At 37.7% G+C, this 66,648-nt stretch overlaps 1 pseudogene; it reads left to right on the forward strand.

The window, feature by feature from the left end:
• The first annotated feature begins 30,635 nt into the window (after positions 1-30,635).
• LOC111536550 lies at positions 30,636-59,196 on the forward strand (annotated as a pseudogene).
• Positions 59,197-66,648: the final 7,452 nt, after the last annotated feature.

Consider the following 66,648-nt stretch of genomic DNA (forward strand, 5'->3'; position numbering starts at 1 on the left):
GCAGAAGATCGTCAAAGGGTATTTTCATTATCCTGTTTAAAAGGTAGAGTTATATGGACATTTTAGAAATGTATCCATCCAAAATGATTTGAGTCTTAATGCTTAGTAAGTGTGTCAGTTTTATTAATCAGAACTAGAGAAGTCATGCCACCAGTAGTCAACATATATTCGATCCCTGTCATATACAGATCACCATCTTACTTGCTCTTTATAATAAAGGAAGTGGTAGGCAAGATACCATGCACAGATTCTGACAAATACAAGGTAAACCTAAAACATGGAATATTAACCACCCCATTAAAGATACTAAGGATATAATTAGTCAAACCTATATATCCCCAAAGCAGCAAAAACATACATGTATAGTTACTATGCCTACGTTAAAAATAGAAGTTTTTTTTTTAACTAATGTGAACAGAGTTGTTCTGCAACAAGTTTTTTGCTATGTTTAACATATAACAATAGTTATACCAATAATAGTAGTATTTTGATTGATCATAAATTCTCTTTTCTCAGGTCTAGAAGGTCCAGATAGAAACCATTATAAAAACCAATATTTTCAGGCCAAATATACAGTGATGGGAATATTTGGTTTAAAGATAGTGAATCTTGTCTGTATAGATAATAAACCTGGGTAATTCAAGACTAAATGATAAGAGCTGACTTTTTTCCTCTGAACTAAAATGACTGTCATTAATTGAATAATTATTATGTGTGGGACTCTCTGTCGAATTCTTTAAAGATTTATCTCATTTCATACTTACAAATTACTACAAGATAAAAATTATTATACCCATTTTACAATGAGGAATCTGAGACTCCACAGGATTTAGTAATGTTCCCAAGGATGTACAGCCAGATGTATAGTCATGATGAAAATTGTGGGAGCCAATATTAACACCCACCAATGTATTCAGTTCTCTTTTTCTTCCAGGTACATGAAGAATTACACTTTCACACCTTCTTGAGGTTAGAAGAGAACATATGACTAGTTTTGCCTAATGTAAAAAGATCAAAAGTGATATATCTCTTTCAGGACAAAGCATGGAAATGTTCATGCTCGACTTCCCAGCCCTGTCTTCCAATGTTGCAATGGAGTCTGGAATTTTGTATTAAGCTGAAAGCATTTTGACTTGACGGAGCTTTCATAAGGCTGAATGATGATTGTGTGGAGCAGACAGAGTTCCTCAACTTTTGGTTTCCCAACATATCTGTGGTTAACCTACAGTAGATAAGTAACAGTAGTAAGAAATAAGCCTTTGCTATTTTATTTAAGCCACTGAGATTTTGGAGTTTGTTCTTCTTACATAACAACTTAGCCTGTTTGAATTGACATAGAGCCTACACGTTTTTGCTCTATATTCTGTATTATTTCCACCACCTTTCTGAATTTGCTTTTAAATAGCCAAAATGCACCACATAATTGTTCCTTCTTTTCCACTTTTTGCCACAAACACTGGCTTCTTATTAATTTCATTTCTTAAGTAGAATGGTGAGAGGCAGGGAAGTCTCTGCCTGGATTTCTTCAATTAAGCTGAGGGAAATCACAGTGCCATGAAGGAAATCAACTTCCATATACAGAATCTATTGCAAATGCATGCACACAAAATCATTTTTGTTTTATTTGCACAAATTTATGGGAGTACATGAAAAATTTTATTACATGTATATAACACATAGTGATTAAGGCAGGGTATTTGGTGTGTCCATCACCTGAGTACAGTACATTTTTGTTTGATATAATCACCCTACTCTGCTATCAAACACTAAATTTATTCAATGTTTTATTCAGTTGTACCTATTAACCAACTTCTTTTCATCCACCCTATTCCCCGACTCACCCTTCCCAGTGTTTATCTGTCTGTCTTTCCACTCTCTACCTCCATGTGATAAAATACATTAGCTCCCACATATATATGAGAACATGTGATATTTGTCTTTTTATGCTTGTGTTATTTCACTTAAGATAATGACCTCCCGTTCCATCCATACTGCTGAAAATGACATAATTTCATTCTTTTTAATGACTAAACCATATTCCACTATGTATGTATACCACATTCTTTTTTTCATCCACCCTTTGATAAATACTTAGGTCAGTTCCATATCTTTGCTATTGTGAATGGTGCTGCAATAAACATGTAACTGCAGGTATGTCTTTAATATGTTAATTTCTATATCTTTGGGTAGATACCCAGTAGTGAGATTCCTAGATCAAATGGTAATTCTATTTTTAGTATTTGGGGAAATCTCCATACTTCTCTCCATAATGGTTTTACTAGTTTACATTTCCATGAACAGTGTAAAAGAGTGCCCTTTTTTCCCTCATCCTTGACAACATCATTTCCTTTTTGTCTTTTTAACAATAGCCATTCTGACTTGAGTAAGATTCTCTCTCATTGTAGTTTTAATTTTAGTTTATCTGATGATTAGTGATGTTTACCATTTTTTAATATGTTTGTTGGCCACTTGTATGTCTTCTTCGGGGAAGTATTTCTTCATGTTCTTTGCCCACTTTTTAATAGAGTTACTTACTTCTTTCTTGTTGGGTTCATTAAGTTTCTTGTAGATTCTAGATATTAGTCATTTGTCAGAGCCGTAGGTTGCAAGTGTTTCTTTCCATTCAACACTTACTTCTTCAGTCTGTTAATTTATTTATTTTGCTATTCAGAAGCTTTATAGTTAAGTCCCATATGGATGGATATATATATATATATATTTTTTTTTTTATTTATGTATGTATGTATTTATTTTTTGCCTGTACTTTTGAGGTCTTAGTCATAAACTATTTGCCTAGACCGGTGTCCAGAAGAGTTTTCCCTAGGATTTCTTCTAGTATTTTTATAGTTTCAGGTCTTACAGTTAAGTCTTTAATTCATTTTGAGTTAATTTTTGTACATTGTGAAAGGTAAAGGTCTGGTTTCATTCTTTCACATGTGTCTATCCAATTTTCCCCACATCATTTATTGAAGAGGGTTTCTTTGATGTGAATTATTGTCCTCTTTGTTGAAGATCAGTTGACAGTAAACATGTGGTTTCATTTCTGGGTTCTCTATTCTGTTACATTAGCCTATATGTCTATTTTTCATATCAATACTGTGCTGTTTTGGTTACTATAGCATTGTAACATATTTTGAAGTCAGATAAAATGGTGCCTCCACTTTCATCTTTTTTCTCAGGATTGCCTTGTCTATTTGTGCCCTTTTTTGGTTCTATGTAAATTTTGGAATTGTTTGTTTCTAATTATGTGAAAGAATGCCTTGGTATTTTGATACGAATTACATTGACTCTGTAGAGTGCTTTGGGCAACATGGCCACTTTAATGATATTAATTCTTGCAATCCATGAACATGGGCTGTTTGTCCATTTGTGTGTGTCATCTTCAATTACTTTCATCAGTTTTTTGTATTTTCTTTGTAGAGATCTTTCACTTCCTTTGCTAAATTTTTCCTAGGTATTTTACTTTTATAGCTATTGTAAATGGTATTGAATTATTGACTTCTTTCTCTGCTAGATCATTTGGTGTGTAGAAATGCTACTGATTTTGTATTTTAATTTTGCTTCCTGCAACTTCACTGAATTCTTTATTAAATCTGAGTTATTTAGTATTAAGTTTTTAGCTTTTTCTAGATATAAGATCATATCATCACCAAAGAGGGATAGTTTTGCTTACTCCTTTTCAATTTGGATGACTTTCATTTATTTCTCTTACCTAATTGCTGTGTCTAGGACTTCTAGAACTATTTTGAATAAGAGTGGTAAAAGTTGGCATCCTTACCTTGTTCCAGTTTTTAAATGAAAAGATTTCAATTTTCTCCCATTCAGTGTGATGTTAATGGGGGGTTTGTCACATAGGACTGTCTTAGTCCATTTTTGTATAGCTATAGATAAATACCCAGGGATGGATAATTTATAAAGAAAAAAAGTTTATTTGGCTTATTGTTCTGCAGGTTGTATACGAAGCATGACAACAGCATCTGCTTCTGGTGAGGACCTTAAGTAGTTTCCAATCATGGTAGAAGAGGAAGAGAAGCAGACATCACATGGCAAGAGGGTAAAAAACAGATAAAGAGGGAAGGGGTGCCATGCTCATTTAACCAACCAGTTGTGGTGGTGTAAACTAATAGGTCAAGAACCCACTCATTACTTTGGAGATGGCACCAAGTCATTCATGAGGGATAAAACCTCATGACCCAAACACTTGCCATCAAATTCCTCCTCCAACATTAGGGAACAAATTTCAACATGAGATTTTAGAGACACAGATATCCAAACTACACCAATGATCTTTATTAATTTGGGGTATGTTCCTTCTATGCCTCGTTTGTTGTGGTTTTCTATGAAGAAATATTGAATTTTATCTAATGTTTTTTCTGCATCTACTGAGATGATCTTATGGTTTTTGTCCTTCATTCTCTTAAAGTGATATATGTATTTATTTGCATATGTTGAACCACTTTTGCATCCTTGATGTAGGTGCCACTTGATGATGGTGTGTTATCTTCCTAATGTGCTGTTGGATTCAGTTTGCTGGTATTTTGCTGAGGATTTTTGTGTCTGTGTGGGATATTGGCCTGTAGTTTTCATTTTTTTCTTTGTGCCCTTGTCGGTTTTGGGGTTGGGGAAATGCTGGCTGGATAGAATGAGTTATAGATAATTTCTTTTTTCTTTTTTTTTTTTTTTTGAGATGGAGTCTTGCTCTGTCTCCCAGGCTGGAGTGCAGTGGCACGATCTCGGCTCACCACAAGCTTCACCTCCTGGGTTCACGCCATTCTCCTGCCTCAGCCTTCCAAGTGACTGGGACTACAGGCGCCTGCCACCACGCCCAGCTAATTTTTTTTGTATTTTCAGTAGAGAAAGGGTTCACCGTCTCTTACAGGATGGTCTCGATCTCCTGACCTCGTGATCCACCCACCTCAGCCTCCCAAAGTGCTAGGATTACAGGCGTGAGCCACTGTGCCCGGCCAGATAATTTCTTCCTCTTCAATTTTTTTTGGAATAGTTCTCAGGAAGATTAGTATTAGTTCTTCTTTGTAGGTTTGGTAGAACTTGGCTGTGAATCTATTTGGTCCCTGGCTTTCCTTTATTGGGAGACTTTTTGTTGCTGATTCAATCTTGCTACTCATTATTGGTCTGTTTAGGTTTTCTCCTTCTTCCTGATTCAACCTTGGTAGGTTGTTCATTTCTGGGAACTTATCAATTTCCTTTAGGTTTTCTGGTTTGTTAGTGTATAGTTGTTCATAATAGTCTTTGATAATCTTTTAAAATTTCTGTGGTATTAATTGTAATGTCTACTTTTGCATTCCTGATTTTGCTTATTTGGGTCTTCCCCCTTTTTCATTTGGTTAGTCTAGCTAGAGTTTATCAACTTGGTGTATCTTTTCAAAGAACCAACTTTTTATTTTATTAATCCTTTGTATTTTTTTAGTCACTATTCATTTATTTCTGCTCCAATCATTATGATTTCTTTTCTGCTGCTAATTTGGGGTTTGGTTTGTTCTTGCTTTTCTAATTCCTTGAGGTGTATTGTGAGATTGTTCATTCATAATTTTTTAACTTATTTTATGTATGCATATATTGCAATAAACTTTCCTCTTAGCATTGCTTTGCTGTATCACATGGTGGCCAATTCTTGGGCCTCCAGGTGGTTTGCTTGGATGCTGGTAATGACAGCAGTAGGCTAGGTATGTGTGAAGGTTCCCAGGCCCCTGGGAAGCTGGTGTGATGTGGGTGATGGCAATAGCAGTGGTGGAGCAATCCACTGGAACCCAAGCGGTCTGTGCTGGTGTTGGCAGTGGCTGTGATGGTTGATTGGGCCAGTCAGTCCCCTGGCCTGCTTGTGGCACATGTGGGTGTGTGATAGCTATGGTGATATCAGCAGGTTTGGTTGGCCCAACATCAGATTCCAGGAGGAGTGTTTAGGTACCAGTGGTGTAAACTAGACTGTTCAGTTTCCAGGTCCCTGAATGGCATGTTTGAGTACTTGGGGACCTGTCCTCAGTTTTCCTGGTAGTGTGTTTAGGCTCTGGCTATAATAGGCATGGGCAGAATGGCCCCAGCCTGCTGGTGAAATGCTCATGTGTGGGCAGTATCAGTTGCCTTGTGGGCCTGCTACCAGGGAATGTGGAACCCCTTTCAGTTAGAACGACAGAGGCAGGTAGCTAGGGGGAGTGTGCTTTGCTCACATCTTCGTCCCACAGCAGCACCCACAGGAGCAGTGGGATTTGTCCTCGAAGCACATGAAAGTACCCAGGCTCCCCTCTCCCTCCTTGACCTGGCTGAGACAGCATCAGCCCCAGCCCCAGGCAGGACACAGACATTTGGAGGCGAGACTTTCAGAATACTGCTGACCATGGGCTTGGCACTAGGGAGACAGGGTAACTCTCAGCTGGAGCAGCATAGGCAAGTAACTGTGGAGAGTGCAGTTTGTGCCTTTTTCCCACAGCAACCAACTGCAACAGTGGTGAGATTTCTCCTCAAAGCAGGTGAAAGTGTCCACTTCCACTCTCCCTCCTTGGTCTGGTGGTGGCAGTTGCAGCATGGCAAGGCAGTACACAGTCCTTTAGGGGCTTGGCTTTTAGAATGGTGCCAACCTGCAATTGCTCAGGACATAGATGACTGTGAGACTCTGTGTGAGTTCCCTGTTTGAAGCAATGCCTCAGTGCAGTTTCTAGACAGCTCCCTATGTTCGTCTCAAGGTCCATGTGGGTTAAGGAGTTCTCCCATAACTAAGATTGTAAAAGATCATGGCAGGAATTTGAAGTCCTGGAGGTTTCTCTCTTACCCTTTTGCCATCTGGGAAGCTTCTCCTGGCTCCCAGCCTATCCTGGCCTGGCAGACTGCCTCACTTTCCTCTCCTTACTTGCTTTCGGGGATTCTCTTCACTCCACTGTTGAATCCCAGTGTTCTCTTTTAGGCAATATATTCGAAATGTTAACATCTACTTGTAATTGTGGTTCTTTTCCATGGAAGGAGGTGTGTACTAGCTGCATCTAGTCAGCCAACTTTCTGCCATTTTCTAGAAAATCATTTTATGTCATTAACTTGATCTGAGAGCTGCCAGGAGAGAAAAATACATATTTGTCTGGGAATCCAACTTCCCCCTCAACCTGCAAGGTCAATGGCACTCACAGGGTACATGTATTTTGCCACATTCCTGGGGTCCGGATGTGTCAGTATGCAGCTTATGATGGAAGTTGATCTTCAGCGAATTAACAACTCACTAGTAAGTTCTGATGTAAAAGTAGTCACAGTCTACATGAACACTTGTGTTTTCCTCGAAGTATAATATGACATTTTGATATTCAGCCAAAGTACATGCTCTTCTCTCATAGCTTGGATGTACCTTAAAGGACAGGCTGAGAAGTAAAATGAAAATTAAGGTATTTTGTGCTCCTGGAATTGGTTTAGGATCAACATTTAAAAGTAAACTTTATGTCAACAGACTAGGGTTACATGAGAAAAGCGACGTGATTATAACTCATCTAGATCTGACTCTAATGAATAAATGCATTAGAGAGCAGAGCCATTCTGATCATGACCTCTGGTAGCAATGCTCGGGCGAAGTTTCTCTATTAGTCATTATGATGTGATTAAATTCATTATTTCTATCAATGTTTGGCGTGACAGGCATAAGGTTTCTATGGGCAACCTTATCTAGAGATAGAAAAATCAAGTCATCTTCCTTGTGGATTCGCCTTTAAATGTTAGCAAGACTAACTTTATTTTGCAAGTCCACTGGAGTGTCTAAATGTTGTTCTGAGATACAATGTAATTATTACGCTAAACACAAAAATTTCCAGATAAAATCTAATTTCAATTAAATACCTACAAATAGACCAATCCTCAAAAAGTTGTGTCATTTTTGTTAGGATAGCAGCGTGTCCTAATTTCTTTTTTTCTAGATGGAGTCTAGCTCTTGTCACCAAGGCTGGAGTGCAATGGCACAACCTTGGCTCACTGCAACCTTTGCCTCCCGGTTCAAGTGATTCTCCTGCCTCAGCCTCCTGAGTAGCTGGAATTACAGGTGCCCACCACCACACCCAGCTAATTTTTGTACTTTTAGTAGAAATGGGGTTTCACCATAAGGCAAGGCTGCTCTCGAACTCCTAACCTCAGGTGATCCGCCGACCTTGGCCTCCCAAAATGCTGGGATTACAGGCGTAAGCCACCATGCCCAGCCCCTAATCTTCTTTAAATTCTATTTTGTTTTACATATAGTTTGTTTTCACAATTTTTCTCCCTGAAAATATAAAATATAATTTAATTGACTATCATCTTACAATTCAATCTTGAGACTTTGCTAATGTCAAAACACCAGAGTAAATTGTATGTGATTTGGAGACAGCTATGGAATTCAGAGATCAAATTGTAGCCAAAGTATTATTTTAGAGTTCAATGATGATATCTAAAACATATTATTCAAGACGTATTTAGAAGTGATTAGTCATTTTACTATTTGCATGGAAAATCTCTGATGCACTACTTCAAATCGCTCCGCCTTACCTCTTATTTCAGCCATCTTTGCAGTAACCAGTTCCCCGTGGACTTTGACAAACTTCGTGTAGGTGATACCTGACAGCATCTCACCATAAGCCTGTGCTAAATGCCTCTTGCTTCCTGCCTTGCGCTTCTCTGACACCACAGCACAGGCCATGATGAGAACTTGCTCACTACTCAGATAAATGCAAACTGAAAGTGCAGGGGAATTTAATGCTTCACAGATTAGGCCTTGACTGATGAGAAATGAAATTCTATGGATAAATGCTTTCTTGTATCTTTCCCTGAATAGACCATTCTGAGAAGCATTCCCTAAGCCTCCTCACAAAGTTAAGCAACAGCGAGCAACCAATCACCTCTACGAGTGGCCCCTTTTCGTAAGGTATTCTTAGATTGGCTTTCCCTCCTTCCCTGTTTCACAAACTCCATCCCTCATTCCTGCTCCCTGGATCATAGTTCAAAATAAGTTATTGCCTCTGGCTTTTACTTTTGGGAAACTGAGGCCAAGACATTATATATATTTATTAATTATGTTTAGACAAACTCTAAATGTTTATCACAGCTTAGTGATTACAATATTATAAGAAATATTTAAGCAATGCCCACTGAAAGAAATTTCTAATTCATCTACTTCTTTTTTAAAAGAAAAGATACTGTATCAGGGAGAGAACAAATTTATTCAAGATAGATAACAATAGGGATTATATACAAATGACACATAAGGCTGATAAGCACATAGCAAAGGAAGTCTTTGTTTGCTTATTCACTCATTCATCCATTCAGAGAATATTTATTGAGTGTATATCAGATGCCAGGCACTGTGCTGGGTATTAAGAATATAAATGTAAATATAGTAGATATGGTCCCTGTCCTCATGGAGATCATAATTTTTAGATTTTATAGTGGTCAATAAGAGACAGATCTAAGAAATTTAATCAGCAGAGAAAAAATGAAATCTTTTTTCAGCACAACTTCCACCCTCACTCCCAAATAATTTTAGAGGTAAATATATAGGTAAAAGTAGAGGCTACAGAAAAAAAAAAAAAATAAGAAAAATAAAAAGAATAAGAGTACTTAGTTGAGTTAAGAGCCCATGCCAGCAATAAAGAAAAGTTCTTGATTATAGCCATTGGAGCAGTGCCCTATGCATTGTTGCTTTAATTCTTCTCTGGCATTGAATCTGTAAATGGTCCTGCTCATGGACTCTCTTGCTACAACAACACTGAGCATTCCCTCCCAATGAAGTTCTTGCCAGGCTGTTGTCAACTTTGACTCCCAGAACTTAAGCTCAATAGGATGTTTGTCACCTACACCGGATTTGCAGTTGTACAACCAAGAAGGCAATTACTCAAGAAACTCTTTGAAGGAAGGAAAAAAAGACTGAGGACTTTCCATGGTACTCTAGCTATCCAGATTAATTTGGGTCTGGGTTTAAAATACCATCTAAATTGTGCATTATGCTCTGGGGTTCACTAACACTTTTCTCAAGCTTCAAAGACTGCCATCTCACTCTAACCTTATGTGACTAGTTGTGACTAACAATGCTTAGTGTCTCAATATGTTAGGGCATTTACGTCTCCTTCTAAGTGTTTAATCTCAGGGCCCCTAAAGAGTTCACAAAGCAAGGGGTAGTAAAACGGGGTGAGGAAATTATGTTAAGAAAGCTCATATATTAAAATAAAGTTTATTTAAATAAAGACTAACCAAACTGTTTAGAACATGAGACTTTCTTGTTGATTGCTCTTTCTATTTATTGGAAGGTTAAAGAAAGTATTTTGTGTCGAGATATTTTTCACAATGACAGGTCTTTAACCTCCCCTAATAATAAATCTAATAGAGTAAATATCCAATGATCTCAATTTTGTGTTTGAAGTCTTGGATAATAATCGCTAATACAAATATCAGCTATTGGCCACGGTGCCAAGTGGTTATGCAATTATGTCATTCAAACCTCACAACGAAACAATAAGGCAGATACTATTATTAGCTACATTTTACAAGTGGCTCAGAGGGTGTATGAAACAGGTCTAAGGCCATATAGCTAGTCAGTGGCAGAACTGGAACTTGAATCTAGATACAAAAGAAGATGATTTATATAGCAGACAGATGATAGAGATCTAACATGTAATAACTGATATTTTTGAAATATGGAGCAGAAATTACCCCCAAATTGAAAGACATAACAAAAGCAAACTTTTCAGAAATAAAGGAAACTTAACCTTATAGATCAAAAGGGTACTTGGAAAAATTGTTAGAAAATGCTTAAGAACAAGATATATTCTTTTTTTAAAAAGAAATTACACTTCTGGGATATGTGTGCAGAACGTGCAGGTTTGTTACATTGGTATGTATGTGCCATGATAGTTTGTTACATCCATTAACCCATCATCTACATTAGGTATTTCTCCTAATGCTATCCCTTCCCTGGCCCCCTACCCCCAACAGGCCCCGGTATGTGATGTTCCCCTCCCCGTGTCCACGTGTTTCATTAAGAACAAGATATATTCTTATAAAATCTTTGAACGTCAAGGACAAAGAAACAATTATTTCAACAAAGGAAGTAGATGACTTACAAAATGAAACCCCATGGCTGGTCTCAAAAATCTCATTGAGAATGGATTTAAGAAAACAGTAGAACAAATCAGTATAAAATGCTGTAGCCCAATAATTCTGTATCCATCTAGAATGATGTTTATTTTAAAGGTCAAGAAAACATTCTCAAATGTGTAACAGCTCAAGGGTTTTAGCATCTATACATGCTTCTTGAAAAATCTTGAAAAAAGTGGTCTCTGTTAATATCAAGTTATGCTTTACAAGAGAAACAACATTTGAGGTACTTTCCTGAGACTTAGTTTGTAGTACACCAGAAAAATTGTCCTTGACAAATAGATTTTTGTAGCAATTCTAGTATTAGATATTTCTCTAAGTTAAAATGAAATTCTTTTAAAATGCAAATACTTATGGGAAAGCTAACATATTAAAGCATTTCAGTCATTGACCACACCTTAATGAATACATTTAATTGACCACTTTCTTCCTCCTAACGGGTAAGCTGAGGTCAGGTGAACCTGCTGCTTAAGAAATTTGATGTGATGGGAAGAATATTTTGGAAGGAAGGTAGGTGAAGAAGCCTGAGTGGGATACAAAGCAAAGCCAGAAAGCATTTGTGTGCCCTTAAGACAAAATGACTACTTTTAAGTTTTGTTTAAGATATGTTTAGCACAAGTTAAATGTAGAAAATTGAACAATGTCTGGAATGAGTCCAAAACATACAGTGAAAATATTTTAAATATGAATCCTTGATATTGTTATCCTCTCATTTTCTTTTATATATTTCTTCAAAACATACTATTCAGAAACAAAGTCATGTGGACTAAGTGTTCCAAAGTTTTATTTAAAATTACCCTTCTTAATTCAGCAAATGAGAGCTATACTCAGGTTGAACTATAATAATGGATATTAAGAATCATCAACAAAGAAAACATATCTAGTGTATATTTCATACCAACAGTAACAGCTTATTCCTTGCTAGCTAAGGCACAAAGTAATTTTATTATGGCTTTTTAGCTCTTGAAGAAATTAACTACAACAGTATGTGGGCATCCATGTCTGTCACACACTTAATATTACAACAAATATATGAAAGGGTGACCCTGACTCATAATATTTAAACTTTAGTACTTAAACAATTGAGTGCATTCTAATGAATATGTAAAATAGAATTTTCACTTTGAGTGCTATGGAGTTGTATGACTCCCAACAGCTTAGAAAGGGCAAAAAAAGAACATAGGTTAAGGAACCCAGAATTTAAATGATACCATGCTACATACTCAGCACCAGGTCACATAATAATGTTCAGAAGGCTCAGAATTATGTATAGATAATATCAGAGTCAGCTCTAGCAGGAAATGTAGTTATACCACATTGCAAGAAAACACATTCTCTGTAGGGGAAAAAAAGCCACTGTAATATTTGTGAAGGGACAAAAACAAAATCCTAACTAGCATTCTACCACTATTCCAACAGCTTTCTTTTCCAGGTACTTTTATACAAGATGTGATACAATATAGTGGTTAATAGCATGGATTCTAGAATCTGATTGTCTGGGTTCAAATTCCACCTCTGCCAATTAGTAGCTGCTTGACATAAGGCAAATTGCTTAACTTCCCTTTGCCTCAGTGTTCTTATCTGTGAAAGTGAGAATAATTTGAATGCCAATGTCTTGTTGTTATTACAATGATTGAATAAGTAAAAATGTATAAAGCTGTTAGAACAGTGTTTGCCACATAGTAAATACTATGCGATACTGTATGATAGCCATTTATCTATAGAATTAACCTTGAGGTTTCTTAGAAATCATTATTCTCTTGAAGCTTAAGTACCAATGATTTTATCTTGCAGTCCACATTTTTTAAAGCTGCCATTAATCCACCAATAACATCTATGCTTTCTAGGTAATATGAGACTTATCATGACTTCTGAAATCAAAAAATTAATCATTATACAATTAACTAAATTAGCCATGAAAAGTGGATAATGACACCAAACCTTCATTAACGACACCATTTGACTTTAGTGACAAAGGATACCAAAGCTTCGTTAGTGACATTGATTTGGGTGTCAAATGATATCAAAACCTCATTAACGATAGTTATAAAGAAAAGGCAGAAGTGAGGATCTCATTTTCAACATCCTGAAAAAGACACCTAAAATCATGTTTGCTGATAGACATTTTACTTCTAAGGACAAATTTTCTTGGGAGTAAAATAAAAAGGAGAAATGCAGATGGTCATATACCACACTTTGGACAAATATCTGCCACAGATTTTTTCAGTCATGTGGGGAAAAATCCAGATGTAGAGTGTTACATGTGATTTGTATTGGACATTAAGGCCATGAAATCTTTTGGGGAGGAGACACCTATACAGTCTTCTTTCATCATCTTTCATCATCTTTCATCTTCCTAAGATTCCTCTACCATCTTTCCCTCTCTTCTTTTACTCTTCCCCACAACTGCTCCTCTTTATCTGTCTGCCCTCCACCTCCCCACATTATTCTGTCTCTATCCTGGATGATCAAAGAAGACTGTATAGGTGGATAAGTGAAAAATAAATATGTTCCAACACCCATTGATTCCATATTTGTACATAGCTGGTTATTAGAATTCTTTCTGGTAATGAACCATGTTTTTATGTCTTTCCCATGTATTATGAAACTAAGGAATAATATAACAAATGCTTATCCTGTGATACTAAACCATTTGTGTGTAAACAAATGCTTATCCTGTGATACTAAACCATAGCTCCTTGGATATAGCTAAGAAAATATTTATTTTTAAAAGAATACAGAAGAACAAAAGAGAGATAGTCCAAGAATCTCTCTAATGTTACGGATCTTGCTTGCAGGGCATAGGACTCCAGGATAATGTGCTTTTCCAAGGCCATTCACAGTGAATTGAATGGGAAAGGAAAGGATAGTTCCCAACTCTATCCACAAGGGGGCAGAAAATACCGACGCAGGGGTTACGTAGCAGCTAGCCAGTCTGCAGGAGGGAGAACATATTTTCCCATTGAGGAGGGTATCCAACTGTCTCTTGGGTAAAGGTCAAACTCCAGAATGATCTTCGTAGTTTGGTAGAAATGCAGATGTCTGTTTTCTACCCGCAGGGGATTTTGATGCAGTAGTCCTTCAGATTTACTCTGAGAAATAATGATAAAATATAAAAACATATAGCATTGTGCTCTTCACTTCAATAGCTTCGTACCTTTTCTCTGGCTGTTGCCAATTTTTATAAGGCTCTTTTCTTCTATATCTGCACCTGTGAAAATCTTTTTCATCCTTCCAGGCTACTCCAAATGTCATCTTCTCTTTGATGTCTTCCCAGAGACATGTTCTCCACTAACAAATTATTGCTCTTGATGCAAGGAATGGAATATGGAGAGTTCTCAGTACCAGGGCAGGGGCATTTCAGGGACACTGTGATGGGACTGCTGGGATTCTGTTGAAAGGTGGGCTGTAATTTTTTTTTTTTTTTTCACTGACGTTCTTAAGTTTTCCAGATGCTTGTTGACTCGAATTAAAATTAGCTCAAGGACTAGTAGCTGACTGAAACACTTGGAAAATGATCCACATCGGGCCTCCAGTCAGGGCAGCTGTTTCCAATTGTTGTGTAAATTGGAGTTACCTAGGGGTATTTTACAACTCCTGCTACCTGGACATCCACCGCCAGACATTCTAATTTAGTTGATGTAGAGTGTAACCTGGGAGTCAATAATTCTAAAACACCCTCAGGAGATTCTAATGTGCATCAAAGTTTGGGAACTACTAAGTTAGAGAAATATCAATATGTCTAAAGCAATTAGCAGAAATATTGTCAGCCATATCAGAGCAGCAGATTTGGGATGGGGAGAAGGGAAAATGAACTGGTTCTCAATAGTCATCTCCACAAAGACAGCTGTAGGGGAGTGGGATTAGTAACACTAAGGGGATATAGATAACTGATTGACCATGGGCAATTGAACGTAAATTGCATAAAAGCAGGTCATTGGCAATGATACCCAGGATGGACTGAAAGGTACTCTACAGATTTTAAGTGGGTAGATTTAAACTTAGGGATCCCAGATGCATCTGATTCCAAGTCCATGTTCCTAAGTTTTCTACCAGTTATCCAATTTACTATTCATCAGAATCCCTGGAAGAATTACTAAAAGCATCATTTCTTGGATTCTCATCCCCTAACAAATGTTTGTGCAGGTTGATATTTAGTAGCAGAAACTGTTAGTACTTTTGTCTTCCAGAATAATGTACTTTGAATTCCAATATATAAAACTGTTACAGGTAGTTAGGCATGAATCGGGCAGGAACAGGCTCTTCCCCTCAACCACTAAATCTGTAATTTAGTGGTTATCACTAATGCAATTATTGCATTGCCTGTCTAAAAGTGATAAATTGGCAGCTGGCACTGGGGAGAGACCATTTCCTGATGGTCCATACCTGTTAACATTAAAGTGTCAAATAGGGCAGACCCCAGGGAGAAGAAACTTCCTGAGCATGCACATTAAGAGACAAGAATGGCAAAGTATAATCTGCTGAGTACACTCCACCGGAACAGGGAAGAAAGCCTCAGATGGGCACGCATGCAACTTCATAAACACACTGCATGTGCTCACTTCCCAAGGATAAGATGGGCTCTGTGCATGCGGGCAGCTCACCCCAAGGGAAGAATCATGCGAAAGAGGCAAGCCAATAAAAGTCCTAGGATCATGATTAAATGGAGCACTTGACCCTCTCTCTCTTCAATGTTCGTGCACTCTCTTGGATCTTTCTTTTCTGTTCTAAGACCTTTTAAATAAACTTTCACTCCTGCTCTAAACCTTATGTCAGTCTCTTTTTCTGCTTTATTCTCCTCAGTCGAATTCTTTCTTCTAAGGAGGCAAGAATTGAAATTGCTGCAGACGTGTAGGGATTTCCGGTGGTAACTGTGGGTAACTTGGATCTCTGCCACTGCTAACATATTTGGTGCACGTGACTTGGATACCTTCCTAGTGGTAAGAGATTTCTATCCCTCATCTTATTTGGCTGGAGTCATCTGACCCCCATGAATGTTTTCTCTCTCTCTCTCTGTCTCTTGCTTTCTCTATATGTGTTCTGAAATGGCTTTGCACACTGGTTGCCAGACCTTCTACCTCGAGGGCAAGTCTGCCTCTTTGTTTTCACTTTGCATGCCACTAGACTTCTTAAACACACATTCCATGTTATTTGCTCACCACAGTTCTATGTGTTTGTGTGGCAGTAAAGGTGTGGGCTCCCTCGTAGATATTCCCTGAGGTTTATATTTGTTTCTGCCAGCTCCAGTGAACTTTAATTCTTCCCTGCTTTTTCTTTCAACTAAAATCATCTCTTTTCCAGGACAGAACCAAGTTGGAACTCTGGCCCTGCCAGTTTTTACAACTCACCATGTGCTTTTCATTGCTGTTATGCCCCAGTGCTAAGTTTTCTGATAGTTTTTGAAAAGCAGGTTGTCCGCCTGCATAGGCCTTCACTCTGGCCCTTTAAGGACTCCACCCCCTTGCTTTTAAGCTAGTAGGGCTTTGGAAAGAGGAGAAATTCCAAACCCAAGCCATAAGACTTTGAGGGTTACTGCTTTGTGTGACTTTTTGTTCCGGAGGGCAAACAAACGTTGATCTCTTGAATCCAAGGGCTGCTGTTTTTGCAAGCATATGAAGGCTTTTCATGAGCATTCATCTTGCTTCCTTCCATTTACTCCTATAGCGTCCATTTCCCTAATTAGTTCCATATCCATTTCAACATGCAGAAAGGCCTTCAAAGTCATATTCTAAGGGAGGGAATTCCAGCCCCTGTGGCAGTTAACAGAGAAACAAGCTTCTAGGAAAAGTGATGATTATCATATTACAAAAATACTTCAAGTGAGGGTTACTATAAGGTCTTGGAGACAAGGCTTGTCCAAGGTCACATATGCAAGAGATCCATAGAACAGAGACAAAAGGCTAGGACGGTGCATGGTAAAGGCTGGTTAAGTATGGAGCCCAGGAACTGTTGTCCCAAGCTGGCAGATTACCATGGGAACAGGGAAAAAAGGATCTCCTCTATTTTCAAGTGGGTAATTGTGGTGAGATGAGACCAAAAGTACATGGTAAGACTGGTTGAGCTTGGAATTCAGGATGATGAGGAATACCCCATCAACAATAATAGGAAGAAAGAGGGGATACCTTCTTTTTCCTTTTCCTTCTTTTGTCTCCTATGTTCTCTCTTCACAGTGGGAGATGGGTAATTGCATCTTCATACTGCAGGACATGGCCCTCAGATGCATTTCCTAAAACTGGGAAAAGTTTAATTTCCCTAAATCTTAAACTGCTTGACTTAAAAATAAACTTGGAGGAAACTGCAAGAGTCTGTCTTAGAATCCAGTACCCCTGTGCAGGAGGTCCTCAGATTAACCTCTTATGTCTTTTGTAACCGAGAGTAGAATAAGCACTACAGGGGTAAGCCTGTTGGGTGGGGCAAATGACATCCCCTCCCTCCAAAATAAAAGATAAAAATTTCTACCAGTCTGATTTCTGGCTTTCCATTCTGTACAAACCAGTTGTAGAAATGGTAAAAATCCCTGTATTCCCTGTCCCTCAATGAGCAACTTCTGATCTCCCTTCTTGAATTTTCCTTTCTCAGAGGTACCTTTGTAGACCCTGAGTCTTGTAAAAATTGCTCGCCACCTCTTTGAAAATACCTCATACACTTGTGGTTATGTCATAACCTTAGTTAAGGCTTATAGAGACAGTAAAAGCCCTTTGGAAAAACTAGCCTCATAACTTGTCTACACAGTCTCTGTACAGAGTTGCTAACCTGTGATAAGTAAAGAATGTTACTTTCTAACAGGCCCGGGTGCCCCAAGTTATCTTGGCACCTCAAGAGGAGAGGAATTTAAACTCATAGGCATTTGAGGGTACAAACCCATGGATGAGCTCAGCTTTTAAAAAGTCTTACCTGAGATTCCTTATGGAACAAAGTTCCATCAAAACAAATTTAAAAAGCCTATGTGAAAAATAATGATTCCTGTTGCGCTTCATGGAAATAGCCAGGCCAAGTATAACAAGACTAAAGTTTATTTTATAAACAAACCAGTCTTACCATTATTTTTCTTTTTTTAACAAAAATAAAGACTGGAGGAGACCAATTATGTTTCAAAAGTTATGGTACACCTGTCGTTAAATTCTAGTCTCATCAGTTGTTTTTAAATTTTTGTCTGCATTTTAGCCTAACCCCACTTATTCCTATGAACCAACCAGTGATCTCTGGCTGCAGCTCAGAAGAAACAAGAGAGATGAGTAATGTAAAAATGTGGATGAATATTCTAATTCTGGGCAATTATCCAAATCGTTCCAGGTGATGGAGGTAAATGGTGTCCCCATAACCCAGAGGTTGCTCTTTTGGGGAAATAAGACCAAAGGACCTAATCAAAGCCAAACCCTATGCACCAAAGTCTTAGCAGGCATAACTATAGCCACCAGTTACCTGGGCGTGTCAGCAGCCTTGGGATTTTTAGACCTGTCCTCACCCCCTTATTTCATTTTGGTCCATGTCTTCTAATCTAATAACCTGGTTTATCTCCTCTCACCTTCAGGCCATTACGCTCCAGATAATCCTCAGTGAGGGATACTATTCCCTCAATAATCAAGAGGCATCCTTTTACAGGAAGAAGGCAAAATCCTGCCCCTGTCTCTCTTGCACCTGGCTGGATACTGCTTTCACCAATGCATGGAGTCACCCTCTTGCCCTGACAGCTAGAGAGACCAAGACCCACAGGACCTCTACGGCCCCTTTGTCTGTGGGAAGCAGTTATGGAAAACTGACCTTCATTCATTCTCGCCTAAAAATTCAGGGGTCTTGGCTCTTGAGGTATAAAAGGTTAAAGGTAGTTAGGAATGAGTCAGACAGGAGAGGGCTCTTCTTCCCACTACCCGCTAGAAATGTCAGGTGTTGGTTCAGCAGTTATTGCATTGCCTCTCTAAAAGTAATAAATTGGCAGCCAGCACCAGGGAGAAACTATTTCCTGATGGTCCACAAATATTAACATTAAAGTGTTAATTAAAGGAAGACCCCAGGGAGAAGAAACTTTCTGGGCATGCACATTAAGAGATGAAAATGGCAAAGCATAATATTCTGGATACACTCTGCTGGAAAAGGGAAGAAATCCTCAGATGGGCATGCATGCAACTTCATAAACACACTGCACATGCTCATTTCACAAGGGTAAGATGGGTTCTGTGCATGCAGGCAGCCCACCCTAAGGGAAGACTCATGGGAAAGAGTTGAGCTAATTAAAGTCCTAGGATCATCGTTAAATGGGGCACTTGACCCTCTCTCTCTTTAACCTTCATGCACCCTCTTGGATTTCTTCCAAGTGAACTTTCCTTTCTTTCCTGTTCTAAAGCCTTTTAAGTAAACTTCCACTTCTGCTAGGAAACTTGCCTTGGTCTCTTTTTATGATATATGCCCTTCAGTCCAATTCTTTCTTCTGAGGAATCAAGAATTGAAGTTGCTGCAGAGGTATATGGATTCACCACCAGTAAATTGGGGTAACTCAGATCTCTGCCACCGCTAACAAAACAAATAAAAGTAGAGCTGACCTTGTTCAAGCAGAAGTTTGGGAATTTAGTTTGAACTCCTTTGTAACGTCTTCACTCAATCCACTCTCTAAGACCAGTTGTTGAGGTTTCTTCTCATTGAAGAGACCTTCTTCGGGAAGTTTGAAATCCACTTCCTGAATCCATACTAAATTTTAAAATACAAATATACTACATTCTAGAAAAAAACCTACATAAATACATGTGCAGTTGTGAATGAGCACTAATTCAGTACTGTAAAATGAAAACATTTTTACAAATAATAAAAGTGTCAGCCAATATGTGAGTAGTTACATCAATTATAGTATTTAAAATAACTGGTATTTACTGAGCACTTAATATTGACCAAGCACTGTACTGAATGCCTTATGTGTATTAGCTCATTTATTCTTCTCAACAATTATATGAATTAGTGTCAAAGCAGAAATTGCACTGGATAAAGTTACACAGGTAAGGAAGACTTTATTCAAGAATATAGCAATAATGAAGGGAGGTCAGAACCCAGTCTGAACTTGACTGTGCTATAAAAAAAAGGTGGGAAAGGTTTTTAAGCACTGAGGATAGCTAGTAGAAAAGTACTGGAGTACTTTGAGGGTGGGTCTTAGGACATCTGTGTTTGTCAGTTGGCTTTATTCTAAGGAAATATAAAATTCTAGTTTTTTTTGAGCCAGGGTCTCGCTTTGTCACCCAGGCTGGAGTGAAGTCACATGATCATAGCTCACATCAGCCTCCAACTCCTGGGCTCAAGCAATCATCCCACCTTAGCCTCTCAAGTAGCTTGGACTACAGATGAGTGATATAGCATTTAGCTAATTTTTTATACACACACACACACACATATATACATATATACACATATATGTATATATACACATATATATATATATACACACACACACTTTTTTTGTAGAGGGGTGTTTCTCCATGTTCCCCTAGCTCTCAAACTTAGGTTCAAGCAATCTACCCACCTTGGCCTCAAATGTTTGGTACATATATATTTAAAATTGTTACATCCTCTAGCTGAATTCACTTTTTTATCATTACATAGTGACTTCATTCATCTGTTCTTGAAGTTTTTGTGTCGAAATGTATTTTGTGTGATACAAGTAAAGCTGCTGCCACTTCTTTTTGGTTTCCATTGGCATGGAATATCATTTTTCATTTCTTTATTTTCAGACTTTCTGTGTCTTTATAAATGAGATATATTTCTTACAGGCAACAGATCAAAGGGTCTTGCTTTTTCATCCATTCAGCCACTCTATTGCTTTTTATTGAAAACTTTAGTTCATTTGCATTTAATGTTATTATTTATACTGACCACTTACTCCTGCTATTTTTATTTGTTTTCTGGTTGTTTTGTGGTTTTATCTTCCCTCTTTACTTATTTTCTGCCTGCCTTCTAGTGAAAGTGATTTTCTCTGGCGGTATGCTTTTATTTCTTTTTACTTTTTGTTCACCCATTTTGTGTTTATTGATTTGAGTTTACCATAATGTTTGCTATTAATATTTTATAACTCATTATTTTAAGCTGATTACAACTTATCACTGTTTTCATAAAAAGCAAGTAAAAACAAAACAAATAAAACCTTCGTCTCCCTGTTGTTAAACTTTTTGTTGTAACTATTTATATCTTATTGTACTGTTTATGTCTTGAAAAGTTGTAGTTATTTTTATTGGTTCATCATTTAGTCTTTCTATTTAAGATAACAGTAGTTTACACACCACAGATGTACTTGTGTAATATTCTGTGTCTTTCTGTTTTCTTAATATTACCAATGAATTTTGGACCTTCAGATAATTTCTTACTGCTCACAACATCCTTTGCTTTCTGGTTGAGCTACTGTCTTTAGCATTTCTTGTGGGACAGTTCTGATGTTGATGAAATCCTTCAGCTTTACTTTGGGAAGTTCTTTATTTCTCCTTCATGTTTTAAATATATTTTCACTGGATAGACTGTTCTAGGGTAAAAGTTTTCTCTCTCAACATTGTGAATATGCCATGCCACTCTCTCATGTCCTGTAAAGTTTCCACTAAATAATCTGCTGCCAGAAATAGTGGAGTGCCATTGTGTGTTATTTGTCTCTCTTCTCTTGTTGCTTTTAGTATCCTTTCTTTATTCTTGATCTTTGGGAGTTTGATTATTATATGCCTTTAGGTAGTCTTCTTTGTCTTAGATCTGCTTTCTGTTCTATAACCTTCTTGTACTAGGATATTGATATCTTTATCTAAGTTTGAGAAGTTCTCTGTTAGTATCCCTTTGAATAAACTTTCTACTCCTATCTCTTTCTCTACAACCCCTTTAAGGCCAATAACTCTTAGGTTTTTTCTTTGGAGACCGTTTTCTAGATTCTGTATGTGTGCTTCATTGTTTTTTATTCTTTTTTTATTTTGTGTCTTCTCACTGTGTTCTCTTTCTTTTTTTTTTTTTTGCTGAATTTTACTTTATTTTAAACACCATTAGCAAGCAAGTAGTATATGCCAGGCATTGGGCCATATAGACACTGAAACAGGCAAAAATAAATTCGAAAAGATGGTCCTTGGCCTTAAAAATCTCATATCTAGTTTGGAGGGTAAACATATAAATAAATAGTTAGAATATTGACAGTTCTATAATAAGAATTTATAAGAATACTGTGCAAACCTAGATGAATAAGCTGTTCATTTTTGACTGTGGGGAGGAAGAAGTGGAGCAAACTTCTCATGGATGACATTCCAGCTGATTCTTTTTTTTTTTTTTTTTTTTTTTTTTTTTGCTTTCTCCATGTTATTTATTCAGGACCAGTCTACAGAGTAGTAGTAGGAAACTTTAAATCGCCAAGCTTAGGTTTTGTTTGCTGTGTATGCCTTCATGGGTACAAGTCAGCTAAGACAACCTTCATTCATTCAACAAATACCGACTTAGACTTTCAAAACCTTCAGCTCTAAGAATTTCAGACCAACTGATTGTTTTAATGTTTATTTTTATCAATATATAAAATTTTACATTTCAGGTAGAATTTTAGAGCTAGAAGGTATTTTAGAGACCTTCTTGACTAATTGTTTCACTTTACAGATGAGGAAGCTGCGAATCAGTGATGTTACCAAGGTCATGCCTGTTTGTGCTGAAGTCCTCTGACTGGTCTCACCCCCATCCCTTCGTGGACTGTGTGACAAGTTCCAGGGAAGGGCAGAGCCCCAAGGAGGAGCTGTGGGACCACTTTGCTAACATATTGGCCCTCTTTGCTACTATGGCAAGTGAAGGCAATTAGAATTAGAGTCAAAATGAGAGACTATTACAGTAATTTGTAGAGCAACTCACACTGCTTCCACTCTTATTACCTTAAATATATTTTCCCTAGGTATTTTCATGATCCTCTTTACTTTCATGTCATTTTTCAAGGGACACCTAAAACTTTAGGCTTTAGACAAAGACGGAAAATTGGATGTGGGCTGATTCTGGGGAGAGAGAGCCATGGAAGGGATAGAAAAGATTGGCTCTATGATAGATGAATGGAAGTTTAACTAGCAGAACTTTTGTAAGCAAACTTTTCCCTATGTTGTTATCATTGTCTTTATTTGCCATATCCCAAAGACATTTTTCCTTAGAATAATGAACTTATTCATGGGTAGGCCATACCAATATTTGTTTCTTCCTTTTGTTTATTATTATTATTATTATTATTATTATTATAATACTTTAAGTTCTAGGGTACATGTGCATAACATGCAGGTTTGTTACATATGTACACTTGTGCCATGTTGGTGTGCTGCACCCATCAACTTGTCAGCACCCATCAACTCGTCATTTACATCAGGTATAACTCCCAGTGCAATCCCTCCCCCCTCCCCCCTCCCCATGATAGGCCCTGGTGTGTGATGTTCCCCTTCCCGAGTCCAAGTGATCTTATTGTTCAGTTCCCACCTATGAGTGAGAACATGCAGTGTTTGGTTTTCTGTTCTTGTGATAGTTTGCCAAGAATGATGGTTTCCAGCTGCATCCATGTCCCTACAAAGGGCACAAACTCATCCATTTTTATGGCTGCATAGTATTCCACGGTGTATATGTGCCACATTTTCTTAATCCAGTCTGTCACTGATGGACATTTGGGTTGATTCCAAGTCTTTGCTATTGTGAATAGTGCCGCAATAAACATACGTGTGCATGTGTCTTTATAGCAGCATGATTTATGATCCTTTGGGTATATACCCAGTAGTGGGATGGCTGGATCATATGGTACATCTAGTTCTAGATCCTTGAGGAATCGCCATACTGTTTTCCATAATGGTTGAACTAGTTTACAATCCCACCAACAGTGTAAAAGTGTTCCTATTTCTCCACATCCTCTCCAGCACCTGTTGTTTCCTGACTTTTTAATGATTGCCATTCTAACTGGTGTGAGATGGTATCTCATTGTGGTTTTGATTTGCATTTCTCTGATGGTGAGTGATGATGAGCATTTTTTCATGTGTCTGTTGGCTGTATGAATGTCTTCTTTTGAGAAATGTCTGTTCATATCCTTTGCCCAGTTTTTGATGGGGTTGTTTGTTTTTTTCTTGTAAATTTGTTTGAGTTCTTTGTAGGTTCTGGATATTAGCCCTTTGTCAGATGAGTAGATTGCACAAATTTTCTCCCATTCTGTAGGTTGCCTGTTCACTCTGATGGTAGTTTCTTTTGCTGTGCAGAAGCTCTTTAGTTTAATGAGATCCCATTTGTCAATTTTGGCTTTTGCTGCCGTTGCTTTTGGTGTTTTAGACATGAAGTCCTTGCCCATGCCTATGTCCTGAATGGTACTACCTAGGTTTTCTTCTAGGGTTTTTATGGTATTAGGTCTAACATTTAAGTCTCTAATCCATCTTGAATTAATTTTCATATATCTCACTGTATTTTCAAATAGCCTGTCTCACTCATTCTTTCTTCTGCTTACTCATTCTTTATTCTGCTGGATTGTTTCTGCTATTAAGATCCTCTGATACATGCTTTATTATTTCAAATTCATTTCTCAACTTCAGATTTTCTGCTTGATTTTTTAAAAAATTATTTTAGTATCTTTGTTAAATATATCTAATAAAATTTTGAGTTCCTTTTCTGTGTTATCTTAAATTTCTTTGATTTTTCTCAACACAGCTATTTTGAATTCTCTGTCCCAAAAGTCACATATTTCTGTTTCTGCAATATTATCTCTTTATTTTGGTCAGTTGACGAGGTCATATTTTCCTGGTCATGTTTTCTTGATGCCTACGATGTTCATCTGTATCTAGGTATTGAAGAGTTAAGTATTTATTGTAGTCTTTGCAGTCTGCACCTGTTTGTATTAATACATGTTCTTCTTGGGAAGACTTTTCAGGTATTCAAAAGGACTTGGGTTTTGTGATCTAAGCCATATCTGCACTGGGGGACACCCCAAGCTGAGTAAAAAGGTGTTTTTTGTAAAGTCTTAGAGGCACCACCTTGATAATCTTTGGTAAGATGCAAATAATTATTTGGATTATCAGGCAGAGTCTTTTGTTCTCTTTCTCCCAAACAAGCAGAGTCTCACCTTCTCTTCTTAGCTACCTAGACCTGGGGACAGAGTAACACTCCTGTGGCCACCACCCCCAGGACTTCATTGTGTCAGACCTGAAGCCAGCACAGCACTGGGTCTCGCCCAAGGCCCATTGTACTATACAAAGTCCCTTGGGCTCTGCAATCAGCACGTGATGATGCCAGCCAGACATTTATCTTTTACTTCAGAATAATGAGATCCCCCCAGGCCCTGGAGGAACCCAGTGTTGTGATCAGCGTCCAGGGACTAGAGTTAAAAACCTTAGAAATCTACCTGGTGTTTCATTGTACTGAATCTGCGCAGGTACTTAAACCACAAAACTCAGTACTTCCCATTATTTCCTCTACTTTCCACAGGAAGAGAAACCTCACCCCATGGCCACCACCACCAGTAGCCCACAGGAAGTACTACTAGTCTACTGCCAATATTGCCTTAAAGCCCACAGTCTCTTCAGTCAGCTTGCAGTGAATGCTGCCTGGCCTGGGACTGGCTTTTCAGGACAGTGGGCTCCACTCTGACCTAGGGCAAGTCTATAAATGCCTTCTAAGAAGAAAGGCACTTGGTGTTCTATACCTTTTTGACTGAGCTGGTACCTAAGGTGAAAGACAAAATTCCTTTTACATTTGCCTCTGCTTTGCTGAAGCAGAAGTAGTCTCTTTCCATAGTCATCCCAGTTGGGAATGTGCTGAGTCTCATATGAAGCCAGCAAGTCTCAGAGTCTCACCCAGGACCACAACATACTACCTGGGTGTTGGTACTGGGTTTTCGGGGCTCAAGATCACTTTAGTGAGGAGGTGATGGATCCTTGTAGGACTGGGTTCTTTCTTTCAAGGCAGTGGGTTTCCTTCTGGACCAGGGTGTGTCTAGAAATGTCATCTGGGAGCTAGTGCCTAAAAAGGGGGCCTCATGACTTGACTTTACTGCTGTGACTCATGTCGTATCCAAGATTCAAAGCAAAATCTGTTTACTCTTCTTTCTCTTCTACTCCAGTGGAAGGAAAGGGTCTTTTGAATCCACAAACTGTGCTGCTGGGAATTGGGTGAGGTGTGGCAAAAGCACTCTTTCAGCCACACCCACTTGTGTTGAAGTAGGTCATGTGCTCCCCCAAGTCCACTGGCTCTGAGCCCAGTTTAGCACTAGGACTCTCCTGAGAAGTCTGCTGCCAATAGCATTGGGGCTCATTTGTATGTTATTTGTTGCTTTTCTCTTGTTGCTATTAGAATCTTTTCTTTATCCTTGGCCCTTGGGAGTGTGATTATTAAATGTCTTGGGATCATCTTGTTTGAATTAAATCTGCTGAGTGTTCTAAACCTTCTTGTACTTGAATACTAATATGTTTCTTGAGGTTTGTTAAGTTCTCTGTTATCCTTTTAAATAAGCTTTCTACCCTGATCTCTCTCTCTACCTCCTCTTTAAGGCCAGTAACTCTTATATTTGCCCTTTGGGGCTACTTTCTAAATGTTTTAGGCATGCCTCATTCTTCTTTTTAATTTTTTTCATTTTGTCTCCTCTGACTCTTTATTTTGAAATAGCCTGATTTCAAGCTCGCTATTTTTTCTGCTAGATCAATTCTGCTGTTAAGAGACTCTGATGCATTCTTCAGTGTGTCACTTGAATTTTTCAGCTCCGAATTTCCACTTGATTCTTTTTAATTATTTCAATTTCTTTACTAAATTTATGTAATAGAATTGTGAATTCCTTCTCCATGTTGTCTTAAGTATCTTTGAGTTTCCCCAATATGGCTATTTTTAATTATCTGTCTGGAAGGTCACATATCTTTGTTTCTCCAATACTGGTGCTCGGTTTCCCATTTAGGCCATTTGGTGAGGTTATGTCTTCCTGAATTGTCTTGATACTTGTAGATGTTTGTCTGTGTCTGGACATTGAAGAGTTAGGTATTTATTTTAGTCCTTACAGTCTAGACTCCTTCGTAACTGTCCTTCTTGGGAAGGCTTTCCAAGTATTCAAAGGGACTTGGATGTTGTGAACTAGGTCTTTGTTTGCTGCAGCTATATCTACTTTATGGGGCACCTCAAGCCCAACAACACTGTGGCTCTTAAAGATTCATACAGATACTGCCTTGGTGGTCTTGGGTAAGATCTGGTAGAATTCCTTGGATTAGGAATTCCTTGAATTAGGCAGAAACTATTCTTCTCTTGCCTTAATTTTACTCAAACAAAATGAAGTCTCTCTCTCTCTCTATGCTAAGCTGCCCGCAGGTGGGAGAAGAGTAATATAACCATCTCTGTGGGCATCACCACTGAAACTGAACTGGGTCAGACCCAAAGCCAGCACAACCCTGGGTCTCACCCAAGTACTGCAGTGACCACTGTCTGGCTACCCCCTATCTTCTCTTAAGGCCCTAGGGTTCTACCATCTACAGGTGTTAAAGCTGACCATGCTTGTGCCATTCTTTTAAGCACAGTGGGTTTCCCCCGGCTCTGGGCATGTCTGGAGGTGTCATCCAGGAGTCAGGGCCTGGAGTCTGGAACCTTAGACATCTACCTGTTGGTCTATTCTATTGCAGCTGAACTGGCACTGAAGCCACTAGACAGTCTTTCCCATTTTGCTCTCTCCTCTTCTCAAGCAGAGGATTCTCTCCCCATAGCCACCATCACCCCAGCCTATGGCAAGTTCTGCCTGATTACTGCTGACATTTACTCACCCCCAAGTGCTCTTCAGTCAGTCTGCGGTGAATGCTCCCTGGCCTGTGTCTCTCCCTTTAGGGTAGTGGGTAACTGTCTGGCCTGGGACAGGTCTACAAATGCTGTCCAAGAGCCAGGGTCTGTATTTGGTGACTCAAGGGGCCTGCTCTATTCTCTACTCCACTTGGGTACTGAGTTGGTACCTAAGCTGCAAGACAAAGTCCCATTTACTCATTTCTCTCCTTTCCTCAAGCATAAGAAGTCTCTCCCTTTAGCCACCACAGTTAGGAATGTTCTGGGTAACACCTGAAGCCAGAACAGCTCTATTACCCATGACCTACAGCGAGTGTTGCCTGGCTACCACTGCTGATTATTCAGGGCCTAAGGATACTTTAGTCAGCAGGTCATGAATCCCAGCAGGGTGAGTCTTCCCTTAAAGGTAGCGTGTTCCCTTCTGGCCCACAGTGTGTCCAGAAATACCCTGTGTGAGCTCTAGGGCCTTGGATGGGGGCCTCGGGACTCTGCTTGTCACCTTATCCTACAGTGTCTGAGCTGGTATCCAAGTTAAAAGACAAAGTCCGCTTTACTGTTCTCTCTCTTCTCCTCAAGCAGAGGGGAGGAGTCTCTCCTGTAGCTGTAAGCTGCACTGCCTGGGGTTGGGGTTGCAGGGGGTGACCCAAGCATTCCCTTAGCCATCCTGGCTCCTATCTCACTAGGTCTCATGCACTCCAAGTTCACTGACTCTGAGCCCAGCACAGCACCAGGACTTGCCCAGCATTTGCATTTCGTGTGGTCTAGACTACCTTTCAGACTTATTTAGGACCCCGGGGTACGTTAGCCCTTGACAGCAGAGCTTGCCAGAACTCAGGTTCCAACCGCTGGGATGGGTGATTCCCCTCTGTCTAGGGCTAGTCTATATGCCCCCTCCATGGGTGTCAACTGCATTCTGCCAAATGTTGCTTTCAACTGTGACAGGGCAGCACTGAGCTCCAATGCAAAGTTTCACAATAACTGTGTTCTTTCTTCCCCAAGTACGCAGATTCTCTCTCTGGACCACATGGCCACTGCCATAGGAGGGGTCGAAGGGTGGTGTAGGCTATTTAAGACTGTCTTTCCTACCCTTTGTTTTCCTACGTATTTCTTTAATATGAAGTTAAAGCAGGTACTGTGATTGTTCACCTGATTTTTGGTTCTTATGAAAGAACTTTCTTTGTGTGTGGATAGTTGTTCAATTTGATGTTCCTGTGGTAGAGGAACAATCATTGGAGGCTTCTATTTGGCCATCTTGCTCTGCTCTCTTTCCAAGTTTATTTTTTATTTCTGTTAATTGTTATTTCTGTCTACTGTGTCCATTCTCATTGTGTTTAAGGCAAAGTTTGTTATAGAGTGAGGATATCTCTCTAGGGAAATATTTTGTTGCTCTAAACTACATCTGTGATGGTAAAGTAATATGTATTACTATGTGTATATATAGGTTGGTACACTTCAGTATAGGGCATTTACCTCAATTTTCTCTGCTTATAGCCTACTTGATGGACAAGGTGCTTTTTAAAGCCATAGTTATGGGAGGCTGAGGCAGGAGAATCACTTAAACCCAGGAGGCAGACGTTGCAGTGAGCCGAGATCACGCCATCGTGCTCCAGCCTGGGCCACAAGAGCGAAACTTCGTCTCAAAAAAAAAAAAAAAAAAAAAAAAAGCCGTAGTCTAAGTCAGGGAGAGCCGGCCTGCTGAGTACAAGCTTCTTTTATAACAATACCTCAGTGGTGTTCTTTAGTTTGAAAACCTATGAAGAAAATGAAAATGTGTGTTGAGGATGACTGTAAGATAGTTGTTCTTAAAACTGATTCTGTCCTATCAACCTGGGGATCTTATAAAAGGATTCCTCAGTCTCACATGATTATTGCTAGGATTTTTTTCTTGCTTCAGTATTCTTATTACTGTGACTTAGAGGTTGCATATACAAACTTCAGGCTTCAAGTTGTAAGCAGTGGATATCTATTGACAGGCCTGGGCCATTTCAATATGCCATAGAAAAGCACTGTCCAATAAAAATATAATGAAAACAACATATATAATTTTGTATTTTCTAATAGCATTATTAAACAAATAAAAATAAGCAAGTGAAATACATTCTTAATAATTTTACTTAATCCAACGTAACTGAAATATTATTTTATCTTGAAATTAATAAAATGTACTACTGAGCTATTTTACATTCTTTATTATTCATACTAAGTCTATGAAGTACAGTGTGTATTTTATACTTTCAGCTAATCTCAATTTGGACTAGCTGTATTTCAAAAGCTTAATAGCTACATATGGATACAGGCTACTGTATTAGACAGTGCAGATCTAGAAGACCTGGGTTATGGCTATATGATGTTCCAGTGCTGACTCTGATCCAATTGCTTTAAGTATTTATCTGTATTTCCTTAATGTTAATGATTCCTGCTAAGCTGTAAACATTCTAATGGTGTCTGAAGTAAAAAGAGATCATTCACAGTGTGTGAAAATGGTTACCAGATCATTTAATGCAAAGTGCCACAAAACTTCCTCTAGGATACAATACTTCTTGTATTTACTGTTGTTCATTCTTGTCCAGTATTATGTGGGTTATATAAATAATGCTTCACAATATATATTGAATATACTATAAAAAATTGACTTCTACGTTTGAATCCATATACGGCTAATAACAAACAGAGACTGATGGCAACAGAAGAGTCATTTGTGAGTAGGAGCAGCATCAGGTGAGTTTGCATGGACTAAAAAAACATAGCTCAGGGAGGCATAGAACTGGAGCTATAGATAGAACATATAAGACTACATGCAAGAGAAAGGATATGAGCATATAGACAGAAAGACATCTGTATTAGCATGGATCTACATGCTTAAAACTGGATTCGAAGAAAGACTTGGTAAGTCTAATGTTTTGAATATTTTATTAGACATAAAAATGAATTTCACAGTAATCCCAGTGACATATAAAAATCACGTGTGATAATAAGCAAACAATAATATCAAACTATTTTGCCATCTCAAAAAGCCAATTCAACTATCATAATGTTACTCTTCAGTTATGAAAATTCACTCAAGCAAAATGTTGCCTAATTACGAACAGACCACCATGACTGACCAAAATTTTGAGAGAGAGGGAGGAATCTAAAGATTAAATATAGTCATGTCAAATGGTAATTGACTGAGGGTCTTCTAACTACATCTCAAACAAATATTATTATATGTGAATATTCATTCCAAATTACAAAGAACAGAGAAATTAAAATGAAGAAGACAGGGCAGAGAGAAGATACAGAAAGCTCTGATATTGGGAAAGACTAATAAGAAATTAGATCAAACAGCCAGATAAATATTTACAAAAAATATAAAAATAAATTAAGAAAAAAACTATAGATATTTTAGTTTAAATGCTTTTTACAAGTTTTTAAAATTTCTTTTTAAATTGATACATAGTATTTTACATATTTATGGGGTACACATGAGTATTTGTTACACGTATAGAATGTGTAATGATCAAATCAAGGTATGTGGGGTATTTATCACAGAGATTTGAAAGACTGAGTGGGTGGGAAGAGGGGATAAAGACAGGGTGGTTAGTGGTTACAAACGTACAGTTAGAAGTTCTAAAGTTCCATGGTGACTATGGTTAGCAATAATGTATATTTCATAGTAAGAGAGAATTTGAAATGTTTCCAACACATAGTAACTATAAATACTCATGTTTAAATGCTTTTGATTGCAAGTAACAGAAAACTCAAACTCAAAATTGTTTTAAACAATGAATGAAATGTATTGACAAAATGTAGTTCAAAAAGCCTAGAGGTAAGATTTCAGGCATAATTTTATTAGACCTCTAGCTTAGTTTTTCTGTGATTTTTCTCAGTGCTGCCACTCTCCATGTGTTGCAATTGTTTTCAGGCTGTTCTTTATCATTGTAGCAAAATGGCTACAGCAGTTACAAAATTTATATCACCATGCTACCTCTTTGTAGGAAAGTCCTGTATTTTATTCTGAACCAATCTGAACCAATCATGGTGCCCAGAAAAATACTACACATTTATTATTTTGGGTCAGGATTATTGACTATACATAATTTAATTGGTATTGCAGAGGAAGTGAGATTATGCTAACTGGATTATAGCTCTCAGTGCTCATTCCTATGATGAACATCAATCCGATCCAAATTGCATGGCTGCCGCAATATGAGGGAGGGATGGAACAGATGCTGCGAAGACAAATATCCACTTTATGAAGACTAGGATATATGGTTCTGTATGATAGATCTGAAAATCCAACAAAAGAAGTTTCAGTTAGTCATAATGTGATCTACCTTCAGAAGAAATCTGGCTTTCATTAACTTGCTTAACAGATGCCTGAACCCTTAACAAATAAATAGAAAGTACTGTCATCAGGACAGCCTGGTCTTCAACAGTTTCTCTTTAGTATTTTTATCTGTAGGCACAGATGCTAAAGAAAATCAGATGACCTGAATGTCACACATGGCCTCATGACCCTCTGTCAGATATCGGAGGGAGTCCAGACCCAGGCAAAACGGGTGCATACCACAGCAGGTGACTTCCAGTTACCTTTAAGTCATTAACATATCACGATAATACTGAAAACTCTCCCCTGAGGGAAGACCCCTGACATTTTGTGTACATGTGATGTATAAAGTAGTATGTTTATGAACTATGCCTGTGTTCCTGGAACTCCTCTCCATACATGTCAACATACTTCTCTCACCCTGCATCTTACTCTTTATAACTCCCATTGACTTTATAACTCCCTGCCATTGCCTAGAGAGAAGGTGCCTTTTGAGTGTGAGCTCTACCTCTCCATTCTTTGGCCACTGAATGAAACCTGATTGTTTCTCCAATTGTGTGTTCTTTTTTTGTGGCCAGTATAAAGTAGGGAAAGAACAGAGCTGATGACAATGTTACATTTGGGCTCAATTATTATGAAGACTTTGACAAATGTTGTTTAATACAAACATTTAATCATTACATGTCATATTTTATCATTAATTAAATGCAATAATTCTAAAGCAAAATTTTAATATTTTTGTAGATGAATATAGTTTGTTTATTGAGTCATACCAGTGAAAACCATCTGTTCCATTTTATTTTTTCCCCAATAGTTTTTTATTATGTAAACATATAACGGAGTGTTAATAATTTTCAATTTGAGCCATGTAAAAAGATAATTTGTGTAATTTGAGAGCCTTAATAAACTCTAAAATGTTAATCTTTAATAGATATCATTGAAAATAAAGCCTAGATACTGGATCAGAGTTAATTGATAATATTATTTTTGTGAGGTTTTCTTTTGTTTGAGTGTGTGTATGTGTGTGTGTTGGCCTAGGACAGTGTTGTTCAACAGATATGTAATACAAGTAACATATTAGCCATATTAAAAAGTAAAAAAAAAAAAAAAAAAAGATTATTTTTAAATATATTGTAATAATATATTATAACCCAATATATTTAAAACATTATGTCAACATTAATTAAATAAAAATATTAAGGAGATATTTTGTTCTGTTTTTTTCCACTGGGATTTCAAAGTGTGTGTATGTTATACTTCCAGCACGTATCAATTAATGCCAGCTGCTAACACATTTTAAGTGTTTAATAGCCCCATGTAGCTAGTGGCTCTCATATTTTATAACATAGGTTCAGAATGATTTATGATTGTTCTTTATGTGGCCCAAAGGCTCTGGATGTTGGCCAAAGGTACAATGTATCTTGTACTGTATAGTATTTTTAATACATTGTTAAGCTTTGTCTTTACTTATTTTGTAGATATACTTCACCTAGTTCTGTCCTTGATGCATATTTTGATACAGTTTATTAATTCTGTGTGCTGAGTCTTTGATAATCCTTCTTATTTAATTCTAATTTTACCATCTTGTGCTTGCCACCCTTTTATTTACTTAGAATTTACTGAGATGAATGCCAATAGCTGCCTAATTCCACTTTCTTCAATACTTTCCCTTTCTACGGTTTTTTTTTAATAGCATTTTCATCTGAATTCTTTAAGCTTTACTTAAAAATTAGCTTTCCTAAGGCATTTATTATATTCTGTTTCTTGGTGCACACACATTCACTTATCAAGCACTCAAGATTGAATAATATTTCACAATTCCCACGTCCCCAGCTTCATTTAACTTGACTTTATTCAGATTGTCCTAAGAAGCATTTTTATTCATTTATAATACAATCAGAGAAAAGTAAGATGAAGTAACAGACAGAAAGTTTTCTTCCTTCAAGTTGAAAGTGTTTCCAAAGACCTATGTATTTTGATAAAATTAGATTAATGTCAATAGGATATTAGGAACTATTTCAAAGATTATACTGATATTAATATGAGGTCAATCAAGCACGTCATATTGTTGCATTTAAAAGACAACAAATGGAAAATGCATAGCATATATTGTTTCCAAATAACTTCTCAATATATATTTTCCCCTATGTCCTTTTCCTATCTTGATATAATTATGTCATTTGAATAGACTTGGCAGCAAAAAGCACTAGTTAAAATTGTGAGCTTTGGAATCAGAAAGTCTTGGGTTCTTAGCTCTGCTACTCACTAGTTGCATGACTTTGAGCAAGTACCTTTATTTCTCTGAGTATTTCATTATTTCTATATAAATGAGGAATGATAAATTTAAATCATCTCATTGTTGAAAAGATTAAGTAAAATAAGTAATGCTTGAACATAATTGGCACTCAAAAATTATTTATTAATGTTTTTATTATTAATAATGACCATAGTGCTTCAAGGTAAATTCAATAGAGTCAGTCTATATATATTTGTCATTATTAATGCAATTTAAGGAACAAAAAATTTTTACTTAAGTATCTAAAACTGTGTTGAGTATAAAACCAATAATTTTAATCACTCTGTACTTTTTGAAACACTAATGAACCAAATATCTTTTTCAAGAATTTAGGAAAATAACAACAAAATGACTCAACAAAAGTAGGAACAAGTTATTTCAGATTAAAAAAAAAAGTTACAATCTTATAAAATTGATACATAAACCAAAAGCAATTGTTGTTTCTGTAAAAATAAATTCACCCATGACTGATTGATATGGTTTTGCTATGTCCCCTCCCAAATTTCATCTTGAATTGCAGCTCCCAAAATCCCCATGTGTCATGGGAGGGACCCAGTGAGAAGTAATTGAATCATGGGGGTGGGTTTTTCCCACGCTGTTCTCATGATAGTGAACAAGGCTCATGAGGTCAGATGGTTTTATAAAGGGCAATTCCCCTGCACATGCTTTCTTGCCAGCTGTCATCTAAGATGTGCCTTTGCTTCTCCTTCACCATGTGCCACAATTGTGAGGCCTCCCTATCCATGTGGAACTGTGAGTTCATTAAAACAATTTCCTTTATGAATTATCCAGTCTCACTTATGTCTTTATTAGCATTGTGAGAATGAACTCATACAGTAAATTGGTACCAGGTAGTAGGGCACTGCTGTAAAGATACCCAAAAATGTGGAAGAGACTTTGGAAATGGGTAACAGGCAGAGATTCGAACAGTTTGGAGGAATCAAAGGAAGACAGGAAAATATGTAAAAGTATGGAACTTCCTAGAGACTGTTGAATGGCTTTTAAAAAATTCTGATGCTGATATGGACAAAAAAGTCCAGGCTGAGGTGGTCTCAGATAGAGATGAGGTACTTGTTGGGAACTGGAGTGAAGGTGACTCTTGTTGTGCTTTAGCAAAAAGCCTGGTGGCATTTTGCACCTGTGCTAGAGATTTGTGAAACTTTGAACTTGAGATAGATTATTTAGGGTATCTGTCAGAAGAAATTTCTAAGTGTAAAGCATTCAAGAGGAAGCAGAGAATAAAACTTTGGAAAATTTGCAGCCTGATGATGCAATAGAAAAGAAAAACTCATTTTCTGAGGAGAAATTCAAGCCTGCTGCAGAAACTTGCATAAGTAACAGGGAACTGAATGTTAATCACTAAGACAATGGGGAGAATGTCTTCAGGGCATTTCAGAGACCTTTGGAGCAGCCTCTCCCATCACAGGCCCAGAGGCGTAGGAGGAAAAAATGGTTTCCTGGGGAGGGTTCAAGGTCCCCCTGCTGTGGGCAGGCTAGATACTTGGTGCCCTGAATCCCAACCACTCCAGCCATGGCTAAAAGAGGCCAGTGTTCAACTTAGGTCATGGCTTCAGAGCATGAAGTCCTAAGCCTTGGCAGCTTCCACATGGTGTTGAGGCTGCAGGTGCACAGAAGACAAGAACTGAGGTTTGGGAACCTCTGCCTAGATTTCAAAAAATGAGTGGAAATGCCTGGATGTCCAGGCAAAAGTTTCCTGCAGGGGTGGAGCTCTCATGAAGAACCTCTGGTAGGGCAGCATAGAAGGAAAATGTGGGGTAGGAGCCCCCACACAGAGTCCCCACTGGGGCAGTGCCTAGTGGAGCTGTAAGAAGAGAGCCACCATCTTCCAGAACCCAGAATGGTAGATTCACTGACCACTTGCACTGTGTGCCTGAAAAAGCTTCCAACAATGTCATTCCATAAAATTATCTAGAAGGGGGCCTGTGCCCTGCAACAACACATGGGTGGAGCTGCCCAAGGCTGCAGGAGCCCACCTCTTGCAGCACCATGACCTGGATGTGAGACATGGAGTAAAATTAGATCATTTTGGAGCTTTAAGATTTGACTTCCCTGCTGGATTTTGGAATTGCATGGAGCCTTTAGCTCCTTTTGTTTTGGCCAATTTCTCCCATTTGGAATGACTGTATTTACCATGCCTGTATCCAATTGTATCTAAGATGTAACTATCTTGCTTTTGAATTTACAAGCTCATAGGCAGAAGGAACTTTACTTGTCTCAGGTGAGACTTTGAACTATGGGCTTTTGAGTTAATACTGAAATTAGTTAAGAATTTGGGGGGCATGTGAGAAGGCATGATTGGTTTTGAAATATGAAGATATGAGATATGAGATTTGGGATGGGTCAGGGATGGAATGATATGATTTGGCTGTGTCCCCACCCAAATCTGATCTTAAATTGTAGCTTCCATAGTTCTCGTGTGTCATGGGAAGGAGCTGGTAGGAGGCAATTGAATCATGGGGATGAGTTTTTCCCAGCCTCTTCTCATGATAGTGAGTAAGTCACAGGGTATCTGATGGTTTTATAAAGGGTAGTTTCCCTGAACACACTCTCTTGCCTGCTGCCATTTAAGATGTTCCTTTGCTCCTCTTTCACCTTCTACCATGATTGTGAGGCCTCCTCAGCCATGTAGAACTGTGAGTTTATTAAACCTCTTTCCTTTATAAATTACCCAGTTTCACATATGCCTTTATTAACAACATGAAAATGGACTAATACACTGATCTAACTCAGAAAAATAATAAAATAATACTTAAGCAAATTTAGAAATGAGAAACTGCATATGAAGAATTTAAAAACCAAGAGATAAGGGGGCACCAACATGGCCGAATAGGAACAGCTCCAGCCTCCATCTCCCAGCGTGAGTGACACAGAAGATGGGTGATTTCTACATTTCCAACTCTGAGGTACTGGGTTCATCTCACTGGGGCATGTTGGACAGTTGGTGCAGGACAGTGGGTGTAGCCCAGTGAGCTAGAGCCAAAGCAGGGCAAGGCATCTCCTCACCCAGGAAGCACAAGGGGAAAGAGAATTCCTTTTCCTAGCCAAGGGAAACTGTGACACACAACATCTGGAAAATCAGGTCACTCCCACCCTAATACGGCGCTTTACCAAGGGTCTTAGCAAATGGCACAGCAAGAGATTATATCCTGCGCCTGGCTCAGAGGGTCCCACACCCACGGAGCCTCCCTCATTGCTAGCACAGCCGTTTGAGATCTAACTGCAAGGTGGCAGCGAGACTGGGGGAGGGGTGCCTGCCATTGCTGAGGCTTAAGTAGGTAAACAAAGAGGCTAGGAAGCTCAAACTGGATGGAGCCAAACTCAGCTCAAGGAGGACTGCCTGCTTCTGTAGACTCCACCTCTGGGGACAGCATAGCTAAACAAAAAGCAGCAGAAGCCTCTGCAGATGTAAATGTCCCTGTCTGATAGCTTTGAAGAGAGTAGTGATTCTCTCAGCACGGCAGTTGAGATCTGAGAACGGACAGACTGCCTGCTCAAGTAGATCTCTAACCCCCTAGTAGCCTAACTGGGAGAGCCTAACTGGGAGTAGCCTAAGTGGAGTGGACCTCAAGCAAACTCCAACAGACCTGTAGCTGAGGGTCCTGACTGTTAGAAGGAAAACTAACAAACAGAAAGGACATCCACACCAAAACCCTATCTTTACATCACCATCATCAAAGACCAAAGGCAGATAAAACCACAAAGATGGGGAAAAAGCAGTGCAGAAAAGCTCAAAATTCAAATAATCAGAGTGCCACTCCCCCTGCAAAGGAATGCAGCTCCTCGCCAGCAATGGAAAAAAGCTGGACGGAGAATGACTTTGATGAGTTGAGAGAAGAAGGCTTCAGTTGATCAAACTTCTCAGAGCTAAAGGAGGAACTACGAACCCAGCACAAAGAAACTAAAGACCTTGAAAAAAGATTTGACGAATGGATAACTAGAATAACCAATGCAGAGAAGTCCATAAATGACCTGATAGAGATGAAAACCATGACACGAGAACTACGTGACAAATCCAAAAGCTTCAATAACTGACTCGATCAACTGGAAGAAAGAGTATCAGAGATTGAAGATCAAATAAATGCAATGTAGTGAGAAGAGCAGTTTAGAGAAAAAAGAGTAAAAAGAAATGAACAAACCTCCAAGAAATATGGGATTATGTGAAAAGACCAAATCTACATCTGATTTATGTACCTGAAAGTGATGGGGAGAATGGAACCAACTTGGAAAACACTCTGCAGGATATTATCCAGGAGAACTTATCCAGTCTAGCAAGGCAGGCCAACATTCAAATTCAAGAAATACAGAGAATGCCACAAAGATACTCCTCAAGAAGAGCAACTCCAAGACACATAATTGTCAGAGTCACCAAAGTTGAAATGAAGGAAAAAATGTTAAAGGCCACTAGAGAGAAAGGTCGGGTTACCCTCAAAGGGAAGCCCATCAGACTAACAGCAGATCTCTCAGCAGAAACTTTCCAAACCAGAAGAGAGTGGGGGCTAATATTCAACGTTCTTCAAGAAAAGAATTTTCAACCCAGAATTTCATATCCAGCCAAACTAAGTTTCAAAAGTGAAGGAGAACTAGAATCCTTTACAGACAAGCAAATGCTGAGAGATTCTGTCACCACTAGGCTTGCCCTACAAGAGCTCCTGAAGCAAGCACTAAACATCAAAAGGAACAACCAGTACCAGCCATTGCAAAAACATGCCAAACGTAAAGACCATCAATGCTAGGAAGAAACGGCATCAACTCACGAGCAAAATAACCAGCTAACATCATAATGACAGGATCGAGTTCACACATAAGAATATTAACCTTAAATGTAAATGGGATAAATGCTCCAATTGAAAGACACAGAGTGGCAAATTAGATAAAGAGTCAAGGCTTGTCAGTTTGCTGTATTCAGGAGACCCATCTCACGTAGAGAGCCACACATAAGCTCAAAATAAAGGGATGGAGGAAGATCTACCAAGCTAATGGAAAACAAAAAAAAGGCAGGGGTTGCAATCCTAGTCTCTGATAAAACAGACTTTAAACCAACAAAGATCAAAAGAGACAAAGAAGGCCATTACATAATGATAAAGGGAACAATTCAACAAGAAGAGCTAACTATCCTAAATATATATGCACTCAATACAGGAGCACCCAGATTCATAAAGCAAGTCCTTAGAGACCTACAAGGAGACTTAGACTCCCACACAATAATAATGGGAGACTTTAACACCCCACTGTCAACATTAGACTGATCAACAAGACAAAGTTAACAAGGATATCCAGGAATTGAACTCAACTCTGCATCAAGTGGACCTAATAGACATCTACAGAACTCTCCATCCCAAATCAACAGAATATACATTCTTCTCAGCACCACATCGCACTTACTCCAAAATTGACCACATAGTTGGAAGTAAAACACTCCTCAGCAAATGTAAAAGAACAGAAATTATAACAAACTGTGTCTCAGACCACAGAGAATCAAACTAGAACTCAGGAATAAGAAACTCAATCAAAACCACTCAACTACATGGAAACTGAACAACCTGCTCCTGAATGACTACTGGGTACATAACGAAATGAAGGCAGAAATGAAGATGTTCTTTGAAACTAATGAGAACAAAGATACAACATACCAGAATCTCTGGGACACATTTAAAGCAGTGTGTAGAGGGAAATTTATAGCACTAAATGCCCACAAGAGAAAGCAGGAAAGATCTAAAATTGACACCCTAACACCACAATTAACTAAAGAATCAAGAGCAAACACATTCAAAAGCTCAGCAGAAGGCAAGAAATAACTAAGATCAGAGCAGAATTGAAGGAGATAGAGACACAAAAACCCTTCAAAAAATCAATAAATCCAGGAGCTGTTTTTTTGAAAAGATCAGCAATATTGATAGACCACTAGCAAGACTAACACAGAAGAAAAGAGAGAAGAATCAAATAGATGCAATAAAAATTGATAAAGGGTATATCACCACCAAACCCACAGAAATAAGTACAAACTACCATCAGAGAATACTATAAACACCTCTACGCAAATAAACTAGAAAACCTAGAAGAAAGGGATAAATTCCTGGACACATACACTCTCCCAAGACTAAACCAGGAAGAAGTTGAATCCCTGAATAGACCAATAGCAGGTTCTGAAATAGAGGCAATAATTAATAGCCTACCAACCAAAAAAAGTCCAGGACCAGACAGATTCACAGCTCAATTCTACCAGAGGTACAAGGAGGAGTTGGTACCATTCCTTCTGAAACTATACCAGAAAAAGAGGGAATCCTCCCTAACTCATTTTATGAGGCCAACATCATCCTGATACCAAAGCCTGACAGAGACACAACAAAAAAAGAGAATTTTAGACCAATATCCTTGATGAACATCGATGCAAAAATCCTCCATAAAATACTGACAGACTGAATCCAGCAGCACATCAAAAAGCTTATCCACCATGATGAAGTGGGTTTCATCTCTGGGATGCAAGGCTGGTTCAACATATGCAAAACAATAAATGTAATCCAGCATATAAACAGAACCAAAGACAAAAACCACATGATTATCTCAATAGATGCAGAAAAGCCCTTTGACAAAATTCAACAGCCCTTCATGCTAAAAATTCTCAATAAATTAGGTATTGATGGAATATATCTCAAAATAATAAGAGCTATTTATGACAAACCCACTGTCAATGTCATACTGAATGGGCAAAAACTGGAAGCATTCCCTTTGAAAACTGGCACAAGACAGGGATGCCCTCTCTCACCACTCCTATTCAACATAGTGTTGGAAGTTCTGGCCAGGGCAATCATGCAAGAGAAAGAAAAAATAGTTGTTCGATTAGGAAAAGAGGAAGTCCAATTGTCTCTGTTTGCAGATGACATGATTATATATTTAGAAAACCCCATCGTCTCAGACCAAAATCTCCTCAAGCTGATAAGCAACTTCAGCAAAGTCTCAGAATACAAAATCAAAGTGCAAAAATCACAAGCATTCTTATACACCAATAACAGACAAACGGAGCACCAAATCATGAATGAACTCCCATTCACAATAGCTTCAAAGAGAATAAAATACCTAGGAATCCAACTTACAAGGGATGTGAAGGACCTCTTCAAGGAGAACTACAAACCACTGCTTAATGAAATAAAAGAGGACACAAACAAATGGAAGACCACTCCATGCTCATGGATAGGAAGAATCAGTATTGTGAAAATGACCATACTGCCCAAGATAATTTATAGATTCAATGCCATCCCCATTAAGCTACCAATGAGTTTCTTCACAGAATTGGAAAAAACTACTTTAAAGTTCATATGGAACCAAAAAAGAGCCCGCTTTGCCAAGACAATCCTAAGTCAAAAGAACAAAGCTGGAAGCATCATGCTACCTGACTTCAAACTATACTACAAGGCTACAGTAACCAAAACAGCATGGTACTGGTACCAAAACAGAGATATAGACCAATGGAACAGAACAGAGCCCTCAGAAATAACACCATACAACTACAACCATCTGATCTTTGACAAACCTGACAAAAACAAGAAATGGGGAAAGGATTCCTTATTTAATAAATGGTGCTGGGAAAACTGGCTAGCCATAAGTAGAAAGCTGAAATTGAATCCCTTCCTTACTCCTTATACAAAAATTAATTCAAGATGAATTAGAGACTTAAATGTTAGACCTAAAACCATAAAATGCCTAGAAGAAAACCTAGGCAATACCATTCAGGACATAGGCATGGACAAGGACTTCATGTCTAAAACACCAAAAGCAATGGCAACAAAAGCCAAAATTGACAAATGGGATCTAATTAAACTAAAGAGCTTCTGCACAGCAAGAGAAACTACCATCAGAGTGAACAGGCAACCTACAGAATGGGAGAAAATTTGTGCAATCTACTCATCTGACAAAGAGCTAATTTCCAGAACCTACAAAGAACTAAAACAAATTTACAAGAGAAAAACAACCCCATCAAAAAGTGGGCAAAGGATATGAACAGACACTTCTCAAAAGAAGACATTTATGCAGCCAACAGACACATGAAAAAGTGCTCATCATCACTAGCCATCAGAGAAATGCAAATCAAAACCACAATGAGATACCATCTCACACCAGTTAGAATGGCAATCATTAAAAAGTCAGGAAACAACACGTGCTGGAAAGGATGTGGAGAAATAGGAATACTTTTACACTGTTAGTGGGACTGTAAACTAGTTTAACCATTGTGGTAGACAGTGTGGCGATTCCTCAAGGATCTAAAACTAGAAATACCATTTGACCCAGCCATCCCACTACTGGGTATATACCCAAAGGATTATAAATCATGCTGCTATAAAGACACATGCACATGTATGTTTATTGTGGCACTATTCACACTAGCAAAGACTTTGAGCCAACCCAAATGTCCATCAGTGACTGGATTAAGAAACTGTGGCACATATACTCCATGGAATACTATGCAGACATAAAAAAAAAAAAGCACGAGTTCATGTCCTTTTTGCGACATTGGATGCAGCTGGAAACCATCATTCTCAGCAAACTATCACAAGAACAGAAAACCAAACCAAACACCACATGTTCTCACTCATAGGTGGGAATTGAACAATGAAATCACTTGGACACAGGAAGGGGAACATCACCCACCGGGCCCTGTTGTGGGGTGGGGGAAGGGGGGGGATAGCATTAGGAGATATACCTAATGTAAATGACCAGTTAATGTGTGCAGCACACCAACATGGCACATGTATACATATGTAATAAACCTACACGTTGTACACATATACCCTAGAATATAAAGTATAATAATTATAATAATAAGAATAGCAGGCTCTAGTGTGCCAGAAACTGCCACTTTTCATTTACTAACTCATTTAACCCTCACAGCTACCCTGTAGGTTTGTAGTATTATGGTTTCATTTTGTAGGTGAAGAAGCCATAGAGAAGCCAGCAAGTAAGTAAGGCTGTCCATATAGTAAACCATGCTAATTAGTTTCAACCTCCCTTAACAATGCAGCATGGAGGAATTCAAAGAGAACTCAAGAATCTCGCCAACATCAGCTCTAGATACTCATGAATTTTGTGCCTAGTCACTTCTCTTTCAGTCCTGTTTTCCTCACTTGCACAACAGGAAGTGACACTTTCTAAGACTTTTATTGTGTCAAAGCAAAACTTGTACTGGATAAAATTGAACAGTCAAGGAAGACTTTTGAAGGAGTGAAGATTGTGCCATTCCCAAGTATACCAAATTGGTATATTGATTATTTTGAGTTGAAAAACACTAAAGAAACTTCAGAAAGGGCCAGATGACCTGTCTCTTCCTAGACTCAGAAAACCTTTAAAAATCCTTCATCTGGGAGGGGTACCCTCCACATACCAGCGAGAAAATAGCCCTTATCACCAGATACTGGGAAATTGGGGCTGCAGTGGGCCTGAATAAATATACTTACTGAAGTAATCTTTATTTTCCACTAGTTTTATACCCCACCACACCACATATATCTCCCAGTGACTTCTGTAGAAATTTACTGTCTACCCATATCATCCTTGTCCTGCCAGTTCTTCTCAAATGTATAATTCCTTGTCTAAATAGTATGAAAGCATTTTGCTTTGACCACTTCGAGCTTCACATTTTTTGTGAAGTTCCTATGTACATGTTAAACTAATAAAATTTGTATGCTTTTCTCTCATTAAAAAAAAAGAGACTACAATATAAAATTCTATATCAAGAAGTGTACAAATCTTAATTAACTAAAATTTAAAACAATTGTATCAAAAAATCCATTCGATGAGAGGTAAAAATAATAAAACCCAAATTGGCTGAAATTGTTGAAGAATATAAGATTATAAAATTTTACTTCACAAAAGAAAATAGAAGCAATGATTTTCCAATTAACTTCAAGGAATAGAAACTTTCAAGGAATAGAAAATTACTGTTATTTTAACTGTTCCAGAGCACAGAAAAAAAATGAAATCTCCTAATTTATGTCACCAGGTGTATTAGGCCATATTTTGTTTTGCTATAAAGAAATGCCTGAGATTGTGTTATTTATAATGAAAAACATTTAATTGGCTCATGGTTCTGCAGGGTATATAGCAAGTGTGATGTCAGCATCTGCTTCTGATGAGGGCCTCCATAATCTTACAATCATGGCTAAATGTGAATGGGGAGTAGAGAGTCACATGACAAGAGCAGGAGCAAAAGACAGAGTGTAAAGATGCCACATACTTTGAAACAACCAGATCTCATGAAACATCAAAGTGAGAATTCAGTCATCACCAAGGGAATGGTGCTAAGCCATTCTTAAGGGATCTTCCCCCATGATCAAAACACCTCCCACCAGGTCCCCTCTTCAACACTGGGGATTACATTTTACTGTGAGATTTGGAAGGGACAAATATTCGTACCATATTGTTCCAACCCTGGCCTCCTAAATCTCATGTTCTTCTCACATTGCAGGATAAAATGATCTCCTGCCAATTTCCAACCGCCACACCCCCCCAATCTTAAATCATTCCAGCATCATGTTTAAAGTCCTCATCTCATATGGGAATGATCTCCTTCCACCTATGGACCTGTATATAATCAAAACAAGTTATTTACTCCCAAGGTACAATGGTGGTACAGACATTGGGTAAACTTTAGCATTCCAGAAGAAATTGACCAAAAAATGAACTATGGGCCCCACACAAGTCTGAAACACAGCAGAGCAGACACTAAACATAAATGCTTAAAAATAATTCTTGACTCCATGTCCTATATCCTGGGCACTCTGATACAAGAGGTGGGCTCCAAAGGCCTTGGGCAGCTCCACCCCTGTGGCTCTTCCACACGGACTTTGCAAGTTGATGATACATCTGCCATTCTGAGGTCTAGAGGGTGGCAGCCCCATTCCCACAGCTCCACCAGGTAGTGCCCTGGTGTGGACCCTGCATAGGGGCTCCAACCCCACATTTCCCCTCTGCACTGCCCAAGTTGAGTCTTTCTATGAAGGCTCCACCCCTGTGGCAGGATTCTGCCTGGATAACCAGGCTTTCTTATACATTCTCTGAAATACAGGAGGAAGCTGCCAAGCCCCTTTCATGCTTGTATTCTGTTTACCTGCAGATTTAACACCACATAGAAACCACCAAGGCTAACAGTGTCTTGCACTTTCTAGAGTGGCAGCCCAAGCTGTTTCTAGGGCTCTTTGAGCCACAGATAGAGTTAGAGTAGCTGAAATGCAGGATATAGTGTCTTGAGGCTGAGCAGAGAAGTAGCACCCTGGGCTTGGCCCCTGAAATCATTTGTTCCTCTTTGGCCTCTGAACCTATGATGAGAGCGGTGGCCTAGTGATCTCTGAAATGCCTCAGGGCATTTTTCTCCTTGACTTGGGTATCAGCACTTGGCTCCCTTTTCGTCATGTCAATATTATGAAAGGTTCATAGCCCTTTTAAATTCTTCCACTTAAAATTGGATTTCCTTCTCTACGATGTGTCCGTGTTGTGAATTTTCCCAGTTTTTATGCTCTGCTTCCCTTTTAAATATAAGTTCCAATGTTAAGTCATTTATTTGCTCTCATACCTGATGAAAGGTTATTAGAAGCAGCCATGACACTCTTGCATGTCTTGCTGTTTAGAAATTTCTTTTACCAGATACTGTAAGTCATCACTCTTACGGTAAACCTTACACAAAACTAGGATGTGAACAAAATACAGCCAAGCTCTTTGCTAGGATGTAACCTAGGTAAACTTTACTTGAATTCCCCAAAAGTTACTCATCTTCATCTAAGCCCTTATCATCCTGACCTTCAGTGTCCATATTTCTATCAACATTTTCGTCACAACCACTTAACAAGACCCTAAGAAGTTTCAAATTTTCCCTTCTCTTCCTGTCTTCTGGGCTTCCTGAACTCTTCCAACCTCTGCTCATTACCCATTTCCAAATTGCTTCCACATTTTCAGGTATCTTTATAGCAAAACCTCAGTCCTTGTTATCAATTATCCGAATTAGACCATTTTTGTATTGCTATTAAGAAATACTTGAGACTGAGTAATTTATATAAAATAGAGGTTTAAATGGTACAAGGTTCTGCAGGCTTTACAGAAGCATGGTGCCAGCATCTGCTCAGTTTCTGGAGAGGCCTCAGGAAGCTCTTAATCATGGCAGAAGATGAAGGGGGAGCAAAGTAATCACATGGTGAGACCAGAAGCAAGAGAGAGAAGGGAGAGGTACCACACATTTTTACAGAACCAGATCTTGTGTGAACTCATAATGAGAACTCACTATTTACGGAAAAGATAGTGCTAAGCCATTTATGAGGGATCCACCCCCATGATCTAAACACCTCTCACGAGGGCCCACCTCCAACACTGGGGATTACATTTTAACATAAAATTTGGAGGGAACAAACATTCAAGCCATGCTAGTAGCACTATGGCACTAGACCATTTTAAGGAGAGCAGACAAAAATGAACTCAGGACCACTCGCAGTAGCTGACTTTAGATGTCAAAAGTGCTTTTTGAATGTAATAACTCAATACTGCAAAATAAAACTTTCTTCAGATTGATTCATAAATTGAACTTCAGTGCAAATCTAGTGGGATTTTTTTTTCAGAACTTGATAAATCTAGATTTTACTTAAAGAAAAATTGTGTAAGATTAGTCATTTAAAAAATAATTTGAATAATGAGGACATAGGTCTTGCCCTAGCAGTCATATAACATAATGTGAACATACAACAGTTACAGTATTTGGTACTAAAAGAGGAATAAATATACACATCAATGGAATAAAAGAGAAACACAAAACAAGGTTAATTCCCATAGCAAATAATAAAATTAGCATTTCAAATTAGTAATGAAAGGACGCATTTTTCAATATGTATTTTAAACAATTAGCTATTTGAAAACAAATTAGTTAAAACTCTTAACTTTGAAATAAGAATACATTTCAGGATATTTAGGCTCTCGATGTATAAGCAAAACTTGTAAACAAAAATGTATGGGAATGTTTTAGTTTTACCCACAAGAAGGCATTTCTAAGTGTGATGTGAAATTCAGAAGCTTTAAAGTAAAAAACAAATATTTGAGAATATAAAATTATATTTTCACAAAAATATAAGTATACCTATATACACATGTATACACACGTATATTTATACACACGTTATATATAGTATATATAGTATATTACATATAATATATAATTATATATACTATATGGTATAGTATAGTATACTATAGTATAGTATGGTATAGTATATTATAGTATATCATATTTACTATACATACTATATTATATGTACTATATATACTATATTATATATACTATATATAGATTATATATATATACACACTCTAATAGTGTTAAAAGAAATGACAAGTCAGGAAATTAATTCCAACATATAGGCCACATAAAGGGTTAATATCCTTGCTATATAAAAATAGATCACACGGAAATTTCCTCTTAAGCTAAAATTCTCTGGTGGTTGGTGAATTTTCTGATTATACCATTATACTGCATCCTAGACTGCTGGAGAGTTTGTGAAATCTGAGAAATATCCCTAGGGTAATTACGTCCTGGCTGTTATTTCTCTTCCCCCACCAAAAAAAAAAAAAAAAGATATTCTACCTTGGACTTTATGCTGTATTCATTTAGTTTGCATGCCTTTGACTTATACTTTGTCTCCTTAGTTTCACAGAGTCAACCTTAAAGAGTGTTTTTGCCTATTAAAACAAAACTATTAACACAGGGCTGCAAATTTAACTTTACTGCTAACAGGGAGTCATAGGTTATAAATCACTGCATCATTCTGACAGTCACAGGTGTATATAAGAGTAGTTATTAGCTCATTTTACAGAAATATTTTAATCAGAACACTCCTTTTTTTCAGAACAAGTTTATAAAAGCATAATTCAACATTCAAAACTATTCTGAGATTCTGCATCCCAGCCTCTCAGAACCTGGTTCTTTCTGTGTTTACCAATAGGAAAATATTGCTAATCCCATTAAGTTTACACCATGCTAGTGTAAGGAACTTCAGAATTTTTCCTCTCCTCTTATATATGAACAGTATTCAACATGAATCTTTTAAAGATAACTCCGTTTGTTTTCCATTTTTAGTATCTGAAACCCAGAAGTGATTTTTAATGGTTAGAATTTAAGCTCCTAGGAGGAAATAATATCAATAAAATTGACATTATTGGGAATGCTGTCTTCGGACAGATGACAGTACCTATTTGTACAATATATACTGCTTAGTGCATCTACCATGAATAGGGCCTTGCTTTGAATTAACAGCAGTTTATAACTCTGAATTCACTTTGTATAAAATAGATGATCATTATCAGCATTCAGGAAAGGGAAAATCCAATCATGAAAGGAGTCATTACAGGTGACAATTCTAAGAAATTGAGACTGAAATAGTAAGATAATATTGCCTATGAATACAACCTCTTACTGTAAGCTTAGGATAATTTACTAATTTGGCATTTAGAAGTAAAAGTACAACATCCGTTTCTTAAGTTAAGAGACATATTTTGCCTTATTGCTAGCCTCATCATATAAGGCATGAAAATACATTAATATTATTTTTAAAAATAGAATATTACCTAAAGTAAGTTTAAATGCATTAAAAACATCATTAAACCATCTAATATTAATGAGCTTACAAAGTAGGATATTTCTTTTAAATATAATTTTTATGTGTGTAATATAAAAATTTGTAACAGAGCAGAATACATGATAAACTATGTTTCTTTGTATGACATATACGGTACAATTTGCCATGTAAGGTACGATTGCTGAGTTAATGATTTTACTTAATAGCTAACTGGATCCAAATAAACAGTAAACCTATTAAAGAAAATTTCCAGTGAATTTATGCAAGAAGTAGAAGAACTTGAACATTTCTGTATTAGAATATTTATTTATTTTTATTTATCTACATCTGCATCTATTGTTACATCAACAGTGGACTAGGCACTGTACTAACAGTTCTATTTGCATTATTCCATTTAATTTTTTAATTTTATTTTTATTTTTTTGAGACACAGTCTCACTCTGTCACCCAGGCTGGAATGCAGTGGTGTGATCTTGGCTCACTGCAACCTCCTCCTCCCATATTCAGGCGATTCTCCTGCCTTGGCCTCCTGAGTAGCTGAGATTATAGGCATGCACCACTACTCCTGGCTAATTTTTGTATTTTTAGTAGAGGCGGGGTTTCACCATGTTGGTCAGGCTGGTCTCGAATTCCTGACCTCGTAATCCACCCGCCTCGGCCTCCCAAAGTGCTGGGATTACAGGTGTGAGCCACTGCGCCCAGACTCCATTTAATTTTTCCTACAATGATTTAAGTGGAAATTAGAACCCAGAGATGACTTCAAAGCACAGGCATTTTGTCATCATACATGCAACCACTTTTTAAATTCAGCAAGCATTTAAGGGCCTTAATATACTTGGAACGGCTTGAAATCTGAGAGAAAATCTTAGCAATGTTGCAAAAAGCTTTCTTCCAGTTTGACTTTGGGAAGCAAATACAGAAAAGTGCATACTTCATGTTTAAAATGAGTGAAATATGAATGCACAGTTTTATACTGTCAATGTCATTCCACTTTTACTTCAATTTGGTTTTTATCTCAGCCTAAATGGAATACAACATTAAATCACAGATTTCAATTTTCCACTTTTACCGCAAGAGGCGAGTTTTGGCAAGTCCAAGGTTTAGGTTTATGCATTTTACCATTTCGTAGAACATCTATCAAAGTGGACAGACCTTGCTTCTTTATTTCTAAATCTCTTCATATTGAGAAACATTTGACCTGCTAAATATTTAAATTTCTATTAAATTGTTCTGAAATAAAAAATATACAATTTAGAAGTAGCCCAAACAAGTGGTAAGAAACTAATTTGCTTTGATTTCTTAACATCATAATTTCTTGATGTCATTGCAGGTACTAAGTTAGCCCTTTTCTATCAGGTGAAGCTATGTATAAAATTACTTGCTTGGTCAATATTTACTTAATTAGTGAGACTTTTCAGTCCCATAAAACAAATATGGCATACCATTTTTAAAATAGGGAAAATAATTGTGCACAATAAAAATGACTTTACACAACCACTGTGTTTTTGTTTCATATCAATCTTTTCCTATCTATACATATTTATGTTTCCATAATTTTCATCATGCATATCATTATTACCAGCATTATTCTATCTTTATATAAATTATAGCTTGGATGAAATAAAACTGGTTATGAGTTCTTTTAAAACTTAAAAAACTTTTATTATTTATGTACTCTTAGTATATATATATATATAAAATGCTACAAATTATTGAATGCTACTATATCCCAGGAACTGGGTTCAGGATTGGCTACATAATTTTTATGGCTGAGCGCCAAAGGAAAATGTCGGGTTGCTTACTCAAAACAACAGAAAAAGGAGGGGGTGGAGCAAAATGGAGGAATACAAGGCTCCACTAATCATCCCCCACCGACAAGCATACCATTTAACAACTATCTACACACAAAAGCACCTTTGTAAGAACAAAAATACAGTGAACACTCACAGTACCTGGTTGTAATATCATATTACTGAAAAAGGCACTAAAGGGGTTTAAAAAAAGGCTTGAAGCCCTGGCGCCATTTATCCTCCATCCCCCTTAGCAGTGGCATGCTGTGAAGAGCATCTCTGGGTGCTGGAGGAGGGAAGTCACAGCAATTACTAGATAATGAACTCAGTGCTGTCCTATTAGAGCAGAAAGGAAAGCCAAGCCAAATTCAGCTGATGCCTACTCACAGAGAAGGCATTTAAACCAGTCCTAGCCAGAGGACAATCACTGATCCCAGTGGTCAGAATTTGATTTCCTGCAAAATCACCACCACATGTTACAGGGCTCTGGGGACCCAAATAAAAGGCAGTTAAAGTCACAAGATCTGCAACACCTAGGTGAAACCTAGGGCGGAACTGGGCCCAGAGACAGTGGATTGGGAGGGCATGTGACATACTGAGACACCAACTGGGGCATCCAGGGGAGTATTGGCATAATTCTTCCCCTACCCAAGGCTGCATAGCTCCTGCCTCCAAAAGAGGCCCTTTCTTTCTATTTGAGTAGACAAGAGGGAAGAGTGGGGAGGACGTTGTCTTGCATCTTGGACGCTCACTCAGCCACAGCAGAATAGGGCACTGCTCAGTTTTGTGAGGCCCCCTTTTCAGGCCCTAGCTCCTAGACATTTCTATTCACACCCTGGGCCAGAAAAAAAAACATGATGCCTTGAAGCAAAGAACCCGGTCCTGGCAGGATTCATCATCTGCTAACTGAAGAACACTTGGGCGCTAAATAACCAGCAGCAATACTCATGTACTATGTTGAGGGCTATAGGTGAGACTCAGAATTACTAGCTTCAGATGAGACCATCCTAGCTGTGGTGGCTATTGGATGAGAATCCTTAAGTTTCAGAAAAGTAAAAAAAGGAAAACTAATGAGGGCTTTGTCTTGCACCTAGGTACCAGCTCAGTCACAGTCAGGTAGAGCACAAAGTGGGCTCTTGGGTTCTTCAGTTCCAGGACTTGGCTCTTTAGACAGCATTTCTGGACATTTCCTGGGCTAGAGGGGACCCAGTCCTCTGAAGGGTGACTCGTAGGCCAGACAGCATTCACTTCACCACAAGCTGACTGAAGAGCCCTTGGGCCTTAAGGAATCATTGGTGGTAGTAGTCTGACAGTACTAACCATGGGCCTGAGGTGGCAGTGGCTACAAAATGAGGCTCCTCTGCCTTTAAGAAAAAGGAGGAAAGAGTGAGAAAGGCTGTGTCTTATGATTTGAGTGCCAGCTCAGCTCCAGTACAATAGAATACCATGTAAATATCTAAGGTTTTTGACTGTAGTCTCTTGTTCTCAGATGGCTCCTCTGGACCCACCCACAGCCTACGAAAACTCACTACCCTGAAGGAAAGGACATAGGTCTGGGTGGCTTTTGCACCTGTTGATTCTAGAGCCTCAGTGCTTTGACTAAACTTAGGTGGTACCAAGGAAGTGGTTGGGCGAGACTCAGTGCTTTGCTGATTTCACGTCCGACCTAGCACAGTCCTGTGAGTGGTGACAACAGGGGTGCTTGTGTCACTTCATCTCCATCTCCAGGTGGCTCAGAAAAGAGAGAGAAAGACTCTCTTTGTATTGGAGAAAGTAAGAGAAAAGAACAAGAGTCTCTGCCTTGTTATTCAGAGAATTCTTCCAGACCTTCTACCTCTATGGGTCTGTAAGAACAACAGCATTACTAGGTTTGGGCTCCCCATAAAAACAGATACAGCCCAGAATACAACATTCAAGGTTCTTTGAATATCTGGAGAGCATTCACAAGAAGGACAGGTACAAACAAGCCCAGACTATGAAGATTACAATAAATACATATATCCAAAACAATCCAGGGAAACATAACCTCAAAAAGTGAACTAAATAAGGCACCAGGGATAAATTCTGAGGAAACATAGATACGTGAAATTTCAGACAGAGCATTCAAAGTAGCTGTCTTGAGGAAACAAAAATGTTTTTCAGATAAATTTAACAAAGAGATTGAAATAATTAAGAAGAGTCAAGCAGAAATTCTGGAGTTAAAAAATGCAGTTGGCATACTGCAGGATGCATCAGAGTCTTTTTAAAAATATTTTACTTTAAGTTCTGGGATACATGTGCAGTACGTGCAGAGTTGTTACATAGGTATACATGTGCCATGGTGGTTTGCTTCACCTATCTACCCATCATTTAGGTTTTAAGCCCCACATGCATTAGGTATTTGTCCTAATGCTCTCCCTCTCCTTGCCTCCCACCCCCTGACAGGCCCCGGTGTGTGATGCTCCCCTCCCTGTGTCCATGTGTTCTCATTGTTCAACTCCCACTTATGAGTGAGAACATGCGGTGTTTGGTTTTCTGTTCCTGTGTTAGTTTGCTGAGAATAATGGTTTCCAGCTTCATCCATGTCCATGCAAAGGTTTGAACTCATTCTTTTTTATGACTTCATAGTATTCCATGGTGTTTATATGCCACATTTTCTTTATCCAGTCTATCATTGATGGGCATTTGGGTTGGTTATAAGTCTTTGCTATTGTAAATAGTATGGCAGTAAACATAGGTATGCATGTGTCTTTATGGTGGAATGATTTATAATCCTTTGGATATAGATCCAGTAACAGGATTGCTGGGCCAAATGGTATTTCTGATTCTAGATCTTTGAGGAATCACCACACTGTCTTCCACAATAGTTGAACTAATTTACTTTCCCACCATCAGTGTAAAAGCGTTCCTATTTCTCCACAGCCTCACCAGCATCTGTTGTTTCCCGATTTTTTTTGGGGGGGGGACAGAGTCTCACTCTGTTGCCCTGCTGGAGTGCAGTGGTGTGATCTCAGCTCACTGCAACCTCCACCTCCTGGGTACAAGTGATTCTCCTCCCTTAGCCTCCCGAGTAGCTGGAACTTCTGACATGTACAACCACGCCCAGCTAATTTTTGTATTTTTAGTAGAGACAGAGTTTCACCATGTTGGCCAGGATGGTCTCGATTTCTTGACCTTGTGATCCACCCACCTTGGACTCCCAAAGTTCTGGGATTACAGGCATGAGCCACCACACCCATCCTTCCTAACTTGTTAATGATTGCCATTCTAACTGGCGTGACATGGTATCTCATTGTGGTTTTGATTTGCATTTTTCTAATGACCAGTGATTATGAGCTATTTTTCATATGTTTGTTGACCGCATAAATGTCTTCTTTTGAGAAGAGTCCATTCACATCCTTCGTCCGCTTTTTGATGGGGTTGTTTTTTTCTTGTAAATTTGTTCAAGTTTCTTGTAGATTCCGGATATTAGCCCTTTGTCAGATGGGTAGCTTGCAAAAATTTTCTCCCAATTTGTAGGTTGCCTGTTTATTCTGATGATAGCTTCTTTTGCTGTGCAGAAACTCTTTAGTTTCATTAGATCACATTTGTCAATTTTGGCTTTTGTTGCCATTGCTTTTGGTGTTTTAGTCATAAAGTCTTTGCCCATGCCGATGTCCTGAATGGTATTGCCCAGGTTTTCTTCTAGGGATTTTGTGGTTTTGGGTTTTACATTTAAGTCTTTAATCCATCTTGGGCTAATTTTTGTATAAGGTGTAAGGAAAGGGTCCAGTTTCAGTTTTCTGCATATGGCTAGCCAGTTTTCCCAGCACCATTAATTAAATAAAGAATTTTTCCCCCATTGCTTTTTTTGTCAGGTTTCTCAAAGACCTGATGGTTGTATATGCATAATGTTATTTCTAAGGTCCATCAGAGGCTTCTAATAGCAAAATTGTCAAGAGAAGAATTAGTGAGCACGAAGACAGGCGATTTGATAATACACAGTCAGAGGAGACAAAAAAAAAAAAAAAGAATAAAAAACAGTGAGGCACACCAGGGAGATCTGGAAAAGATCCTCAAAAGGGCAAATATCTGAGTTATTGGCTTTGAAAGTGAGGCACAGAAAGAGATAGAAGTAGAAAGTTTATTCAAAATGATAAAAGCAGAGACCTTTCCAAACCTAGAGAAATGTAGTAATATTCAAGTACAAAAAGGTTATGGAACACCATGCAGATTTAACCTAAAGAAGACTTCCTCAAGGCATGTAATAACACAACTCCCAAAGGTCAAGTATAGATAAAGGATTCTAAAAGAAGCATGAGAAACACACACACACACACACACACACACACAATGGTGCATCAATATGTCTGGCAGCAGATCTTTTTAGTAGAAACCTTACAGGCTATGAGAGAGTAGCATGAAATATTAAAAATGCTGAAGGAAAATCTTTCACCCTAGAGTAGTATATCTAGTGAAATTATCCTTCAAACATTAAAGAGAAATAAAGACTTCCCCAGACAAACAAAACTGAGGCATTTTTATCAACACAAGATATGTCCTACAAGTAATACTAAATGGAGTACATAATTCAGGAAGAAAAGAATGTTAATGAGCAATAAGAAATCATTTGAAGGTAAAAAGATCACTGGTAATAGAAGGTACACAGAAAAACACAAAATATAACACCATAAGTGTGGTGTGTAAACTACTGTTAAGTAGAAAGACTAAATAATGAACCAATAAAAAATAGTAACTTCAACAACTTTTCAAGACACAGTAGCACAATGAGATACAAATTGCAACAACAAAAAGTTACAAAGTGACAGGATGAAGTTAAGGCATAGAGTGTTTATTAATTTTATTTTTGTTTGTTTGTGGTTTATTCATGCAAAAAGTGTTAGGTTATTTTCACCTTAAAATAATAGCTTATAAGATATTAATAGCAAGGCTCCTGATAACATCAAACCAAGAAAATACAATAAATACATCAAAAATAAAAAGGAAGAAATTAAATCATAATCACCAGAGAAAATCACCTCACTAAAAGAAAGGCAGGAAAGAAATAAAAAAGAAAGAGAAGACCACAAAACAAGCAGAAAGCAAAGAATAAAATGGCAGGGTAAGTTCTTACTTTTCAATAATATCACTGAATGCAAATGAACACAGAATTGCTGAATAGATAAATAAGCAACACCCACTGATTTATTGCCTACAAGAAACATACTTCACCTATAAAAAAAAAAAAACACAGAGATTGAAAATTTAAAAAATTGAAATAGATATTCCATGTCATTGGAAACCAAAAAAGGGCTGTAGTAGCTAAACTTATATCAGACAAAATAGATTTCAAGACTAAAACTACAAAAAGAAATAAAGAAGGACACTATATAATGATAAAGATGTCAATGCAGCAAGAATATATAACAATTTTAAATATATGTGTACCTGATATTGGAACACACAAATATACACAAAAAATATTACTAGAGCTAAAGGGAGAGATGAACTCCAATCTCTGGGGTCTTCAATAGCTAGACACTTCAACACCCCACTTTCACCAATAGACAGATCATCCTGACAAAATCAACAGGAAAACATGGGATTTAATCGTCATTATAGATCAAATAAATCAATAGATATTTACAGAACATTTCATCCAATTAATGCAGAATACACATTATTTTTCTCAGTGCATGGATTATTCTTAAGGATAGACCATATGTTACGTCATAAAACAAGTGTGAAAACATTCAAAATATTGAAATAATATCAAGCATCTTCTCTGACCACATTGGAATAGAACCAAAAATCAATTAGAAGAGAAATTTTGGAAATTATACAAATACATGGAAATTGAACAATATGCTCCTGGAATGACCAGGGGGTCAATAAAAAAATTCAGAAAAAAACTTTTAAAAATTATTGATACAGATGATAATGGAAAGAAAACACACCAACACCTATGATATACAGCAAAAGCAGTACTAAGAGGTAAGTTTATAGATATAAGTGCCTACATCAGACATGAAGGAAAGCTTCAAATAAAAAATGTAGTGATGTATGTTAAAGAACTAGAAAAGCAAGAGCAAATCAAACCCAAAATTAGTAGTGCAAAAGAAATAAGAAGTGGAGAAATAAAATTGAAATTAAAAATAACAATACAAGAGATCAACAAAACAAGAAGTTGCTTGTTTGAAATTTAAACAAAATTGACAACCCTTTACTCAGACTGAGAGAGGATACAAATAAGTAAAATCAGAAATGAAAAAGAAGATATTACAACTGGTACTGAAGAAATTCAAAGGATCATTAATGGCTACTATAAGCAACTATGTGCCCATAAATTGGAAAATCTAGAAAAATGGACAACTTCTTAGACCCATACACACTACCAAGACTGAATCAGAAAGAAATCCAAAACCTGAACAGACCAATAACAAGTAATGAGATTGAATCCATGCTAAAAAGTCTCCCAGTAATAAATAAATAAATAAATAAATAAATAAATAAATAAAAGTTAAAAAAAAATCTGGGACCCAATGGCTTCAATGCTGAATTCTATCAAACATTTAAAGAATAAATAGCAATTTTGCTTGAACTATTCTGAAAAATAGAGGAGGAGAGAATATTTCCAAACTCATCTATGAACGTAGTGTTGCCCTTATAACAAAACCAGACAAAGACATGTGAATAAAAGAAAACTACAGGCTAATATCTCTGACAAATAACGAAGCAAAAATCTTAAAGAAAATATTGGGAAACCAAATTCAAAAATACATTACAAAGATCATTCATCATGACCAAGTGGGATTTATCTATGTGATGCAAGGATGTTTCAATATGCACAAATCAATTAATGTGATACATCATTTTAACAGAACGAAGGACAAAAATCGTAGGATTGATTGGCAGTGTCCCACCTGTTTGCTCCTCACACCCTGCCAGGTTGAGACACTCCCCATTTCTCCCCGCACAGCCATGGTTCAGCTGTTTTTCCCAGTCACCAGTGACTCTGCCAGCTAAAACTCAGACTACAGTCTGTGTCACTACAACCTGCTCCAAAGTACCCTGCTCATTTACAATAGCTTTGCCCAGTTTCTAGTTTAGGAGACAAGGTATGATAAGGAAATGCTCAAGGTGACCCTAGAGGATTGATCTTTCCTTTTCAAAGGTTTGGCACTGGATTTAGAAGACGAGAATTTCATTAAATTTGCAGATAATGGCACTCTTCTCATTGAAAGCCATGACACCAATATGCTGACTCCAAAGGTGCTGGCAAAGGCATATGACAAGAAGGAATGGAAGCAGTTCTTGTTGGACACTGGAAAGGCTTGCCACTCAGGAGAGTACTGTTTTATGATAACTACTTTGACCTTCCAGTAACTTTTTGAAGTGGCAGAGTGGTGGACTATTTAACAAAACCAAACAGTGATCAAAAACCCTTTTATTTTTGGAAGGATATATTTGCTGGTATTCAACACAATTACAAAATGTCAGCTTTTAAGGAAAACTGTAGTACATATTTTCCAGAAATAAAAAGATCCAGGCAGATATTTACACGGTTGTCCTGAATCTGTTAGAAAAATGGCTTCAACAGCTAAAGAATGCTGGGAAAACGATTATGTTAATTACCCGTTCTCACAGTGATTATGATAGATTTCTCTGTGAAGATGTCATTGGGAATGATTTTGAAACCCTTTTTGACATTGTGATTACAAATGTGTTGAAGCTTGTTTTCTTCTTTCATTTACTACGTCAGAGGCCTTTCCAGAGACTCAAGAATAATGAAGAGCAGCAGGCACTGCCATCTCTGTACACCTGGCTGCTACCCCAAGGGAATGCTATCCACCTTTATAAAGTTCTGAAGAAAATGACTGGCAAACCTGAGCCCAAGGTTGTTTATTTTGGTGACAGCATGCATTCAGATGTTTTCCTGGCTCATCACTAATGGGAGACAGTCCTTATCCTGGAGGAACTGAGAGGGGATGAAGTGGCTCATCACTACAATGGGAGACAGTCCTCATCCTGGAGGAACTGAGAGGGGATGAAGGCATGGGGTGTGAGAGGCCTGAGGAGTGAGTGCCTCTAGGAAAGGAAGGAAAATATAAGGGACCAAAGGAAAAGCATTTAAATAGTTCATCTAAAAAATTGGTCTCTTTATTGATATTGAAAAATACAGAATACTCCTTGGTTTATACATGGTCATGTAAAAGAATCAGTACTTACAGCACTATTGCAATTCCATGTATTGAAACAATTGCAGAATTGCCTCTGAACTACTAATTTATAAGATTCTCTTCAAGCAATTTGAAAACACCTGGCTACTATTCAAATTTTCCATTGGTCTTATCAAATGATGAGACACTGATTATCAACTAAGCTATCTATGGAGAAAAGAAGAACAATATATACAGTAAAAAAAAAAAAAAAGTTTTCAAAAAATGCTGTAAAAGGCTTTATAAGAACAAGTTTTTAATGAAAAGTCACCAATAAGTTGATATTTGTCCACAGGTCTCTTTTCTATATAAATCATCTTGATGTTTAGCAACTCTTATTATGTTAAAATCTCTGTATCTTAGAACTTAAGCAACCTTATTGGTGTTTTCTATACCATGAGTTTTGAGATTAGAATTCACCTGATTAGATACACACACATACACACACATGCACACACAGAGAGAGAGAGAAAGAAAGAAAGAAACACACACACACATTTACATATATGCCTAGTCCAATCATTCTCAAAGTGTGGTCCACAGACCAATAGCATAGCGTTACCTGAGAACTTGATAATACAACTTTACGGGCCTCACCCTCCCAAACCTACTGAATCAGAAGCTCTGAGAGTGAGGCCTACCAATCTGTGTTTTAACAAACTCTTCAGGTGATTCTGATTCACACTACAGTTGTAGAACCACTGATTAGACCACATCCTACAGAGACTGGTTTAATTGATTTGGGTAAATATAACTGAGCATTGATATCTCTTATATGTCCCAGGAAAGTGCTTCCAGAATTGACAGCAACTCGTCTATACCAATTCCTTCAAGTAATAACCAAGAACTCTGAATCCAGTGAGATTAAGTGATTTTTCCAAGAAATTGGGTTTTACGCTATTCCTGTGTTTTCCAAAACAAGAAAATAAAGAGACATGATTTCTTCTGAGATCATTCAGCCAGCACAGAACAGTGATAGTCTAGAAGTCAACTATCTCAACCTCCATTGTTACTCATTAGGTTTTTTCCCCTCTAATAATGTTAAAGGCTATTTAATGTTATTTCATCAACTTTAAGCCATACATATTCAATGGAGACAAAAATTGGTTATGAAAGAAAAACATATTAGAGACCCAGTCTTGGGCCTCCAAAATCACTAAGGAAAAACTAAGGTGGGAACTGCTTAGGGCAATCCTGCCTCCTATTCAAAGTTATCCCTCTGAACACTCAGATAGATGCATATTTGATTGCCTCCTTTAGAAAGACTTACCAGAAACTAAAAAAAATTCAACCATCTGTCTCTCACCTACCTATGACCTGGAAGCCCCAGTGGCGAGGGTGGGGGCAGGGGCTTGCTTTGGGTTGTCTCCACCTTTGTAGATGAAATCAATGTACTTCTTATACATGCTGATTGATGTTTCATGTCTCTCTAAAATGTATAAAACCAAGCTGTGCCCCAGCCACCTCGGGCTCATGTTATCAGGGCTTCCTGAGGCTGTCATGGACATGTCCTAAACCTTGGCAAAATAAACTTTCTAAATTAACTTAGACCTACCTCAGATTTTCTGGGTTCACAGAGTGAAAAAAACCTTAGACAATACAATGGCGTTTGACCTTCCAAAACATCCTAGCCAACAAAATCTTATTCCTTAGTATTAATTTCTATTAGGAATAAATTTATAGTTAAAGCTGTTTAATTAATTTAATTTGAATTTAATTTTTCTCATTGGAAACAAAGGTGATATATTTTTTTAAAAAGGTGGGAAAAAAACTGCTATAAAGGGTTTTACAGGTATACTACAATCCAGGACTGTTATGCTCCATGTGTTACGTATATTAGTAACTATTTGTCATATTAGTATTTATTTGTTGCAAGATATTTGCAGCCAAATAAAGCTTACAATATAGGTTTCTGGTTACTCTTTATGCTGTAATTTCACTCTATCAATCCTGGGCGGTATCAGAAAGCACACTGATAACCATCATTATTTTACTTCAATTGTAGTATATAATTTAACGTATTGATGCCTGCAATGGAAAGAAAAGAATTTTGTCAAAATTTGTAAATGTTCAGATAAATCACAGTTATACTGTGAGATGAATGTCTCAGAGTCAGTGAAAAATTAGTTAAATCTTTCCCTCAAAGTCACTAGATTTGTGTGATAGCTACTAATAAGCATATGGTGATGTACTTGGAACTTATTTCCAGAATGTCATTGCAATATTATAGTGATTGTACACAATTAACTCAGGATTAAATGAAAGATGCTATCTCAAGTATACTTTAAATAATTGATTTATTTTAAAAATAAGGCTCTTTTTCCTTGAAAAATCCCATAAGATTATTTCAGTTGATGCTGAAAAAGCATTTGGTAAAATTCAACATTACTTAATGATTAAAAAAAATGACAAAACATCAATTTAGAAGAAACATACTATGACGTAATAAAAGCCAAATATGAAAGACCCACAGATAGTATCATACTGAATGGGGAGAAACTGAAAATGTTTCCTCTAAGATCTAGAAAATGAAAAGAAAGCCTAATTTCACGACTGTTATTCCGCATAATACTTGATATGGTTTGGCTGTGTCCCCACCCAAATCTCATGTTGAATGGTAGTTTCTTCAATCCCCACATGACCTGGTAGGGACCTGAATCATGGGGGTGAATCTTTCCTGTGCTATTTTCATGATAGTGAATAAGTGTCAGGAGATCTGATAGTTTTATAAAGGGCAATTCCCCTGCACATGCTCTCTTGCCTGCCACCATTCAAGACATGCTTTTGCTCGTCCTTCGTCTTCCACTATGATTGTGAGACCACCCCAGCCATGTGGAACTGTAAGTCCATTAAACATTTTTTTCTCTATAAATTACTCAGTCTCACTTATGTCTTTATTAGCAGCATTTGAACAGACTAATACAGCAAATTGGTACCAGTAGAGTGGGGTGTAAAGCTATTGTAAAAATTCCCAAAAATGTGGAAGTGACTTTAGAACTGGGTAGCAGGCAGAGGTTGGAACAGTTTGGAGGGCTCTGAAGAAGACAGGAAAATATGAAAAATTTTAGAACTTCCTAGAAACCTGTTGAATCATGTTGACCAAAATGATGATAGTGATATGGACAGTAAGTCCAGGTTGAGGTGGTCTCAAGTGAAGGTGAAAAAGTTGCTGGGAAATGCAGCAGAGGTGACTCTTGTTAAGCTTTAGGAAAAAAAAAAGAAATCTGGTGGCATTTTGCCCCTGCCGTAGAGATCTGTGGAACTTTATACTTGAGAAAGGTGGTTTGGAATTGGAACTTATGTTTAAAGGGAAGTGAGGAGTAGAGGTTTGGAAATTTTTCATCCTGACAATGTGATAGAAAAGAAAACCCATTTTCTGAGGGGAAATCCAAGCCAGCTGCAGAAATTTGCAGAAGTAAGGAGGAGCCAAATGTTAATTAACAAGACAATGAAGAAAATGTCTCCAGGGCATGTTAGAGATCTTCATAGCATTCCCCCCCATCACAAACTCAGAGACCTAGGAGAAAATATCTTTTTTTCTGGACCGGACCCATGGCTTTTCTGCTTTGTGCAGTCTTGGTACTTAGTTCCCTGAATCTCAGCTGTGGCTAAAAGGGGCCAACATACAACTCAGACTGTTGCTTCAGAGGTCACAAGCCCCAATTCTTGGTGGCTTACACATGGTGTTGGGCCTGCAGGTGCATATAAATCAAAAATTGAGGTTTGGAAAGCTCTGCCTAGACTTCAGAAGATGCATGAAAATGCCTGAATATTCAGGCAGTGGTGTGCTGCAGGGGCAGCACCCTCATGGAGAACCTCTGGTAGGCCAGTGCAGAAGGGAAATATGGGGTGGGAGCCCACACACAGAGTCCCCACTGGGGCACTGCCTAGTGAAGCTGTGAGAAGAGGGCCACCATCCTCCAGACCCCAGAATCGTAGATCCACCTATAGTCACAGGCACTCAATGCCAGTCACAGACACGCAAAGCAGCCCGAAGGGGGACTGTACCCAGGAAAGTCACAGAGGTGAAGCTGCTCAAGGCTGTGGGGACCTACCTCTTGTATCAGTGTGACCTACATGTGAGACAGAGTCAAAGGAAATTATTTTAGGGCTTTAAGATTTGTCTTCTCTGCTAAATTTTGGTCTTACCTGGGGCCTTTAGCTCCTTTTGTTTTGGCCAATTTCTCCCATTTGGAATGGGTATATTTACCCAATGCCTGTACCCTCATCGTGTCCAGGAAGTAACTAACTTGCTTTTGAATTTACAGGCTCATAGGCAGAAGGGACTTGCCTTGTCTCAGATGAGACTTCGAATTTGGACTTTTGGGTTAATGTTAGAATGAGTTAAGACTTTGGGAGACTTGTTGGGAAGGCATGATTGTGTTTTGAAATGTGATGACCTGAGGTTTGGGATGGACCAAAGGCAGATTTATATCCCCACCCAAATCTCATCATTAATTGTAGTTTCCATAATCCCCATGTGTCATGGGAAGGGTCTGGTGGGAAGAAATTGAATCATGAAGGTTAGTTTTTCTCATGGTGTTACTGTGATAGTAAATAAGTCTCATGAGTTCTGATGGTTTTATAAAAGATAGTTCCCCTGCACGCATTCTCTTGCTTGCCACCATGTAAGATGTGTTTTCTCCTCCTTTGCCCTCGGCTATGATTATGAGGCTTCCCCAGCCACAGGGAACTGTGAGTTTATTAAACCTCTTTCTGTTTATAAATTACTCAGTCTCAGGTATGTCTTTATTTACAGTGTGTGAACACACTAATACAGTAATAGAAATCCTACCTGCATCAACCAGGCAAGAGAAAGATATAAAGGACGTCCAAATCAGAAAGAAAGAAGTGAAATTATTCTCGTTCGCAAATGAACTGATCTTATGTTTGAAGAAACCTAAAGACACTTCCAAAACACTATTAAAACTGATAAAATCCGTAAAGTTGCAGGATAGAAAATCAGTGTACAAAAATTAATAACATTTCTATATGCCAACAATGAACAATCTTCAAATGAAATCAAAAGTAAACTTGTTTACAATAGCCATAAATAAAATTAACTGTCTAGGAACTAACTTAACCAAAGAAGGGAAAGATCTCTAAAATGGAAACTATAAAATATTGATTAAAAAATTGAAGAGGACAACAAAAAATGAAATAATATTTCATGTACATGGATTGGAAGGATGAGTATTTTTCAAACTGTCCATACTACCCAAAGAAATCTACAGATTCAGTTCAAACCTTCTCAAAATACTAAGGACATTCTTCCAGAGATAGAAAAAACTACTTTAAAATTTATATGAAACCACAAAAGATGCAGAATAGCTAAAGCTAGCCTAAGGGGGTGGGAAGGAGCATGGGGAAACTGAAGTAATCACATTACCTGAATTTAAGTTATAATATAGCAGTAATGTGATGACTTCAGGGATTTTTTTCATTTGTTTTGTTTTGTTTTGTTTTGGCTAGCTTTAGCTATTCTGAGTCTTTTGTGGTTTCATATAAATTTTAGTACTGGCATAAAAGCAGGCACCTAGACCAATGAAACAGAATAGAGAACCCAGAAACAAATCCACATGTCTGTAATGAACTCATTTTCAACAAAAGTGCCAAGAACATCCCTTGGGGAAAACACAATTACTTCAATAAATGGTTGTGGGAAAACTGGATAGTCATATACAGAAGAATAAAACTAAACCATTATTTCTCACTATATACAAAAATCAAATCAAAATTGATTGAAGACTAAAGTATAAAACTTCAAACTATGAAATTACCAAAAACATCTTTGGGGAACTTCTCCAGGACATTGGTCTGAGCAAAATTTTATTGAGTAATACCCCACAAGCACAGGCAACCAAAGCAAAAATGAACAAATGGGATCATATCAAGTTAAAAACTTCTGCACAGCAAAGGACACAGTCAACAACATGAAGATACAACCCACAGAAGGAGAGAAAATATTTGCTAACTATCCATCTGACAAGGGATTCATAACCAGAATATATAAGGAGCTCAAATAACTCTATAGGAAAAAAATTCAATAATCTGATTTTTAAAATGGACAAAAGCGTTAAGTAGACACTTCTCAAAAGAAGCCATACAAATGTCAAACAGACATATGAAAAGGTGCTCAACATCATTGATTATCAGAGAAATGCAAATTAAAAACAACAATGAGATATTATCTCACCCCAGTTAAAATAGTTTATATCCAAAAGTCAAGTAATAACAAATGCTGCTGAGAATGTGGAGAAAAGGGAACTCTTATACACTGTTGGTAAGAATGTAAATTCTTTAAATATCATTAATTGCCACCTTGTTTAAATCAGCCTTCACTAAAATTAAAAATTAAAACCAAAGTCACAGAGATTTAACAAAAGGAAACATCATTGTATGTGAAGATTATGAGAATAGAATAAACTGAACTAATCATTAGACTAGAAAATATTTATCAGTTAGATACTTCAAAGAAAGGAATAATATAAGCATAAGTCAGTGAAGGAATATAAGTCTTCTCCTATATGTATACTTTTTCTTTATTTAATAAACTTGGTTATTTTGTTTAACAAAGAAGGTGTCTGCATTCTACTCTAACTTAATTAATATCAGTGCAATAAGCGAGAACTGATATTTCATTGTAATAGTGAATTTGAGTATATAGTTACTTGTTTGTTGTCCATTTGTATTTCCCCACCCCCACATTTTCTATTGATATAAGAGGTTTCATAATCACTTACCACCAATTTGGAATATTGCAAAAAAAAAAATGTTACCAGAATCTGACATAGCCTTACTTTTCATTACTTCTTTAAGGCATTGCCAAGGATTCTTTCTTTTCTGCTAGGTTCATGGGTGTTGTTTGTGAGGAATAAAGACTCTTACAGATATGACATTCCACATCATAAATCAAACATCATAGGCACTTAATTATAAGTAACTCAAACTCTCTCTAAAATACTACCACCTTGAAATATCCATTGTTAATATTTGGATACAAGATGTCTTTGTGAAGATATTTTAAATTTTTCTTTTTATATATTTATGGGGCACAAGTGCAATTTTGTTACATGAATATATTGTATGGTGGTGAAGTCTAGGCTTTTAGTGTAACCATCACTGTCTAGTGTACATTGTGCCCGTTAGTTAATTTCTCATTCCTAACTACCCTCCCACCCTCCCATCTTTCCAAGTTTCCAATATCTATTATTTCACTCTCTATTTTCCTTGTGTACACATTATTTAGATCCTGCTTATAAGTGAGAACATGCAATATTTGACATTCTGTTTCTATTTCACTTAAAATAATGGCTTCCAGTTCCATTCATGTTACTCAAAAATACATAATTTTTTTTTTATTATACTTTAAGTTCTAGGGTACATGTGCATAACGTGCAGGTTTGTTACATATGTATATATGTGCCATGTTGGTGTGCTGCACCCATCAACTCATCAGCACCCATCAATTCATCATTTATATCAGGTATAACTCCCCAATGCAATCCCTCCCCCCCCCCCATGATAGGCCCCATTGTGTGATGTTCCCCTTCCCGAGTCCAAGTGAGCTCATTGTTCAGTTCCCACCTATGAGTGAGAACATGCGGTGTTTGGT

This window comes from Piliocolobus tephrosceles, chromosome 12, assembly GCF_002776525.5.
Source record: "Piliocolobus tephrosceles isolate RC106 chromosome 12, ASM277652v3, whole genome shotgun sequence".
Classification (NCBI taxonomy): Eukaryota; Metazoa; Chordata; class Mammalia; order Primates; family Cercopithecidae; genus Piliocolobus; species Piliocolobus tephrosceles.